At 35.0% G+C, this 72,089-nt stretch overlaps 3 protein-coding genes across 3 annotated transcripts in view; 2 read left to right on the forward strand and 1 right to left on the reverse strand.

Moving 5' to 3' along the window:
- Positions 1-20,004: 20,004 nt before the first annotated feature.
- Positions 20,005-20,397, reverse strand: LOC136037590 (uncharacterized). The gene has a single exon (XM_065720311.1). The coding sequence runs from the start codon at positions 20,395-20,397 to the stop codon at positions 20,005-20,007; it is 393 nt and encodes a 130-aa protein (XP_065576383.1).
- Positions 20,398-25,102: 4,705 nt separating this feature from the next.
- LOC136037591 (uncharacterized) lies at positions 25,103-45,036 on the forward strand. Its single transcript, XM_065720312.1, has 2 exons — positions 25,103-25,410; positions 43,057-45,036. The coding sequence occupies exons 1-2, from the start codon at positions 25,103-25,105 to the stop codon at positions 44,801-44,803; spliced, it is 2,055 nt and encodes a 684-aa protein (XP_065576384.1). The 3' UTR covers positions 44,804-45,036.
- Positions 45,037-70,968: 25,932 nt separating this feature from the next.
- Positions 70,969-72,089, forward strand: part of LOC136037592 (craniofacial development protein 2-like) — a 1,155-nt gene continuing 34 nt past the window's right edge. The window contains exon 1 of the mRNA XM_065720313.1: positions 70,969-72,089. This exon is cut by the window's right edge and continues 34 nt beyond it. Within this exon, the coding sequence (XP_065576385.1) occupies positions 70,969-72,089 (1,121 nt within the window).

A 72,089-nucleotide genomic window follows, 5' to 3' on the forward strand; every position in this document is an offset into this window, starting at 1 on the left:
ATATTACACGCTTTTATGGTCTAAATGTAACTTAAATTTTCTTCCAATCAGTGTCGAAATTTATCCAGGTGGTGAATTATTGACAATAATTCAAGTTGGGTAGCTTAGAAATTGCTTTCTCCGGGGGTTAGGGTACGAGTTGCGTACGCTATAACCTTTTCTTGCCCGTTTATTATTTGGGAGAGGATTGCCCCTATTCTCTTAGTTGATGCGTCCGTTGTGACAATAAAATGTCCTGTTTGGAAGTCTGTTAATTATAAGATAGGTTCTGAAATAAGCGCTTTTTTCAGGTAATGTAAGGAATCTCGAGCGTTTTTTGACTAACTAATCTGTGGGGGTTTCCTCGTGTAAGGTCAGTTAGTGGGTTCGCTACCTGTGTGTAATTTCGTATGAATGTTCGAAAATAGCCCATTAATCCTAGAATTCTTCTTCAATTTGTAATGGTGTAGGGGGGGGGGGTGTAAGACTTGACTGATTTTACTTTTTCGGGGTCATGTGATATTTGACCTCGTGGTACAAATACTTCTAGAAGTTTGATTTTTGCCTGAAGAAGATTTACGTTTTCAGATCTACATTTCAAATTCCTTTCTGTCATAAAAATCCTCCAGAGCCATTGCTGGCGAATAGGGCGACTCGACGTTTCAGTTGCTGGGTGTTTTTACAGGAACAAGTAGCAAGCTTGTCGCCCAACCTTGCTTCGGCGGGAATCGAATTCTAGGCCCCGTATTGCCAAGCAGAGCATCAGTCCAATGTGCTACAACAGGTTATTATTATTTATTTTTATTTTTCGAACACTTTGACTATCGTGATTAAATGGTCCTCTGAATTATTGTCCATACAAATTACGTCATCAACAAAATGACTTGTGTTATTTAGACCTCTTAACAAGTGAAGTAAACTTCTACACAATGCGCTTGAAGTCGTTTTGAGTCCCAAGGGTACTTAAGTATACATGACAGCCGCGTTATGTTGTAGAGAACTGAGTTTTATATTCATCACTCTTAGCTAATTTTACTTGATAGTATCCCTGTTTTAAGTCTGGGGAAGTAGGTATTTTATTTTTATTTAAAATGGAATCTAGAATTTTATCTATTCTAGGTAGAGGAAATTTGTCACTCACTACTTGTTGGTTCAGGGCTCTATAATGTAATGCTAATCGAAGGTCGTTATTTTTCTTTGGGACTGGAATCACGGGTGCAGAGTATGGATTTATGCTAGGTCTTTTTATTTCATTTGTTTCGAGCCCCTGGATTTTATTTAATAGCCATTCTTTATGCTTTTATGGAATATGTTAAGACAGTTCTGTCACTGGTAGTCTTGCAGTCTGGATTGTATGGTTCGAAAACGGGATGAAGCCTATATCATCTTCAGATGTGGAAAAAGCATCTTTGAATTCGCACAGTAGTTCGTATAATTTTTTAATGGGATATCAGTGTCGTGAATTAGGTGAGACTTCTTCAGAAACTGATTTTTGGATAGGGGCATTCCTTGTCAATTTTGGTATTATGTTAAATACTAAATTTTTCTCCGACTCTTTCTAATTATATATATCTGTTTCCGACACTACTTGTATTTCCACTAAAAATGTACCTTTGTTTGGGGTAATCGAGTCATTTTCTTTGGTATTGGTGGTCCAAATATAACCTTCACTCTTTATGTAGTTTATAATCTGTTCTTCACAAGTTAAGTTTTTGATATCTCTCAATATTGAGGCCATCCAGATTTTGTTTTCTCGTTAATTGGTTCCAACATTTGCGATATTTGTAAATAAAAAAATACAAACTCTGCATTGATTTTCGGGGAATTTTAGTATTATATACTAAAAATTAATAATGTTCTTTCATCAAGATTTTTATCTATCGAGTATAGAATATTTTGCTTTGGCACCTTTATGACGGGTTCTATATTTGCAGTTTTTTTCCATATATTAGAAATTTCCTGTATTTGTTTTTCTCTAAATTCTTTCATGTTGCCTATGTTTGTTTTACTGCGTTAATTTGTATATCATTTATAATTGTTTGCTCTCCTTTAGGTAGACGAATATTTTTCTTTGCCACACTACTACTTTGCACCTACTATTTTCTCATATGATAATTTTTTGCTAATTCTGAAGCGTGTATTAAATTTTCTATTTTCTCCGCGTAGCGTAAGATATAAAGTTCCTTCACATTGAAACGTAAGACCTTACGTTCCGCTTAATGCTATGGTTGTTGCGTTTCATGTTACGAGTCTTACGTTTATGTTCTTTCACATCTAAATTCTTCCCTTCACACCGAACCGTTTATTTGTACTAAAATTATACACCATAACCGCAGAAAATTGATCACAATCATCATCCACTAAAGTTTGAATTTGCAAAACATGGCATCAACAAGTTGGAATTGGAACACTGGAACAAGTTGTGACATTGAAGAGGATATTATAATCGCTGCTGTAGCTATCCTTGCGGAATCTAAACAGTCAAAAAGGTATGTTGTCCCTTTTTTTCCAATTTTCTTTACAGAAAACTTACGTGTTGCTTTTTCTCTTTACTTTGAAAAGACTTATCTTTACTTATTTTCAGCACTCATATTTTTATGTTAGGATTGCTTTCCTTCCAAACAAAATTTGTAAAGATTATAATAAATGCTTTAATGTCATGTGTTTTTTTTTTCAAAAAAAAATGTACTCTTTGTTTAAAGAAGCAATATCAGCTAGAAATGAGTCTGCATTTATATGACATAACTGATAACTCTGAAAATAGCAACGAAGACCACACTACTTTTCCATAACAAACAAAGACAAAGCAGAAACAATAGGGAAAAGCTTTTCAAGACAGTGGAAATCAATTCAGTGGATATTTCGGCCCTTTTTCCAAGGGCCGTCTTCAGCTTAATACAGGAAAGAAAATTAAAATTAATAATTTTTTTAAGTTATGTTTAAACAGCCATAGCATCCTTACTTCAACGAAGTTCAACCAGGACTCAATTGATGTCCACTGTCTTGAAAAGATTTTCCCTATTGTTTTTACTTTGTGTTTGTTTGATAACTCTGAAATTATTAACTGAATAAATATGCTTTTTAAATTCTTACTATTTTTGGTAATAATATTCTAAATTGAAGCAAAATACAGACTGGTTCCTTTTGTGTTTATTAATTACTACTAGATGACAGCAATTGTTATTAAGGTTGGGAGAGGGACATTGCTTAAGAATTCTTACCAGATGGTAGGCTATATTATAATGACTTTAGATTCAATTGAATCAATTCCTGGCTCTAAACCATAGTTCCAGTAGCATATTGACCTCTGTTTGGCAACAGGAATAATACTAGCCTCCATTAATATCCTGTTTTTTTTAGAAAGAAGAGAAGAATATGGGTCCGTCCAATCTTCAGTCAAATACAGATTTTTTGAACCAGAAGACAAAAAAATTTTGGTTAAATTGTGAGTAAAACCAAAACACTGAAAGGATACATACATCAAAATAAGATTATTGGTATTTCCAAACATAGGTTCTTCTAGGTAAGTCGCATAGCTTAGGGCTATGTGACTAAGATCAATAGCTGATCTATGCGTCAATAGGTCCATATTGACGCATAGCTTAGATTTATATATATATATATACATATATATATATATATATATATATATATATATATATATATATATATATATATATATATATATATATATATATATATATATATATATATATATATATATTTATATATATATATTTATGTACACAATTCTTCTCAATTCATGGTTGGTAGCAATACATCAGGTTTTGAGTTTTGAAATAATTTTGTCCAATTGCATACTGGTTTTGGCCCTACTTTCTAATATAGCAAGAAGTTCCTCGACTAGAACTTAATTGTTTTATTTAATTTCTAAAAAAAATTTTTTGTATGCTGACCAATTGACTGCATTGCACTAGGAAGTGATATCTTGATTCAATGCCTTCAACTGGTAGTGCAATATAGGTGCTAAATTATCGGATGCTTCCTAAGTGTTTCTTCTAAATTTCTCCAGGTTAGCTACCCATTATAGATAGGTGTACTCTAGCTGATCTTACAGAGTCACATCATTGACCATTGTCCCAATCAAAGTAACAAGCAACACCAGGACTGAAACTCCCCAGCTCAGGTTTTCAAGGCTGGAGCACTAAGCAATTGACTAGGATGGCTCAAATATATCTATAAATTTATATAAAAAAGTTGTTAAGGGCTACCAATAAACTAGAAAAGCTTATTGAAGCTCCTCAATGTGTTACGGGAGGGGGGGGGGTTAGTTATATGAAACTGAGTGAAATTGGGGAGCGTTTTCCTTAAGGGAGGATTGTTGCTACAAGGTAATTGGTACCTTTCTAGGTCTTGGTAGCTTAATATCGGTATGAGATATGGGATATTCAAATCTAAATGTGGGAGCCAAATGACTAACACAATAAGAAGCTTCTGTGAATAATCTCCAGTAATCTGGGAGACAGAATCATCTCTGGGATGTTCAAGTCTCCTAAGCAGTATAGATTCCCTTGGGACCGTGCCTGAAAGACTAGAGGAACTGTATCTGATGCCCTAGTTCATAGACAAAAAAATGATTATAAGACAATGATTTTATTTTCGTACTTACATACATCTTTGGATAAGACAACTTCATTAATCTATAGCATGAAATGGTACACATGAACGCCAGTACTCAACTCCCCTCCCTGGCTGCCTGCGTCGCGCTATTATAAGACTCAAACTGGATTTCTAAAAAAAGAACTCGGCAGTTGACCTGGGCAGGTGACCTCTACTGCTAATGTCGCAATACTACTGGTATTTCCCAATCATGATACATTGACCAGTCTCCGCTCCCAAGAGACAAAAAAGAAGTATTTTCCCTTCTGGTTTTTTGAGTTTAAAAAACCAAAGGTTCATATAAACCAGTTATAGAGATTTGATTTTGATTGGTTAATTCAAAAAGAAACTTTTCTGCTTGGTATAATTTTTCCTTGCCACAACAACAAATAATTCGACTTGTGTTAAAAGCACGTATCTTATAGAGTGTTGAATTTAACTTTAAAACTTATAGATGCTTTGAAGAGTTAATTTGAAATTTACTAAAGGGGTATAAATGACAGATTTGGTCCTGGATTTTATAGGGGGGGGGATGCTGACCTATGCTACATATCCCCTTTCCCGTTGTAGATTGATATCCTCATCAATCAGACTAATCCCTTTCTTTAAACGTTGCATTCTTAAATTCTTATCGTCTAATAAATATTTTTTATTATAATTCCTTAACCTTATAATGATTATTCGAAATTTTATAGATATATGTCCCTACACCTTATATGGACCCTACACCTTACACTTATTAAAATTACATAATGACAGCACTTGACATCGCTGTGTTTATAAATTAATACCTGGTTCCAATTGTTTGTTTTTATTTGAATTATAATTAATTTTACCTATTTTATTTAATTCTCAATTGATCCCAGGTATTTTAACAATAAAGTGTACAAATATACAAGATTATATTTAAAAAAAACACCACTGGTACTTTTATTTAATTTAAATTTCCAAATCACTATTTGGCACTTTACAATTCCAATTAACAATTATATTTATATTTATGGTATTATATATGGTATTTCTTATTTTACTAACAATAAGAGCGCTACTAACAGTAAATTATGGAAATCTCTTGAAGCGAAGAAGGACAAAAATTATATAATTGAGGCACAAGAGATGCATCAACTAAACCCTACTGCTCCTGATGATATTTAAGCCATTATAACAGGGAGGATATAAGATTTCAGGAAAATCGAGAGGTCTTTTCCCGTACATTCACATATCCTTTCCCTACGGTAAGAAATATTGTTGATGTATGACAGCCTAAAGGCTATGATGCAATTTAATGTACTTCTTTTTAGCGTATTACATCAAGAATATTAAACATTTGGCAGAAAAATTTATGTAAATATAGACCTCCAACAACTAGGGAAAATTTTGTCCTTTTATATATAGGCAAGAGAATTAAGAGGTCGTCTCTTGTAATTTCAATATTCTATTCCCAAACAAAAATATTCTAAATGCATGGTGGTTGGAAGGCTATGATGCAAAATTGTTTTTCTTTTCGACAAAATCATGTATTGGAAGTTTAGAAAATTGGAGAAAATAATGATCCAGAGCAAATCAAGACCTCTATGTAGTCTTATATTTAGTCGCCCCCTTTTGAACAGTGCTTTTATATTTAAATGTCACCACAATGATATAGTGTTAGAGTAATATACAAAAGATACTATTCTTATTTACTATATAACCTTATATACCTCACGTTACTTCTAATGTACCTAAATATTAATCATAAATTCAATTATCCTTTGAATTTTTAAATATTATTTATATTATGCAATTTTTATGTTATAATAATACTTCTTAGTTACGTACCGTTAGTATTACTTTATATGTTAACTATATGATTCTGCTTGGAAATTTGTATTATAGAAATTGGCACGCTATGGCGTTGGCCGACGATACGTCATGGTCAAAAATTGACAAACACCTATCATGATTTGTCAACCGCCGAGAAATGCCCAAATCACATATCTGATTCAGCCAGGCAGCTATCACTCAAGTAACACCTCAAATAGCTCCACCGACTGTCCTACAATCATTTTCATCTTCCCAACTGAACATCGTAGACTTGAGAAGGCGTAATATTCACCGAGCGTGTACAGCCACCACACTCCCAGGAAGACACCATAACTGATAACCTGTATCAATATAGAAACCCAACATCAGCAACGTCACAAGCATAGATGAAGATTTAAAACACAACATCTTGAATTCTAATTTTATAACTTGGCATCAAAATCCCAAGTAAGGTCTTAAATATTATCTCAGTCGATAGACTCATAAGACAATATAAATAACGCTTAAAAGAATACAAATGCAGGAGAGAGCGGGAAAGGGACGGAAGAGCCGTAGTACCGGCCGTACTTTTGTACTTAAACTGCTGGGGATAGGTGTTCCGAGTCCCGCACTTCCCATTTTGTTAGAAACGTAACAAAACAAACTATAATTGCTAAAATTTTAAGCATTAAAACACTTAGAGCTGATAAACTTAAAAATGACGCTATATTAGTTCAATTAGTAAATAGGGCAAGGACACAAAAATTGTGAATGGTGTGAAAATAATATCCCAAATAATAAATGATGAACAATTAAAGTGCCAAATAATGATTTTGAAATTTAAATTAAATAAAAGTACCAGTAGTGATTTTTTATATATATGATCTTGTATAATTTTACACTTTATTGTTAAAATACCTGAGATCAATTGAGAATTAAATATAATAGGTAAAATTAATTATAATTAAAAAAACAACAATTGTAACCAGGTATTAATTTATAAACGCAGTGATGTCAAGTGCTATCATTATGTTGTTTTAATAAATGTAAGGTGTAGGGTCCATATAAGGTGTAGGGACATATATCTATAAAATTTTGAATAATCATTATAAGGTTAAAGAATTATAATAAAAAATATTTAATAGACGATAAGAATTTAAGAATGCAACGTTTAAAGAAAGGGATTAGTCTGATTGATGGGGACATCAATCTACAACGGGAAAGGAGATATGTAAGATAAACCAGCATCCCCCCCCCCTATAAAATCCTGGAACAAATCTCTCATTCATACCCCCTTAGTAAATTTCAAATTAAAACTCTTCAAAGCATCTATAAGTTTTAAAGTTAAATCTTGTAAAGTATTCAATTAAAAGTTAAATTCAATACTTTATAAGATACATGCTTTTAGCACAAGTCGAATTATTTGTTGTCATGGCAAGCGAAATTACACCAAGCAGAAAAGTTTCTTTTTGAATTAACCAATCAAAATCAAATCTCTATTACTGGTTTATTACTTCTTTTTTGTCTCTTGGGAGTGGAGACTGGTCTATGTATCATGATTGGGAAATACCAGTAGTATTGTGACATTTGCAGTAGAGGTCAACTGCCGAGTTCTTGTTTTATAAATCCAGTTTGAGTTTTGTATTAGCGCGACGCAGTACCATTTCATGCTATAGATTATTTAGGTTGTCTTATCCAAAGTTGTATGTAAGTACAAAAATAAAATTATTGTCTTATAATCATTTTTTGTCTATGAACTAGGGCTTCAGAAACAGTTCCTCTAGTCTTTCAGGCACGGTCCTAAGGGAATCTATACTGCTTAGGAGACCTGAACATTCCAGAGATGATTCTGCTCCCAGATTACTGGAAATTATTCACAGAACCTTCTTATTGTGTTAGTCATTTGGGTCCCACATCTAGATTTGCATATCCCATATCTCATACCGATATTAAGCTACCAAGACCTATAAAGGTCCCAATTACCTTGTAGCAACAATCCTCCCTTAAGCAAAACACCCCCCAATTTCACTCAATTTCATATGACTACCCCCCCCCCCGTAACAGTTCAAATTTCCAATTCTGGAATTGAATATAAACTATATCGTCTATTAATTGCCAAACGATATTACATCTTCATATGTAACCACTCCAATCACCATATCTTTTCCGAAGATATTTTGCCTCTTGACAAAGGCCAACTGGTCTCTTTCTCTGGATTGAGCACTTGAGCTCTGATCTCTTGAGATTTTGGTTGAGCTCTCTTTGAGTTCTGAATTTCTTCATTAATTCTAATCCATCTTCGTGGACATAATGGATTAATGCATCTTTTATAATCAAATCTTCAGTTATTTGAATTTCCTCGTCCTGAATCAATTGTCTTCCAATGTCCTGAAGGCGAATATATCCAAGATAGTCTTTGCTTTGCCTTGTTCGCTTGACCAGAGCTATGGAAAAGCCTATGGCAAGCATTTTCAATAAAATCTCTCGTGACAAAGAAGCTGTGGTAATAGTGGCCACTGCTGGTGGATCATTTTTTCCTCTAGTTTTTTTTATTGGTCTCATATATTTCTTCAAATTTCCAATTCTGGAATATTTTGTCAATGTACTTATGGCTTGCGCATCTTCACTTTGCAGTTCATAAGTACCTGCATCAAAACAACAAGTATACAAGAAGTCCATTTTTTGGCCTACGAGATATTCCATATAAAGAGGACAGCGGCGGCAAAAGACCTCTGGAATAAGGATCTCTATGCCAATCCTAAGGATAAACACACGGCCAAAGGGTTCCCATTAAACACATGGTCGTAGGCAAAAAACAAAGTCTGGGTGATTTTTACTCCAACATTTAGAACAAAAACCAAACTTGTGAATAAGAGATTTGTTTTTAATTTTAACATGGCCTCGATTTTTTTCTTGATTCTTATCCTTGTTTTCTTGAGCAATGGTCAATCTGATGCGTAATCCTATGTTGTCGCCATTGATAATACATCCATTTAGCACCGAATATAAAAATGTACAAGTGAACACCAAAAGGAGAAAAACCCATGACAACTATTTTGGATACACTGCTGAAATGGTGGCAACCATAAAAATAACAATGTGTATCATTTTGGTGCTCATTTTGCTGCTTATATAATTGAATGGACTCAAATGGAGCTTCCAGAATTTCCTGATTTGCGATCGGTATGCCGCTTTTAATGATTTTTTTTTGGTATTTCTTCCGAAACAGGGCCTAAGCGAGCCTTAACTATATTCTCATTATTTAATTTCGTGTATAGAATTTGTTCATAAAATTTTCCAATGCCTTGAAAGTCAAGATGTAGCTGGTTATTGGTAAATCCTTGCTGAAAACTTGTTATTGCCTTGGCAAAGGCATTCTTTATGAGTTCAACTTCGCCATTATCTTTTAGGTGACCGACTTTTAATGTAAGATGGAAGGAACATTGTTTGATTATGGCCTTTTTCAGACTGGGATCTTTTTCAATTATATGTTTTTGTAATTCTGAAGCCTTTGTCCTTATTTGAGCGTTCTTTATTTGAATGCCGAGAAAATAATTTGATGGAGGTTCTTTCATTATTCCAGATTTTTTGACAAGTCCAATTTCTAAAAAAAAGAATTAAGAATTGCATTATTTTAATGTTAATTAGGTGAACTTATTTTTTTTTATAGGGTTAGCGGTGTGGTTAATATTTGATTTAAATCAGGTACATCAAGTATTCTGGGGCCTAAAAGTTTGTATTACAGTCTAATTATTTGGGACAGTAAGAATTGGTCCATTTGGTGGTGTTGAGAACTCTCTTGACTTAAGTATGCGAGAGCAATTTAATTGGAATATTTGATTATTCTTTTCAAAATTATCATCAACGAACATTAATATCGTTGTAGATATTTAGGAAGTCGAAGATTATTTATGGTGTGATTTATGTTTACCTTTTTGCTTGAGAAGACGGATGTGTTTTTTTTCTGCATTGTTCCTTTAGAGTCGGCTGATTTGGGACATTACGAACTATTTTAAAAATTGATCTTTTGTGGAAATATAAAGGATTTTTTACAGTTTATTTGTTTCCTATATATGGCAATATCTATTTCCGGTGCTATCTTAAACGCAAAATTTTCGTCGTATTTACTACAGGTAAAAATTACTTTCTTTAATTCGTCATAGTTCTGTTCATATAGGTAGAGTTCTTGACCATATTTCATTGAATTATTTACTAAATGATAGTATTTATAATTTTCATAAATGCCGTATAGTATATTTGGTTTTGTATAATATTAAAAAAATTTTCTATGATTATTGATCAATTCTTAAGAGCAAAATGATCGTGAAGCCTTCGTCGTTAAATATTCTCAAGAAATTTTCGCGAATCAGGGTTGCTTTTAGAGGATATTTTCCTGGGAGGGGGGGGGGTATTGTTGAGTAAAACGGTAAAAGTCAGAGACCCAAATCGTTGTTTATATTGGAAGTTTTCTCTCATTATTTTAGATGAAAAGGAACAGTGTAGCAATATGAATACTATTCTCACTATTAAGTTATTGCTAAGGACAATGGGGATTTGTAGTAGGAATGACAGGGTCTTATAAGGCAACTTCCTTGTCGCATCCTTTACGGCCATCTCCAGAATTTTGTCATTAAAATTGTGGTCAATTTCTGAAAAGTTTGGCAAACTTTGGGTCTTATCTGGAATCCAAGAAATTTGGTTTTTCGGGGTTTTCTTGGGAGTTTTTGCTGGCCTGTATGTTACGTCAAAACTGTTAAAACTCTAAACCGGTAATTTTCAGATTACTCAGGGCTCTTTTTATTGGCATTCTTCTTCTTGATATTTGTTATTTATAAAATCAAGTTAACTAGTTAATGAGCGATTACCTGGTTGACACCGGGTTCTTCTAGGGGTGGAGTATGATGTTGTTTATTTTAGGATATTGACTCTCCTGTCTCGCGGCCAGCCAAATTTTCTTTTAATTTAGTCAGTTCTTCTTTGTCTATAAATTAGAGAAATTACATAAAAGGGGCAGAAAAAATTGCCCAAAAAGAGAAAAAATTAAATTTGAGTTTATTATTATTTTTTTTATTCGAAATATCAACCCTTTTCCCTTTTTCTTTGATTAATTAATTTGCACGATATAAGAAAAGAAAAAATTATGTATAAATATTTCTAGGTTCTGGAATCAGAAGATCCCAGTTTTTTTTTGACTAGTCTAATTTATAAAAAAAGAATTAAGTTGCATTAACTTAATGATCTTAGGTGGACTTAAACATGTTTTGATAAAATTTAAATTTAGTGTAGGCTAGATCGTTAATCTCATAATTTTCCGTGATTGTTAATATTGGTACATTATAGGTAAGCAGATTATGTTCCGATTTTAATAGGTAGGGGGTTGTGAAATCCCCACAGACTCGTGGGAATTTGGAGTCTATGTAGGCAGTGATGAATGTCCCTTTTTCTGATGGTTTGAGGTATTGATTTCCAGCATTGATCTTTTAGACTTAGTTTATTTGGGGCCGCATGAATTATTTTTTTAAGTCAATTGCTTACGAAAACATAGCGGGCCGGTGCAGTCCATAAATTTTTCATACACGATTTTGTCCTTACGTGGTAAAATTTTTGATCCAAAATTTTCATCATTCATGTAGAATTTAATTGTTACATTTTTAATTCTTCATATTGATCTTCATAAATGCAATGGATTGAATTGTTTATTATCATTGGGTCGAATTCTGCATCGTACCATAAATAATTTTCATATATTCCAAGCAATATATTTTCATTTTCAACTATTCTGTAATCCCAATCTATCAGTAATCCTAGAAACTTTAAAGGCCAAATTATTTTGAAACCTGGTTCATCTTGTATGTGCCAAAAGTTTTCGTGAATTAGGGATGCTATTAAGGGATATTTTTGGGGGAGTGTTGCATGAAGTAGCACTGTAAAGCTGTATAAAGCATGTTTATGCCTATAATTGTAGTCTTTACTCATTACATCTTGTGTAAAGGAGCCATATAATAAAATACTAATTTCTTGTATAATAAAGTCGTCGCTAAGAATGATGGGAACTCGTAGTAAAGAGCTTAAGGTATCATACTGTAAGTTCCTTACTGCATTTGCTATCGCAGATTCAAGGATTATTTCGTTTAGTTCATGGTCAATTTCTGAGAGGTTTGGCAAACTTTTGGTTTTATTTGGAACCCAAACGTCTCGTCTCGTAGGCACTTGGTTTTGGTTCGGTCTTAAAGCATCAGTATTACTTAAAGTTCTTTTTCGCCGTATTTTTCCTGGTTAGTACTAGTTACGCATGTAAGCACGTTAATTAGCTAATGGGTAATAACCTTTGCAGCCTGAAGTCCTTCTGGGGATTCGTCTAGAAATGATATATTTTTTATCATTTGAATTCTTTTGATTTTAGTGTATTTTTGTACGCGTCTTTGTTTGCTTCTATTGACTTTTTTCACTTTAAGAAAATGTTTCTTCTCCTTAAGGCGTATTCTTGGGATGTCAGATCATACATAAATTTTTCATAATGTCGGATTTCATCTAAGGGTTGTGTACTCCTTCGTATTTGGTATAATTTTTATTTTCCTCGATTTTATAACATATTTTGGGGGGTTTACATTTATCGATTAAAAGGAGGTCAGTTTGAGTGGGGCCCTTGCAAAACCAGTAGTGAATATTAAATCTTTGTTTTAATTTTCTTATCAATAACTGAAGACTTGTTAAATTTTTTCCTTTTTTGTTTTTATTTCAGTAGTTTATTTTTACTTCCCCTCTAGTGGGTCGATAGTTTGGGGTATTTGCTAATTTTAGGCCAAATCTCTAGGTATAAGATTCAAATTTTGTAAGATCATAATTGAGTTACCACGTTTCGGCATACACTTCCTTACCGTTTTCGTCTTGAATCAGAATTGCACTTGAGTAAACAACATTTTCTTTAGCATGAATTATTGAAATAAATTCCGTGTTTATAATTGCTTTGGACATATTTTAGTAATAAATTGGGTAATCAATTAAATTGAGAAGTTTTTAACAACTTAGAGAAATTGGAAATGATAAAAAGAAATGTTTAGTAAATTGTAAAATGGAAATGTTGAATGACAAGCAGAGAAATACAACGTACAAGAATTTCTATTTAATTTAGTTTTAAAACGTGCACGTATTTTATACAATGGGGAGAATGAGATCGGGTAACATCAGCTGAAGCAATGACGGGAATCTGTACAGACACGGCGTACGAACAAAAGTAGAATCTGATGTTAGGGATATTTTATCGGACTAGTTTGCAATAAGGAAATCGCAATTAGGAAATTATGGATGACAAACCGGAACACGTTTTGTTCCTCGGCAACGGCTTGCGGGGGCGCTTGTCGGCACTTTACTTCTTTGATGTTTTTTAGGGATAGTAATTCACTTTAACTTGTTATTTGTTAAATGATGGTAAAAAGCTATAAGGTTACCTTAAATATAAGATTGAAATTCCTGTTGGGCCAGCGTTGGTTATAGAGGTGTTAATAAGATTTAACGTTAAAGAATTTTTTTGCGGTAGAATATTTTATCAAAAACAGTTGCACATTTATGAGTATATTCTTGTTAGAAAGAGAGTATCTGGAACTTACTTTAAATATTGAGCACTTTTGGACAAAGTAGGCCAATTTTTCAATCTGAGTCTTAGCAAACTTCCTGAAAAGACCTTTTTTAGGGATCTATATTACGGAGTGGTTCCTTTGAGTAAATTTGTTTTTGAGTCATTTCTTGATTTTATGGTAAATGATTTGTTTATTTTACCCCTGGCTGATAGTTTCCTTATTAATATTCTAATTGGTCTGTTTTTTTACTATTCTGCCTGACATGGTTGTTACCTTTTCGTCTTTAAGTTCGGCATCGTTTTTCTTTGGTTTTGCTAACGATATTAAATCGAATTTTATATATTGTTTCTTTTGGAAGTTTTGACCTTTCAGTTGTGCCTTTTTGGCTTGAGCAACAGCACTATGTGACCTGTCTCTTTCTGAGTCCTTGAGCTTATCTGCGTCTGATTCACTTTCTGTTTCTGAGGAACTGGTACTCGTAGATTTAGTACTTATTTCTTTGGAAGATGTTTTACATTTTGGATTTGACCCTGCTTGACCTTCAAAAATTTCTTCTCGTGATGTTGAGCGTATACTACTTGGTTCTTCTTGTTTAATCCTTTGCTTGGGGGAGTTTAAGGATTCTTGGGAACTAATTGAGCAGTCAAATGTTTTCTTAGGATGTCTCCGTTGTTCTAAAGCCATGTCCTCAGGAGGATGGGGAATTGATTGAATTAGGGTTTCCTTCCAAGATAGCCAGTCCTTTGGTTTTGCTTGTGAAACGGTTATATCATGATACTGGTGTTCACCAGTGGCTGGACTAGCATCAAATGTACTTTGTCTAGTCTTAATCGGATAAATACTAAGATCCTTGGCTTCTCGTAATGTTTGTCTTTGAGGCTGGTTGACCTGTTCTGGCTCTTTGTCCCCAGGAGTCTGTTTAGCCTTATTTAGTTCATCGTATAACGTAACAGATCTGCCTATTGGTGTAACAGGGTTTACCATATCATCGGGAAACGTTTTGGGGGGTAAGGAGTTGAGCATCTATCTGGGAATAATTGTGTTTATTGTGAAATTGTATTGTCCAATTCTTCTGATTCTTCACTTGAAGATGAGTCGGTTTCCTTGCGTGTCCGCATGATAGGGGTACTTATTTGGGGGGTAACCATATTTGTCATTATTAGAAATTCGTGAAATTTTTCTTTACTACTATTTTCGAAATAGTAGGTGGTTCATTTTCGTCTTCCGAGGTATTCGAAGTTGACGGTTGTGGGGTCCATGTTTCTGTGAATTTTGCCCTTTTTATACGACTAATATGCGTCTTATAGACTTTTCCCGTTTTTGGTTTTAAGAGTTTAAATGTAACATCGTTGTCATACTTTTTATTATTCTATAAGGTCCTGAATATGTATCAGAGTTTTTTGCCGTCCGCTTTGTTTTCATTTTTTAAGTAAACGCAATCTCCTATTTAAAAATTGAGGTCGCCCTTAACATTTTGAATATTTTTGGCTTCTTGTTTTGTTTTTGATTTTTTCGATTTTCTGTTTCACAAGTTTATAAGTTTTTCTCATTCTGTTAATAAATTCTTGTTTATAATCTTCGGAATTATTATAGTATTGTCTTCACTCTATAATTTCATTATACGGGATTCGAAAATCTCGTCCGAATAATATAAAAAATGGGTTATCACGTATAACGGGGGAGTAAGCTGTATTAATCACATTTGTTAAATAGGGTAAGGTTTCGTGTCAATCTTTTCGATTACCTTTTGTGTAAATACTCAAAATATTAGAGAATAGCTTATGCCTGTTTTCAATTTTGCCATTTGCTTGAGGGTAATATGGGGTTGTTACCAATTTATTTATTTGAAGAAAAGAAATTAAATCCTTGGTTACTTTTGATACGAAATTAGGACCATTTTTGCTTAATACAGTATTTATTTAATCTATGGAAGGTTTTGTCTATACCCAAATGTCCACCTACTTCAGAATGAAAAAATTCAAAAGTGGGTTTTTCTAGAATTCGGGGTAAAACTGGTACGATGGAAGTTTGATTTCTATTATTATTATCGGTCATAATTCTACATAAAATATTTTCATATAAATCATAATCGAAATTATCAATCTCTTTTTTGAAAGATTTATGGTATTAGATAGTTCTTTATCATACAATAAATAATCTATTAGAGCAGCGCAGATATTGTCTTTCTTTTGAAAGATTTAGTTCGAATTTTTCAAGAAATTGAATTCTTGTCAGGGGATATTCTTTGTCAACTTGAATATTTATATTATTCACTAAGTTTTTTTCCAATTATTTATATCAGTTTCCGATACTACCTGTATTTCCACTAAACACGGTCCTTTGTTTAATGTGATCAGGTCATTTGCTTGGGTGTTCGTTACCGAAATTTAACTTTCACCCTTTTAGTAATTTATAATTTGTTCTTCGCATGTTACATTTTTCGGAATATCTTCCAGTGGTGAGGCTATCCAAATTTCGTTTTTATCATTAGTGGGTTCTAGCATTTCAGATATTTGGACTCTTTGCATTGATTTTGGGGGAGTTTTAGATTTTCGTACTAAAAATCCATAGTATTTTTCTGTTTTTTTCTTAGGAGTCTCTATACTTGCTAGTTTTTTCCATAAATAAGAAATTTCTTGAATTTATTTCTTCCTATACTCTTTCATATTGCCTATGTTCTCTTTTACCTTATTTGCTTGTATGTTGTTTATTTTTGATTTGGTACCCGTCGAAAAGATAAACTTTGAATTTGCTACATCCAATAATATTTTATTGGCTTTTAAAAAATTATCGCCTATTATGGCTTCGTATGGAAATTTTTTACAAATTATAAATTGAGTATAGAAATTTCTGTTGTCCTTGCGCAAGGCTTCCCTTTACGTCCAGATCGTGTCCGGTTACGCTTGATAAATTGGGAAACATATTGCCCGTTCGTCGTTTAATATAATTGGGCAATTTGTTAAATACAGATGTATTTATCACATTTACTGTCGCCCCTGAATCTATAATGGTTGAAAAATAAATATTCCCTACATCAAAATTATCAAATATTGGTAACATATTATTATTATTTGCACTCAAAAATGGTATAATCACTGGTGAGGACCTATGAATGTGCCTACCACCAAACTTTGGTTAAAAGTAATACAACTAGTGAAACTAAGGTAGTATTCCAGTGCAAAAATGACTTAAGACTATGGGAAGCTGCAAAATTTCAATTAAACTAGTAATAATTCACTGGAATTTCACCTAAAAGAATGAATGAAAACCAAGTTGGAATCATCATGTCTTGACTTTTTACGCTTCGGCTTTTCAAGTTCCGCTTCAACTAGTTTTCTAAAAAGACCTAGCAGCTGGCTGGTCTCTTACTCTCTTGTGTCGTTCCCTCTTTCAACTTCATTTCACTACACACTCAGCATTTCAATAAGAAACAGCTCTGTCTTCTTCCTTCAATCATTCTCTTTCTCTTGTGCTGTCTCGATTGCTTAGACAAACTCTTTTAGAAAGGTTCTTTTATTTTTTTAGAGGAAGTGTTTCCCTTTTGTTTTCCGCCTTTACACCACTTCCACTTGCTTAGGGTGATGAAGAGATCTTTATACTACTTTGCTATGAGAGGGCTGACGAAGCGCCTGAAGCTCTCGATATCTATGGACTGGAAATCTATGCACTGTCTATCTCGTCAATATCCTCATCAGCAGCCTTCTTCAAAAGACCTTTTGCCTTCAAAAGATCCACTGGTTTGTTGGAGTCCAAAATCATTGCAGGGCTTATGCTCTGCTGTTTTTCCCTTATCGCATCAATCTCATCAAAGTACTTCGGTTTCAGAATTGGGGATCTCCCTGTTTTCTTCTCATGGTCGCCATATCCCACATGACTTTTTGTCAAGTTGCCCCATTTCTCTGACACTTTTTTTGCAGGATTCACTCACAGATTATGCCCTTTCGAAATGAGTTTTTTGGCTATTTTCTTATAGATGGATTCAAAGTTCTTTTCCACTGGAATATTTTTTTCCTCGTGAGTTTTATCTAATATCTAGTTAGAATTTCGACCAAGTCAGCTGTGGCCATTTCCTCCTGTTCTGTCTCTATATGTATTATATGTATTTCCATCTGTATTCTATGTCACTATATATATATATATATATATATATATATATATATATATATATATATATATATATATATATATATATATATATATATATATATATATATATATATATATATATATATATGCTCCGAACTCTGCGAAGCTGAGAAATCCCATTTCCTATTCATTGCTCTTAAATGTCACTTAGGGTTCCTCTAGTTGAAATAATGAAATTGTGAAAACACACAGAAGCAATAATTATTCCTTTCTTTTTCAGGCTGTGCTAGTATTCCATTTCGGAAAATTCTGAACCTCTGCACAAGTATACCAAACCGATTTTCAATTAAGCGCCAAGCTGTGGATAATCGATAATTAAAAATAGTTTTTGCTTCTGAGAGTTTATTTTTATGAAAAGTCCTCATGATATAACTACACAATGGAAAGGCTTCATCAGCAACAAAAAAATTTGGAAAATTTTCCATCGTTCTATGCAGTGGAAGTGAATCAGGAAGCTTTATTTCCCACTGTCTATGCCTCACCTAAGACCTGGCCTGGCAAATATACACCCGTCACTTTCACTTCCATAAGCTCCAACATCTACATAAATAAACTTGTAATTAACACCACATGCAGCTAAAAGTATAAGGCTAAAATAACTTTTATAAATGTAAAATTGAGACCCAGACATGTATGGGCACTGAATTCGCGCATGTTTACCATCTAAGGCACCTATGCAATTTGGCAAAAAATATTTTGCCATAAAAGTTTCACCGACACTTCAATAAATCTGATTGGGGCTCTTGCAGATACATTGGACTTAAAACTTCATATATTATCTTCAATGTATTTGAATATGTCTGTGAAACTGTTAAGTGACCTACACGAAATTCATAGTGGAGAGCTGCCATAGACATACCAGTACCGAGATATCTTAGTGTCAAAGCAAGTTTTAGTTCTTGAGAGATTGCCTATCTTTAATTGGTGTTTTTTTGTTATAAAAGTCCTTACTAAACTAAGTAATTCAACATACTCTGCCTTTGTTAAACTTATAAAATTCAAAAGTTTATCTTCATCGTCTCTCATAAGTAAGTTGTTAAGTAGTGTCGGATGGCCTTTCACAGTGATTTCTTTCGTTATGGGAACAACAAATGCTGCTCCTACCGTCCCTTCGTTTTTGGATCCGTCTGTCAAGATGTCTAAATATCCCTGATAATTATTTGGTTTCCATATCTCAAAATTCGTATTCCAATCTATAAAATTTTCTTGTTTGAAATCCAAGCTGGTGATTATAGATTTATCTTACCAAGGGGGTAGTAAAGTTGCTGAAGGTACTGTCAACATATGAGTGAATTTAAGCTCAATAGCTTGTGTTTCAGCCAAACTGTCACACTTCATATATATTTGCAAGGGCCCTCTTTTTCTTGGGGTTTGCTGTGAAAATTCTTCCTTTTTTGACAACTCTAGACTTCATAGGGTTATATTTGTCAGAAATCAACAGTTTTTGCAAATACTTGAGTACGTTTGATTTTCTTCTTGTCTCAAGTTGTGGGAGAACACTTTCTAATAGTAAAAATGCCTCTGGGGTAGTCTTCCTTGCTTCGGATGTAATTCGGATAGCAGTATTTTGAATAACTTCCAGCCTTTTCAAGATTGAATGAGAGCCAGAACCATATATCACTGAAGCATATTCAATTTTTGGTCCAATATACTTCTTCTAAAACTCCAGCAATGTGTCTGCCTTCATATCCCATGAAGATGAAGTGAGCAGCTTCATGATGTTCAGTCTTTTCATACATTTAGCCCGAACCTTTTCCACATGTGGATTCCAATTCAGTTTAACTGTCATTATGCACAAAAGGACTTTTGTTTGTTTCACATACTCATTAGGGTAGCCAAAGAGACACAGTGTCAGTATATTTATTATTTTCTTTCTAGTGATAATCATCATGTTACTCTTTTAAATCAAGCCCGTCAGCCCAATGTTCAGTTTGTAGTAACGTTGATCTAAAATCTCCATTGACTCCTCTAAAGTTCTTGTTAGTGCATATAAAGAATTGTCATCAGCAAATATCATCCATTGTGAACCCCCTTCTTGAATTGATATGTCAAATTCTGCAATATTATAATAATCAGGGCCTAGAGCACTTCCCTGTCGGTCACCACATCTTCTTTTAACAAAAATAATAGACACTGTTCCACCAACTTTGACTGTAACTTCTCTTCCTTGTAGATAGCTGTACGTGAAAGCTAACAACTGTCCTTTAATCCCAGCCTCCATAACTCCCTTCAGTATCTGTCGATGGACCACTGAATCAAATGCAGCATCTACATCTAAGTCAACAACTACCATCACCAAGAAATTTTGTAAAGCATAAAGGGCGTCCTGTTTCAAGCAGAGCAAGTGTTCTATTGTGCTTTTTTTCTGAAATCACACTGAATATCTTTCAAAAAATGACTCTTTTCTATCTCCCAGTTAAGTCACCTTTCTTTCAAAAACTTTTCCCAAAACAGGAAGCAGTGTGATAAACCTACAATTTTCCATTCTTGACTTGTCTTTATTAGGTTTGGGCATCATAACAGCTTGACCATGTTTTCAAGGAGAAAGGAATACCCCACTGTCCCATGCAAGGTTAATTACTTCCAGCAATACATTCATCCATTTCTCAGGCAAAGCTTTCACAAATTGTGGAAAGATCATATCAGGGCCTGGAGCCGTATTTTGAAGATTGGCAACGACATTATCCAGCTCCTTTTTGGTAAAAAGCTTGTCGTAAGGACTTTTGTTTCCAAATTTACTGAGTCTTTTGGCCTTGACTGCTGCTAGTGCATCCTCTTCTTGAAAAGGATCATATTTTCAATATTGTTAGACAAGAGCTTTGCCCCGGCATTTGCTTTTTCCAATCCACCAATCAGTATTTTGTTTTCAAAGGTAATTGGGTTTTTTTCTGACTTTTCCTCTTTAGATTTTATTTTTATTATGAATTGGTAAACTTAAGAAACTGATTTTCTAAAGTCAAGACTTTCAATAAACTATTGCCAACTTCTGCATTTTGACTCAAATACACAGTTCTTAAACCTGACAAAAGCCTTTTATCTGCAATGTAGTTTTTGATAGATGATACCGGGTTATAAGTATTTTGCTGTCGTTTAAGTTCTTTTTTGAGCTTTTCACAGTCCTCATTCCACCATTTTGCATACTTCTTGAGGGTTCCACCTGTCGCACACATGGGTTTAGATTTTTCTGCTGCTAGAAATAATATATCTTGAAATGCTCTTACTTTGTCATGCAAGGATTGCACTTGCTGAAGAAGTTTTGCAATGTCTGAATTATTTAGCTGGCTTTGAAATTCTTGCCTGTTTGCCTTTTTGATATTAAATCTTTGAGTGTTGTTTACTTGTGACGGGTTTGGCTTGTCTACACTTATTAGTACAGGTGACTGGTCGCTGTGCAGTGTAGAATCTTCTGTCATTTCAATGTCAATTTTATTGCTAAATTTAGTCCTTGTGAACAATAAGTCTATGGTTGAATAAGAGCTGGACTGCGCATTCCTTCTTGTTGGATAATCTGCAGGAGTTGCCAAATATATATCATCTCCAAGTAGAGACTCTTCTATACTTTTGTCAGAATTATTAACCAATTCACACATGTACCACACGTTACTATGTGCGTTAAAGTCTCCAACTAATATAAGTTCTTCATTTTTAACGACTTCAGAGAAAATTTCAACTATTAATGAACCAATATGTTTATTATTGCCACTTGGACTATAAACATTAACAGCATTGATGATTGTTTCAGTGTCTAGATATAACTTGCATCCAATTACCTCTAGATGTTCTGAAAGCTCATCACAATAATCAATGCTCCACTGTTCAAAATGTAAATTGGAGCGAATTGCAATAATGACACCTCCACCATCCTGGGCTATTCTGTCATGTCTTATAATATTGTATCCGTGAAATCCCGTTTTAATATATGGTTTAAGCCAAGTCTCTTGGATACATATGAAATCCAAACGTTTTCATTTACTGCATAATGTAGGATCATGTCTCTTTAATCACTGAACAGCCATTCTGAGAAAACAGCCCTAAAGTAATTTTTCAATACAGTTGCTTCTAATGGCTTCAGTCAATTGGTCCCATATTTAGTTCATTCATAAATCCACAAAGTTCTTCTACTTTCGTAGCCAAGGTAAGGTTGGCCATATCCAGTAAATCTGGAGATAGTAACAGTCCAACAATTATCTTAGCAACAGTGTCTGATATGGTTATATTAATTATTTGCTCATTATTTTTATTTACAATATAATTATGTTGTACTGGTTTGGCCTGTTGAGTTTCCTTAGAGTGGAGAGCTTGTGCATATGTCCTGTATACAACTTCTACTCTCCTGTAGCCCATGTTTTTTTTTGCCACAAGCAGAACATTTCTATTTTGCTGCCTGATGGGACAAACAGTGGATGTAGAGGAGTGGCAACCTTTTCAATTAATACGTCTATAAATTTCCTGTTTTATCTATTGATTCACTGTTTTTGAGAGGGCAGTTAAGACTCATGTCTTCCTGAACATCTTAAACAAACTGGTTCACTTGCTTGACAGTTTTTCTGTGAGTGGCCATAACGCTGAAATTTGAAACACAGAACAATTCTGCGACTATACACTAAAACTTCCTGTGCTTTCTCTATTTAGCTCAAATCCCAACCTAATTGGGGAAATATGCTCTCTTAAGGATTTGAGGATTGAGAACTCGTCCACTAATTTCTGGTTTTTGTTAATAACTTCAAATTATACTTTTGTCAAAAACAATTCATTTACTGGAATCTCATTAGGGGTTGATTGTTCTGACCCAATTTCTTGTTTTTTATTTTCACTTTGAGTAATCACTTCTGGGGATCTTACTCTTTTCCTACCCAAGGAGGAATTCAGTCCTAAATTTGGGAATCTAATATGTTCATTCTGACTATTGTCAATTATTCCTTCTGCCAGAATGGGATTAATAATACCCATGTCTTCATCAAGTTCTGCTGGTAAAGATGGGAAATCATTGTTGTTGCAAGCACTTGAAATCTATTATTGACAGGTAAATTATATCCTCTAATGTTGTATGCACGAGCACTAAGTTGCCCATTAGGGTTAGTAATTGGCATTCGCATAACTTGCTGCTGGGGCTGCCACTGCCCCAACTGGGGACTCTGGAACTGGCTGTATGACATTGGGGCTGAGACACTGTACATTTCATCCATATTGACCGCAGAAACTGGTGCTAGGTTGAATAAACATATAGGGTGGTGGCTGGTGAGCACCTGATATTGGTGGCCCCCGTTTTTGGGGGTCTGTGTTACTCATGCTGATACTTGCCCACACAACTTTATTGAAGCCCAACAAACGAAATTATAAATGGTTAAACAGGATAAAAGAAATATAAATCTATACTTAAGAAAGAAGATATTAATCCAACCGTTATTCTTCTTCTTCTCTGATATTCATCCTCAATTCCACGATCCAACAATTCAAAATTTTTGCCTAATCCTATTAGTTATTTTCCATGTTTTAATGTGAACGGCTAGATTTCAATGTGAAGACACCTAAGTAAAATCACTTAACTTAGACTACTGAACCAAGTTAAGTGATAGCAATGTGCGTCCACTTTGAGTCTTTCAGTGTGTTTGCATAATTTTTGAAAGGAGTATAGAATTTAAATGAAAATTGCAAGAAATATTCATAGTAAAATACCACTGCATTGGGTCCCGCTAGAATTTTACAGACTTAACTAAAAAAGATCAAAATTAACTAAAAAAGTTCCTTCTGGTTTATTATGGTAAGAAGTCTAAAGTAGGGCATAATTTTACCTTTACATAATATTTACTAAATAACAAACTGCTGAATGTACTTACCCTAAATAGTAACTCGAAGTTTGACTGTGTAGGTCTTGTGGAAACATGCTCAACGAGGAAAACCATTTGACTGTACCATTTCCAGGGTTTTTGTCCTTCACACCTGCTGACTCACTCTTTGCCAACATCTGAGAGCGTTTCTCCCTCATGAACCCATCTCTTAAAGAACGCCACATTTTTTAACATTCTTGCACCGGAACAAATGATAAAGAATGTCAAATCGACCTTTCCCTTGACACAAAGGATATTCCCACCAAGTTTCATTAAAATACCTCATTCCCTTCGACAGTTGTCGTGCCTTCGACATGTCATAGGTATCCCTCCACTTACGTTTTGAGATCCCAAAAAGGATACCATGTGCTGACAGGAACAATCGAAGCACAACAAAACTACACAGAATGCGATTTCGTCGGTTTTTTGCCCAGCAAATGTGCCGGGAGTTGATGTGCCGACTGACGCCCGACAAAAACATACAAACGTTTACCTTGAGTTCTTCTGTCTTTGCCGGTGGTTCGATCCGATAAAATAGTGAACTTTCGCCCGGCTTCGACCAACTTAAGTACTTTATCAAGTCCTTTGGGGTTGTCCCCCCAATAATGACGCCTTTGACTGTTTTAGTAACCCTGTATCTGACTTCTTCGTCCTTTCAGGTGACGAATACAATGGTTTTTCCGAAGACCAAGTGCGAGAGACTTTTCAGCAACTTCCGGAAGATCTTCGCGCCATTGCTGAAGCGCAAGAAAGTTTGAAGATTATTCCCAGCATCGACAGCGAGCCATATGTCATGCCAGTGGTAAGCCAGCCATTGACAAGCCAGTTGCAAGCCAGCGTTGGCCAGTGGAAATCCAGACATTAGCAAGCCAGCCATTGACAAGCCAGTCGAAGCCTGGGCAGTGCATGGCAAGCCAAAAGATTACGAAATTAATGAAAACGTTACTAGAAACTACTGGTAATTCTTGGCACAGATGAGTTTAAAAGAGATTTAAAATCGAAACGAGAGAAAGGTAGTATGCTATTGAGAAAAGAGTTTGACGAAATGGAGCGTGGAGGCTTCAATTTAGTAAGCGACCTGGCAAAACAAAATGCCAGGACAAATGGTCGAATCTGATCAAGAAGTACAAAGAGTGAGTGGACCATACAAGGAAGACTGGTGCTCCTCCCATGGAGAAGTCTGTTTGGCATGATGCCAGAGAGGAAATTGTTGGAGACAAACATTCCATGAACCCTGTAACGGTTGTCAACACAACAAAGAAGTTCGAATTCGAACTTGCCAAGAAGCAGTTTGCGCGGACCAGCACAATCACCGTCTCGGACGAAGAAAATGAGGAGCCAGCTACCCCCAAAACGAAGAAAGGAAGCTCCTTCCTGGCAGATTTGGGGCTGGGAAACACAGGCAGATGGAGGAAGAAACTAGAGCATACAGAGAGAATACTGTCAAGATCCTCGAAAAAGATGGTTCCAAACGAGAGGTAGCATCATCAAAGTTTCTTGGATTTATGGATAGATTAGGGACAGTGGAAGAGAACAAAGAGAAACGACTTCGTGAGGAAGCAGAATTGAAGAAAAGAATATCATTGTTGAAGACAGGTTATCAGTTTGCACTGATGAAATCCTTTCTGTCAATGCTTCCTCGCAAACACAGTTTCTATTTGTTGTCTTCCACTAGGGAGGCTTCCTAATGGTCCCATTTCTTTTGCGCATCTTGCCGTTATTACTGCTATTATAACATGTATCTTGTTTGTTGTTATTTGATTATAATTGAACATTTTAAAAGTAAAAATTTAGAAAATTCACAATGCTATTGCGATTGCGTCATTTTTTGCAACCCGTCGGGAGGTTCTTTGAGATTGAGGATGGTTAGCTGCAGCTATACTAGTAGCAGGAGCATCGCTACTGCCGTCACATTCACTGTTTGCCTGGATGGTATCTTCAAGCATATCACCTTCGGTCTCGCAAATGTTGTGAAGTATACATCCTGCTGCATTCACTTATGGAATGAAGGCTATTTCAGTATCAACTAAATGAAGCTTTCTAAAGTAAAACTGCTTTATTAGCGGGGTTAACGTTAGTTCATTTATTCTGTAGTCAAAATTATTTACAGAATTATCTAAATCATTTATAAATATAAGAATAATATGGGACCAAAAACTGGTCCTTGCACAACACATATTTCAACCAGTTTTTCTCCTGAAGAAGAATCATTTAGTAGAACATACTGATTAAGATTACTTATAAGACTTCTTAAAAAATTCGACACTTTTCCCCTCAGACCGTGCACCTCACACTTTTTAAGAAGAAGTTCGTGGTCCACCATGTCGAAAGGTATTATCAGATCTAAAAATACAGTACCTACTTTAAAATCTTTATCTAATGCCTCATTAGTAGTTGTTGTCAAATAAATCATTGCCTGTTCTGTTGTTCTTTTTCTAGGGAACCCACATTGTGTCTCTAACAGTAACTTATGATCCCCTAAAAAACTTATCATTCTAGTGCTTAACCATTTCTCCAAAACACGGTAAAGTTTGGGTAAAATACTTATCGGTCTGTAATTTTTTGTGTCAGTTTTAATACCACCCCTATGAAATGGGGTTACACGTGTGACTGTAGCAATCTGGAAATTTCCCTTTGAATAAATAACTTTTTAATTAATCCACAAAAAACCTGATATATGGTATGGAATATAAACTTAAGAGTTTTTAAAGTGATTTGATCACAACCAGATGAGTTACTACGTAACCCATAAATAATTCGTTTAATTTCATCAACTGTTACAAGTCTAAGATGAAGAGATGCATCAATCGGGCTCTTCAATAAAGCTTTGTTTTTTTGGATCAGCAATATCATGCACAATTGACATAGCTAGATTTGGACCAATATTTGAAAAATAATTCTGAAACTCATTGCATATATCATTTTCCAACTTTAAAATCTCACCGTTCACGCTAATTAATTCAACGGGAATACTATTTATTTTTCATTCAATCACTTCTTTTATTAATTCGCAATTTTTTATGACACCCTTCCACCTCCTTTAACTTCTTCTTAAAGTAATTTTTTCATTTCTTAAAGCAGCCTTCAACTTATTTCTATAAACGTTGAATAACTCCTTATTCTCTTGTGTCGGGTTAGTTATTTGAGACCTGAACAGTTTAGCTCTAGGATTTGTTTGCTTCAATATCACTAAACTAATCCAAGGTTTTTTAATTGATTGTTTTCTGTTAAATGGTTTTAATATAACAACTTGACGAATCAAATTCTGTAATTTTTCATAAAATTAAAAAAATCTCGAATTAGCATCCTGAATATCCCCTAGTACTTTATACCAATGTACTATACAGAACGTTATATAAATGAATATTAAATATAGACATAAATGTTCGTACGTAGGCTTGACCCTAGAAAAGGCCCCTTCTCAGACTTGTAGGTCTATGCCTACATGTCTGAGAGAGGAGGGGCATTTTCCCCGGGGTCAAACCTACCTATACTACGTCATATTATGGTATATTATGTCATATTGTGTTACATTATGTTATCTTATGTTAAATTATGTTATATTATTTTACATTATGTCATGTCGTGGCATATTTTGTTACATCGTGTTACACTTTGTTGCGCCGCTTTATTTATATATCAATTAGGTATCAATAATGCCTGGTCACTTCATGGGAGCGTCACAGCTAAGATTAACATTCTTAGGGGTATTTTAGTTTCCTAGGGGTGGGTTAATTCCTTATTTATCTTTTTCATTTCTGTCTACATCGTAAAAAGTATTTAAATAAGTTTTAATGTTCAGGTATGCGTAACTATGCAATATAAATTTAACCGCATCTTTACTTTCCTTGGCAAGGATTTTGGTTCATTGTACCGGAGGGGTTAATTAACATCACAGAGTACGTAAATTCTAACTTAGTAGTTACTATCAATTAAATAACATACAATTACAGCTAGCTATCTCTTCATGTAACATTCGCTCATTTATATATTCATACATTCTCAATGTTTTTTGGTACTCAAAGAGAACCATCGAGTGAAGATGTCACTCTTTTCGGCGGTCAGGGATTGGGTTTCGGTCGCTTGCAGGTTAAGCTGCTTTCAGTGATCTTCTACAATAATCTCTTATACTTTAATTATAATCCCACTTATCTTTCTGTGATCTTCTACAATAATCTCTTATACTTTACTTATAATCCCAATTCCCAACGAGCCTTGACTTAGTAAGCAAATGTGCAGGTACTTCTAAATTCTACACTATTTATCTTTTTCTCATAATACTACCGGGAATTATTGATGGGGCTCCATCTTCACATTCAGCAGTAAAAGTTTGATTCTAGCTTGTTTAATTACTTTTTCTACGAGTCATATGCAAGATATCATTCCAGATCGGAGGGGCAGTGATCGTTATTATCATCTATTTCTAGGTATAGCGAGCGAAAAGGAGACCATCTTGTGCCAGCATCCACGGTCATACAAGGCCCTAGAGTAAATATTTTAGGTGAATATAGTAGATTTGGCACAAAAACATCTTATACCGACAAGAGTGAAATCTGCATTCATCTCACATTTTTTGGGTAAACCACATTTTAGACGGTCAAACAACTAGGATTATATATCCTATTAGTCCATTCTTAATTACACTGGGTAGTATTATCGAAACCAAAAGAATTTGGTGGTTTCTAGGAACCTGCCGCGTAAACGACAACCCACGAAATAACCAACCCGTTCTTGTCAGATAGCATATATACTGTCGTTCAGGGGATTAAACGAATAACTCCTCTTAATTGCCTAGGCTAATAAATCAGATCAAGATGTAGTTTCTGTTTGGTAGAGGTTGGGTTACAATGAGAACTCATACGGAACTTTCATTTTATCATAGGGAGGAAGGTGGATTTAGCAGGTAGGCTTGACAAACTGAAGAAGGCTCTGAGGAATGTACACATCGCCCGTCGCTCTCTTGTCTGAAGAGATGACGTAACAAAGTAGGCGTACCGGAAGGTTCGTCTTGAAAGAAGGGAGGGAGTTTGAATAAACATTTTACTTACACTAAAAAAATACTCTTTAGAGTGCTCCGTATATTTCTATTTATAAATTTAGTTAAAACAATATTACATAAGTAAAAGAGAAAGAAACACCTAAGTACTGAAAAGGAAAACCGACCGATCACAAAAAAGCTATTTTTTGTACCTTTTGTATCAGGGTTTATTTAATTTCAAACTCTACCGGTAAATTCCGGAATAAAGTGATCTATGTCAATTAAAGATAGATTTTTTATAATTCTCTTTAAGATTGGCATTGGTGTAAGAAATATTACGTACCTTTATGTCTGATTGGCAGAATATTCCTTCAGGATACTCCATAAGAAAGATTTTCTAGGGGACGAGCTCTAGAAAAATTATATTATAACATCAACAGAGAAATGAATTGGCTTAAAAGTTGCCTCAGTTTAATAACTATTCTCGCTAAAATGATAATTTAGAAATGATTAATCTATACTAGCCGGCGCTGATTATAAAAATTCGGCAACCATAATGATAGAATTAGTAGAACTATAAATTCATACAATAGAACTTACCCCAAACAATCTAACAGGAATTTGGTAAAACCTATCTCCGCCTGTTTAACAAAGATATCGCCTCTTCATTTTAGGAGGTCGGGCCTGCCCACTGATGATTTAAAGGTCCGTGATACACTGAAAATGCGAAGGTAGTATAATCATTAGCCTTTTGATTTGAGGCTGGAAGGAATGGTTTGACGAGAGATACCCTGTCTCTTTGATTAAATTGAAGTTAATCTTTAAGTGAAAAAGCTTAAATAAACTTGGAGGGCGATAAGACCCTATTGATCTTCACATTTCATTCCTTTGTTAACGGTAAGTAATTAGACAAAATAGTATGTGAGAGCAAAATTAACACTCACTCTATAAACACATTAATAAATGACCATTGATCCTTAGGTGAGCAAAATTAAGTTACCTTAGGGATAAGAGCGTACTTCTTTTTGAGAGTTCAAATCGACAAAAGAGTTTGCAACCTCGATGTTGGTTCAGGGACCTTGCTTGGTTCAGCAGCCTAGCAAGTTAGTCTGTTCGACTATTAAACCCCTACGTGATCTGAGTTTAGACTGGCGTAAGCCAGGTTAGTCTCTACCCCCAAGGGAAACTCACTCATGATATTACGAAAGGACCTCTTGGGATTTTATGTCAACTTGGTAGATAAATGCATTAGATTTAGGATCTATTTATAAGTGAACCTTAGTTGATAATATTGACTTAAATGATCTATTTTATTTTTTTTGCAAGTAATCATAGTCTTAGTCTCAATGGCTTTTTTAATACTATTAGGACGAAAGATCTTAGGTTACATCCAATTGCGTAAGGGCCCTAATAAAGTCGGTTTCCTGGGGCTTCTGCAACCTTTTCCTGGTGGTATTAAACTCTTTTGCAAGGAAGTATCACTCCCTCTTGCTCCTAACTTCATGCCCTATCTCGTGGTGCCAGTCTTTAGTTTATTTCTTTCCTTCCTTCTATGAACTTTAATTCCATTCTCATCTTATGATGCCAAATTTAACCTATCATTTCTCTTAGTTATTTGCGCCATCAGAGTGGGAGTATACAAAATCATAGTTGCAGACTGGTCTTCTAACTCTAAGTACTCCCTACTTGGAAAAATCTGGACCGGGGCTCGGACTGTTTCATATGAAGTATCTTTAACTATTATAATCCTCTCCCCCTAAATTTACTTAAACCGCTTGACTTAGAAACGTACTTAGTCAAGTTCGCCTATTCAGGCTGGCCTCTATACTTATGTCTGCCTCTGGGACTATGTTGGTTCATTACGATTCTAGTAGAATCTAACCGCACGCCCTTCGACCTGGTTGAGGGGGAATCCGAGCTAGTGTCCGGGTTTGATACTGAGTACATGGGGGTCGTCTTCGCTTTAATTATACTATCCGACTACGCCAGGATCCTTTTTGTATCTTCCCCATTTAGACTGGTACTCGGGGGGATAAGCTTTTTATTATTTTGTCCAGTGTTATATTTTTACCTTTAGAGACGCGGATCTTATCCTTGCTATCACTACGATAATCTCTTGTATTTATTTCGGAACAGTCATCCACCCGCATCTTTAATACTTAATAATTAATCATATATTGTTTACCCGCTTGTTTTAACAATTTAGCCGGAGTAAAAACGCTAAGGAAAGAAAAATAAAATGACATAGACAATACAATCAATACAGTCTAATCAAAGGGTGGTAAGGACCCATCTCCTAGAAGATATGGCCTAGTTAGTGAGAGGGCTACAAGAAAAAAGATTAGTACTATAAAGCCCACGGTATCCTTAATAGTAAAATAAGAATGAAAAGGCAATTTATCAAGGTTAGCATTAATCCTAAGGGGGTTATTAGAGAATCTATGATGAAGGAATAAAAGGTGAATCATTGTTAAAACAGCAACTAGAAAAGGGATCAGGAAATGAAAGGTGAAAAATCGTGTCAGAGTACGATAATCAACAGCAAATCCTCCTTATAGTCATTGAACCACATTGTTACCAACACAAGGTACTGTTGATACTAGATTTGTAGTCACAGTGGGCCCTCAAAATGATATTTGACTCCATGGGAGGACATGTCCAAAAAAGCAGCGGCCATTACAAGGAATAATTCCCTCTGACTTCCACAATAATCCTAATTCTTGGATGGGGCTTTCAGCCAAAGCGACTCCCTGCCTCGCACTACTTCTTATTCTATACCCTACTATCCTCCTTACCTCTTATTTTTATTATCATTGCTCACACGAGTGTCTATGCATCATCCTTCTTACAATTGTAGGGGAACTTTAGAGACAAAACAGTTTTTTGTTGGCTATTCTTTCATCTCTAGTGAAACTCCCAGGTTACTTTATAAATATTCGACTACCTAAGGCTCATGTAGAGGCAGCAGTTACTGGTTCTATAGCATTAGCCGCCATTCTCCTAAAATTAGAGGGGCTACGGTCTTTACTTAGTGCAAGGATTAGAAATCTACAGTGAAACTTTATTAATGGGCATCTGCATATTGGGTGGAATCTTTAGATGTTTTTATTTGTTTACGTCAATGTGATGTTGAATTTTTAATTGCTTACTCCTCCGTAGCCCATATATCATTTGTGATTGTGGCTATACTGATCTCGTGTAATTACACCAAAACAAGATCAATCTTAATAATGTTGTCCCGTGGAATCTGTTCTTCTGGATTATTCTATTTAAGTTGCCTATTTTATACTCGCATTTGAAGTCGCAGATTCCTGCTTACTCGGAGAACAATCTCTTCTTCCGTATTTATGTTTCTGATGACTCGGTCTTAGTTCTTTTTAATATAGGACTCTCCTCATCGCTTAACTTTTTCTCTTAAATATATTTTTTATCGGTGTATTCAGTTTAGAGTGAATAGTGGCACTCCTATCTTGAATGTTATGCTTCTTCTCATCTTTTTATTGTGTTTGTCTATATTCTAGTACCAGCCTTGGGGAGAGCCTATAAATTTTTATCTGGTTAGAACACAGTTTAAAGAAGTACCAAGTCAGAAGAGCGTATTTTATTCCTCTATTAATTTTGATCCTAGTTTACTGTTATAGTTTAAAAAGAATATTAGTTTGTGGAACTAACGGAGAAGCATCTCTAACAGTATTATTATATTTTATATCTGACCATATTTTACTAATTGTTAAAATGAGAGCTATCTGTTGTTCATTTTTACTGTTCTTGTCAGATGAAATCTACTTATTAATTTTTTGTTTTATACCTGGATTATCAAGTGTGCTTAGATTAGTTAGGATTGTCATTCATCTTTTTAGTTCTTCTCATCTCTTCTCAAGTGATAATCTATTCTTCTTACTATATAAGTGACGAATTTTTTTTAAAGTCGTTTCATACATACAATATTAGGATTCATCTTATCTATGGTTTTGTTAATCATATCATCAGACTGGTTAAGACTAATGCTAGGTTTGACAGATTGGGAACTACCTTCTATTTGTTAATCATATTTTATAAAAACGATACTTCTTCCTCTAGAGGAAAAATTACCATTTTAAGAAACCGGGTGGGGGACGTATTAATTCAATGGTCGTTGGGACTAATATTCTATTCTAAGAGCTGGAATTACATATTCTTCATATAATTCTCTTTGCAACAAGAATGAAAGAAAAGAAATAATTAGGTAGGTTCTTAGATGGGATATATTTAAAAATACGATGGGCAGGAGAAGTGTGATCTCTACTTCGAAAATAAGAAAAATTAGAGTGAGAGCAAAAATTCGAATTGAAAAGAGGTTGCGGGAGGAATTTAAGGGATCCAACCTGCATTCAAATGAGGAACCTTTTCCACGATCTCGAGATTTTTTTTTTATTAACAAGCACTCCCAGAGCCAGCATTACAAAAACAAGTGTAAAAATGCCAATCAAATTAATATATTTGATTGACTTGATTGGAAGTCAAGAATAATATTTATATTAGAAAGATCTTACTCCCCTCACCAGTAGATAAAGAGATAAAGAAATAATCATACAGCATCAACAAAGTGTCAATACCAAGCTGCAACTTCAAATCTGAAATGATGTTGAGGTGAAAATAACACTTAGCATGTCGTAAGATACAAATCATAAAAATATAGTGCCGATAAGCATTTATAAACCATGAAAACCTGTTGCTAAAAAGAATGCAGATTCATAGATTCTATCTGTAATAGTAAAAGCAGCTTCGGCGTACTCCAATCCTTGGAGGAATGAGAAGTACACGCCGAGTATTACAGTAATTAAGAGCCCCTGGAGACACTGATCGAAGTTATTCTCCATTAATGCATGGTGAGGTCAAGTTACTGTAACTCCCGAAGCTAGAAGGATACTCGTATTAAGTAGGGGGACCAGGAATGGATTAAATCTCTTTACTCCAATTGGGGGTCATAAAACTCCAACTTCGATACTTAGTGATAGACTTCCATGAAAAAATGCTCAAAAGAAAGAGACAAAGAAGAAAACTTCGGAAATGATAAAAAGAATAATTCCCCATTGTAATCCAAATCCAACGTTTGTCGAGTGTATTCCTTGAAAAGTAGCTTCTCGTGAAACATCTCGTAACCATTATTATGAGATAAAGATGTTTGTAATCAATCCCGTTAAGAATAGTATGCAATCAAAAGAGTGGAACGATTTGACAAGCCCTCAAGTTAGTACAAAGGCCCCTATACCAGTAGCTAAGGCCCAAGGTCTAACGTTAACCAAATGATAGGGGTGATTTAATTGATTCATTATTCTCTTGCGTAGAGAGTCATTAAAGTTACAAAAGACATAAGATTCAATAGTAGCTTTAGAAAATTATAATATTGATCAAAAAATTTATTAAAAACTACAGCCGTAGTAATATAAATATTGAGTACCCTGGGCTCCTAGAAGAGTTAAGAGAAGGTGGCCGGCAGTCATATTAGTTGCAAGTCGTACAGCGAATGTAGTAGGTCGAATTATATTTCTGATGATTTCAATTACTGGTGTCCCTAACGGCGCAAGATGGGCTAGAGCACCTAGAGTTTCCTTAACCCAAGCGTACATAATAAAAAAGATCCAGAGAGGGACTGCAAGTCTTAAAATGACTTCTAAATGTCTGGTGGCAGTAAAAACAGGGAAATAGCCCAATAAAAGTATTAATTGAAATAAATAAAAAAGGCGGATAACTAGGATATTAGCACCGAATCTAGCTGGCCCTATAAGGAGAGAGATCTCTTAATTTATCCCTATTAGAATCCTCTTAGCAAAAAACTGAGGCCGTGAGGGGATCAATCTAAAAGACCACATAATAGCGGTGATAATATCCTTAAACAATTGGATAAAAAAGAGGAAGGCGGATCAAATACTGAAAAGAGATTTGTTATCATTTTCAACTTAGTTAAACAGTCTGACTGGAGGAGTCCTTAGAAGAAGGAACCGAATGAGGCTAATAAAGGAATAAAACTGTTGTCATAAGAGCTCATAGAAGAATTATAGAGACAAGGAAGATTACAAATCAAGGGACCGGTATTATTTGAAGAATAAGAGACTGTCTTCTGCTTCTTAAAGTTGACAACCCTATATTTATTATTAAACTAAGTTTCTATTCCATAGGGAGTAGTTATCGTAAGAGAGCTTAAGAGGCCACTGTTTGACCTTCAGCCACCCTGTGAAATCTATCACTCAAGTCACTTTAAAAAGTCTCTTTCCGCAACAGCTTCAATTACAATAGGTATAATACTATGTCCAGAGCCACGAATTTCTGAACATTGACCATAAAATACTCCGGGTATATTTACTAGAAGTCTAGATTGATTAAGTCGACCTGGGACCGCATCCATCTTGATACCTAGAGATGGGACGGCCCATGAGTGTAGGACGTCGTCTAAAGTAATCGTTAGACTGATAGCTTCATTCTAAGGCACTGGTATGCAGTTATCTACATCGAGCAGGCGGTATATGCCAGTAGATACTTCATTTGAAGGGATCATATATGAATCATACTGAACATCATAAAAATCAGAGTATTCATAGGATCAATACCACTGGTGTCCCGTTTCTTTAATTGTTAGAGTAGGAATATGAATTTCATCAATTAAGTAGAGAAGCCGAATAGAGGGAAGGGCAGTAGCTACTAAGATGATATTAGAGATAACAGTTCAGATTGTCTCCATTGCTTGACCATCGAGAAGGTAACGATGGAAAAATTATTAGAAAATAACGCAGCTAGGAGAAAGCCGACAAGTGAAATAATAAGAATTACTACATTTTAAGGCTATTAATATAACCTTAAATTATTCTTTGGGGGTCCTTACCAGTGGCTTTCCTTTCTACTGCACTTAGCAATGTGTAAAATATATTTTGGTCACTGAAAATTTTGACATTCTTACCTGTTTTATTACTATTAAGTTGTAAAACAAGGTCATCTAAATATTAACATTTAATTTGCCACCAAAAACTTCTATTCTTAAGAAATATAATCATATTTTGGAAACCAGGGATCCTTAGGTAGGTAAAATCTTGAAAATGTGCTTATAGCATAAGAAATTCGTAAAAAACTGTTCATTGTTCTAAAAATGAGACAAAACATTCCTTCAGAAAAGAACAAAACTTCAATTATGCATATATTTTATTTATTCAGACAGGAGGAATAAACCTCCAAGCTTTGAAAAATTCAATCTTACCTTTAAGACCAGGTATAACATTAATTTTTAAGGGAGTTAAAATAATAATCCCTGGCTTATCTATTGACACAGGCAGTGAAGGGAATAAAAACACATTTACTTTTTTCTTTATATTTGTTCAAATTGAGCCGGGACACTAATTTGGATGTTTTTTTATTGTCCTTGCAAGTTTGTACTACATAGGGCTTCAGGCTCTTTTTAAAAATTCTGCAAAATTATTTTCATACTAACATTTAAATATAAAGAATAAGGAAAATAAAATTAATGCTCCCAACTACAAAAGGCTACAAATTTACCATGAAAACCAGCCATTAATGAGTTGTTGCGGTCCCTGTCAATGATTCAAATAAAGCTAGTCCCTTTATTGGAAAGTCGCATGCAAAAGGCATCAAGTGATGCGATCATATTTTTCCTCGCTAAACTGTATGAAAAGTAGGCCTATAAATAAAATACTCCCTGATTATTGTTAATATTACTGACTATTCTTTCTTTTTCTGGAAGGACAATGATTTACTGGAAAATAACTTCAGGTCACGATCACACAAACTTAACAAAAATTGTATTGAATATATACTGTACTTCAAAATTACTTTCTTAGAAATTGTATATTTAACTAATTCCTATGCTGTGATTGTTTACTGTTCCCTTTTTGATAATATTAAAAAGTCTAATCAATTCAAGTTCAGTTATTTTTGTATTCATTAAGAAAAAACTAAAATAACTTATATTATTTTTTAATGACCTTTGGAAGCAATTCAAGTGCGGTGCTTCTCTTTTCCAATGCTCAAGTCCTGCCTTACAATACGTGGCTCGTGATGTTTATTGGCATCTTTTGCAAGAATGTCTCTGTCACAGTAGATTTTGATGCAATTTTATTTTGGGGTAGAGATGATTCACTGTTGAGCAGGTATAGTATACTTCAGCAGGTATAGGCGAGGGATCTGTGAAAATATTCTCACAGTGTTTTTTAAAACTGCTCTTCCTGTTCTATCAACAATAGTAACCGGATGTATCTGTTCGGTCTCCAACGAAGTCATGCAATATTTTGAAGTACTCCCTCTTTACATTTTCCTCACCTCTTGTCTCAACTTTATCAATTTGAACTTTATATTGATTTTTTTAGATTGTCATATTTGTTTTTACATTTTAAAGCTGTGAATTGATGTCCATTTTCATGTATTCTTCTCCCCTTTCCAAAAATTCATATTACTAGCAATTTTCTCCTCTTTCTCCTTTTCTTGACAGATTCTTATCTGGGCAATGGTACTGTGATGATCCCACCTTAACTTTGTCTTGGAATGTTAATTACTCAATGTTCCCTTTCCCGAAAAAAAATCATAAAGCAAGTTGATTCTTGGTGCTCAGATGTAGTCTGTATATATAAAGCAGTTGTTACATACTGCTGCACTGGAATGGATTACCCAATAAATCCAATAACATGGTTGTTGGTTTTAAAGTGACTGATGAAAATTGCTAGCCTTGTTAAGGATAAGACAAAAGGACAAAGTCTTTGGTTTCCAAAGATAAATAACACTTTAAAATTGTCATTTCGCTTAACCTTGACTTTACAGCAGTTCTTCAAGTACAAAGGTTTAAAACTAGTCAGGAGATTTACCAAAGATTAGCACAAACTTTTTAAACATACTTTAACCTAAGAAAAAAGAACTAAAGAGACAAGAATAGTTTTTTTTCTGCTACCTGTAGTAAAAAGAAACTTTAAAATTAAAACTATGAGATAATATTTACTTGGGAAGTTAGAAATAAGCATGTATGCCACAAATTCATTTATAGACCTAGAGATCATCTCCATTTGGCATTTTCTACCATATTGATTATGAAATGCGTCATAATTTTACTCTGTAATATTATTGACTATGGCAATTCTAATTATTTACTTTTCATTTAGATTCAACACCCATTTTCGAGAAAATATTTTCAGTAATTCAGAATTCCTATAAACTTATATTGATAATAACATTTTACTATTAAAATTAATCCAAATAATAATTGAAATTCTTGAACTAGATTCCTATGGGATGTGGTTTGCTCTTTACTTAGTTGCAACTTTTGTCGTGACAATGTTTGACTAGACAAATGGCTTTATTCCTCAACAGTACACAATTTAAAATGCCTAACACTGAATAGAAGTATATTGCCCAACAACTTCAAATTTAAATTCTTAATGTTCTCATATTTCTGTAGAACACAACTAAAGAATGTGGTGTCAGGGATGTGTATATGAACGTTCTTCTTACTGATTTCACGTGTTAATTCTTTCTCAGGTTAAGGATAGATTTATTGCATGACTTTCAACTTTTTCCTTATGGACTGTTAGTTTTCTCCAGCCCTTTATTAGAAACAGTTTATTAATTTCCTAAGCCTTGCTAAAGGATCCAGAATTTTTGTAATACCTGACCTAGAAAATGCTTTCATGCCAGCATTGACATCTCCTGTCTCTTCTTCAGATTCTGTATAATATAAATTTGACAAAGAAAGAGGCCGAAAGTTGTAATTTAAGTCTCACAATTTTTCCATCCTCCAGTATTCCAGTCCACCTGAAAAAAAAGGAAAATTTAAAGGAGTAATTAAACCACCATGTATGCTTTGGAAACATTTCTCATTGTTACTATCATTTAGTTGATACAGCTGTTATTGTGTTGCGAAAGCAACACTTAGGTTTTGTCGTGTTTTTTTTTGTTCCTAGCACCCCGATTTCAGCTTATTCCTAGAAAGTGGTAAGGGTCTAACCTCTGCGGTTTTTACGGAAAGTGTGGACCTTAGGCCGGATTGATGAATATGACTTTACATTTTGGAAAGCTTCGTAGAACTCTTGCCTGGGGCCAAAAAGGATGGTTTTTGCTTGTCCTTGAGCCAGAGCCTATAGTGTGTGAAGTGAAGAGGAGTTGTATAGCCTATGTCAGAGAGGACTATCTGAAGTTATGCAGCCAAGCTTTCGTTTCATCAAACCATGTTTCTGCTTTCGAGTGGAAAGCTCCGTTCTAGCAGGCAAGCAGGCAGGCACCAGTTTCAAATTGAAGATGGACTAAAATCTATAAGAGTTAAATATATGCGACAGTTACCCTGCCCCACAGCCAATATATCTTCTTTGAGTGATAAATAGAAAAATTTAGAGAGGCAAAAAAGCGGCATTTTCCCACGGGTCCGAAAGTGCTGCCGTGATTTCGGCTGAGTTTATCATTCGGTTTTTCGCACTTGGGATTGCGGTAGAGAAATGGTATCAGATGTGCCTCTTAAACTTTAAAAGTTCTCTCATTGCTAAAGAAATTAGAGTTTATCCTTTGCTCCTTTCTAAGTGATGACGTTAGAAAGTTGGCCTACGGCAAAAAAGTCAACTTTTGAACTAAGACAGATAGATTTTTTTTTCGACGGCAGTCGATAGCTTTTGATGAGCTGATTAAAGTATATGTCATCCATTTTTTTGTACAAAAATTCCTTCATGAGATATACCAGTTTGAAAGGTTAAAGGGTTCGACAACTTCAGTAGTAAGGTACACACTGAAACCAAAAATAGGCCGATACCAATTGTGAGACATATAGGGGAGTTGTAAGCAACAGTCGGCTGTCAGCTCATAATCATCCTCGGCAATGAGGGGTTCGCAACTCTTACTAGTTGGTGTACCTATTTTCTGTTTCCGTTGTATTTGATGGTAAGACCAATTTGGTTCCAGTGGTAAGACATGTAGGGGACTTGTAAGTAATAATCGGCTGTTAGGCTACAATCATCCTCAGCGATGAGGGGTTTGCAACTTTTGCTAGTTGCAATGAGGGGTTTGCAACTTTTACGAGTTGGTGTACCCACTATTTGTTTCTGGTGTATTTGATGATGAGACCAATTTGGTTCCAGTGTTGGTAAGTAAGACATGTAGGGGACTTGTAAGTAATAATCAGCTGTTAAGCTACAATCATCTTCAGTGATGAGGGGTTTGAAACTTTTGCTAGTTGGTGTACCCATTTATTTGTTTCCGGTGAAAGTGATGTCTTATCACGGAAGAGGGACTTGTAAGTAAGAATTGGTTCACTTTGGGCTAGAAATTTGTGCAAATTGGTGCACATTGTATTCGATCTCTGTAAATCTGATGGCAAGAAAGTTTGTATCGATGGTCTATCACTCACTGTAACCTAGAATTAAGTATTTACGCAACGGGTGCAAACGATACAATGAGGTAGTTTCGTAATAATTAATAGAGTATCATCTATGGTATTTTGATCCTGTAAAGTTACGGATAGCTTTATAATACCAAATAGATTATATAAGATATTGTTCCAAGTTTTCATCCATCACGATGTCTACGATTGAAAAGGATAAAGGTCATCCAATGGTCATGAACAGTTACGGACAGCTTCATAATACCCAATAGGTTGTATAAGATGTCGCAAGTTTTCACCAGTCCCGATGTCTACGATTGAAAAGGATAAAATTCAACAGTCTGCAAAGTCAATTTAGTCCGTTTTCGATGTTCTGTATTTCTTTAAAACCTGACTTAACCTATAGCCATGTGATTACGGATTGTTTCATCAGTTCAGGAAAAAACTCTTTTTGGAACATATCATTTTCAGAACCTAGATGGGTTGACAAGTCCAACGTGTAACAGATAGCGAAGAAACAAAACCAAAGTGTTACTCTGTGATGAAGGGTTAGCAGATTTAGGTAGTTGGTATACCTATTATTTTTTGACAGTGTATTTAATGGTCGAAACGATATGGTACCATGTCTATCGGAGGGAAATGGACTTGTAAGTAGTTATTCCTTCACGAGATACAACATTTTGAAAGTTTAGATGGGTTGACAACTTCATTAGTAAGGTAGACACTGAAACCCAAAATAGGCCGATTGCAATTGTGAGACATGTAAAACACTTGTAAGCAACAATAGACTGTTAGACCATAGTCGTGTTCGGCAATGAGGGGTTAGCGATTTTGGCTACTTGGTGTACCTATAGTTCGTTTCAAAAATCAACTTTTGAACTAAAAAATAGAATTTTGTTTGTCAACGGCGATCGATAGGCCTTGATAACGATACGGTACCATGTCCATCACGGGGAGATGGACTTGTAAGTAAGATTCGGCTAAAATGTAAAAGGGGTAAATATATCATGAAAAGAGAAATCACCAATGCAACAGAACAAAAAAAAGAAAAAAAAAGAAAAAAAAAGAGAGAGACAGAAGGAGAAAAGGAAGACTGTTTTCCTAAATTAGTGATTAATATAGACCAGCACTTGAATGAGGCCTTAACCCTACTCATCCATACAATCGCATAGGTCAAACAGCATAGCCACACACAATCAACCATAAAGAATAATCCATGGACAGGCAGTCATGTCGTCAATAAGTATAAGTCGTCATTTACCAAACAATAGAAAAAATAATATAGACAAATAATTCAGAGGCAACACCCAGCATAAGGGCTCATCAGGAGAATACACTGGCCTATATAGGGTTTCGCCACTGTAAATTCTCTACCCAGCACAGTGTTGTGGCTACCACAGAATATCCATGGCATCCCCGCGTCAGGTATCACCCCCAAAATATATGCCTATGAAAAAAAAATCAGCAAATGTAAAACAACCAAGTAAAACCAAAACAAGTTTATCCTGTTAATATATCCTTCCCTTTAGCAACAATAGGCAAACTAAATATTATAAATTTTGCCTAATCACAAATATTAACACATTGCAAAAAACCTGAATGAACTAAACAATTATAGAATTCATCTTTACCATGTGGCTAATTTTTAAGAAAATCCGCTCAATTAGAAACACAATTCAAAATAAATGGCGCTGCGACAACATTTCTCGAACCTCCGAAATTAGTTGAAAATTTCTTTAAGTATTTCTAGATAATTCTTTTGATATTTATTTAAAAGTTCGTTATAATGAAAACTAAATTTTTTAAATTACCAAGTTAATTTATTTGCAGAAAAACCTCTTGATATCAATTTTTGGCTTAAGATTTTACATCTATTTTTAAAATCAATATAATTACTACAAATCCTTGCATAACGAAGTAACTATGAGAAAAACGCTGAATATGTGATATTTGAGTGTATATTACTTTCAGGGAATGGGAAACTAATCACTTCAAAATCAAAATCATCCGTTTTATTATACATTATAAAACTTAATTTATTATTATCACAAATATTAATATTTAAATCTAAGAAATGATCTTCATGACCAGCGCCATGACTAGGCTCAAGAATAAGCTCTGATGGATATATATTTTTAGAAATATCAATGAAATCCTTACAGTTTAAGACCAAAATATCATCTAAATATCTTTTATTATTTGACAAAGCATGTTTTAAATTAATTGGATTATTCTTATCCATCATATATTTATATTCTAGTTGACTTAAAAACAAGTCAGCTATAAATGGGCTGGCATTCCCCCCATGGGAATTCCCACAATTTGCTTGTACAAATCACCCCTAAATCTTATATAAGTATTGTATAAAATAAATTCTAATAACTCAAAAATCATATCCAAGCTGTAACATCTCAAGTTAACTGTAGTATTAAAGCAATTTGTCCAAATAGCTTTTTTATTATAAATGTCTATTTTTAAGAACCTTTTACTAGATAAGAGGAAAGATTTCTTGATAACAGTTTTTACATTATCAAACACTTCATTAAGTGATAAATTAGTATACATTGTCGCAAAATCGAAAGACTCAATCCTTTTAGCTGAAACCATTGTTAAAGAATCTATCACCTGCAGTGAATTATTGACACTCCAATATGGATTAAAATTCGAAAATTTTTTAATACCAGAACAATAGGTTTTAAGTTTATTTACAATTTCCTTTAAAATTAAAGAAAGGTCAGTAGCAGCAATGCGGGTTGGACATTTAGCTGCTCCAGCAATAAACCGTGGTTTAGGGGGATTCTTATGAAATTTTACAGTCCAATATAGGAAAGGGAACTTTTTATCATTGTCATTTATTTTAATATTAAAATTTTTAAAAAGTATTTCTTCAGTCTTTTCAATTAAATTCTCATCCTCTATATTTACCTTTACCAAACCTTCGAAGCCATTTGGAGGATTGACTATCATACTAGTTGGAGACCTGTACCAGCTACCTCCTGTATTTGGCAAACCTCTGTTTCATCAAGATGACGGATCGCTAACAGAAAATCTGTGGAACAAGTTCCAAAAATGGGAGTTAACGGAAGTTGTCCGCCAGAAAGACAAAAGTTTCATCGATCTCCTCACCTACGTACGGAAACGTAAGAAGTCAACTCCTTTCGATCCTCATCATCTCGCGACCCTAAGAAGCCGTTGTGTCAAAGTTCCCGATGACAATATTATCAGAATATATCCTACTAACAAACCGACCTTGGCATACAACTGCAAAATGCTACAAACAACAAGAAACCCCATCATCACAGTCACAGCACTTGACACAATTGCCACGCGTACAGGAGACAGAGTTCTCGCTGCACCCTTAACAACGGTGAAGTCTCACCTTCCGCCACAAATTCACCTATCTGTTGGCGCACGTGTGATTTTAACATCGAACGTGGATGTTGAAAACGGCCTGTCAAATGGAGCACGAGGGACCATTACGGCCATTAACAGTTCCAAATGTTTTCACGGACTTCCGACTTCAGTTCATGTCAAATTCGACGAGGCAACCATTGGGTCAAAATACCGAATCGGTTTTCCATATGCAGAATCTTATGATGTACCCATCCAGTTTCAGTCAGAAATGCTTCCTAGTAGAAGTATTATGCGTCACCAGTACCCTCTACAACTAGCTTGGAGCTTAACCGTCCATAAAGTTCAAGGACAAACCTTTCCAAGTGCTGTCATTTGTCTTTCAAACATGTTTCAACCGGGACAAGGCTATACCGCTATGTCACGCGTAAAAGAACTAGCTAGCCTGTATATCGAAGAACTGAATACTGAAAGTCTATACTGCGATGAAAAGATCGAGAACGCACTACACAGCATGCCAGTTTTCAGCTGCACGTCAGCAAATTGGTATTTTCACGACGAACCAATCCCTTTCCCGTTCACAATCGTTTCCCAAAACATTGAAGTTTTTGAAGTGCACCGACAAGATATCATCACGTATACAGATTTGTTGCAATGCGACATTTTCTGTTTTACAGAAACAGGTGATATCGACAAACCTGAACCTCCGCCATTCTCCCGAATGACGACAGTTGCCTCCAACTACACCAAACGAAAAAACAGAGGAATACTTGTATTTCTAAATGCAAAGGCCTCGCTTCTCTCAACCGCTGACATGTCGAACGATCATCTTGATTTTCTGGCAGTCACCGTAGTAACAAGACAAAGAGTTACACTGCTGATAGCTGTGGTATATAAACCACCCAAAACGCCAGAAAAATACCTTATGACGATACCAGAACAACTGTTGCAACTAGCGTCTACGAACAAAGACATCAAAGACACGATTATTGTTGGAGATTTCAACGTTAACATCAACGAAGAATCTTCACTTCCTTCTCATTTTGAAAAATGCAGTTTTCAACAGCTTGTTGGAAAATATACTACAAGAAAAGGAACATTGCTTGACCATGTGTACGTAAATTCGCCAGCCAAATGGTTTGCCAGGAATCTAGTGACGTATTACAGTTACCACAACCCAGTTATCGTAGAACTAGAGACAAATTAGCCGAAACCACATTTCTTTGTTTTAGAGCTCATTCAGTTTTAGTATTTCTACCAAGGTATGCTAGATACCGACTTCTTTATTCGAATGTTGACCTCCTCTTCATCTTATCTGTTTTCCTGTTATAGATTTTCCCTGTTTATATTATACAGATTTTAAAGTCAACTGCAGTATTTGCTACTGGAACTATTTTTATCTCGACGGAGATAAGATTAATATCAAATAGGGATAAGATGAATCCCAGTAGCAAATACTGCAGTTGACTTTAACCCTTATTCGGAGAAACCAACTATTTACGCAACCAATACAGATGGAAACAATTCAGTAGAGTCGCAGCTATGTTTTCTTCACTCTACAAACTCACGGATAACTTTATGATGCAGGTGTCTATAGTATTTATTTTAAGATCCTTACAGATTAACAACTTCAGCCTTTAATCTAAGCGAGGAAACAAAAACAAAGTGTTGCTCTCGCAACACTTTACTCGGAGAAGCCGAACAAACGTTGCCGCAACACCTCACGTTGCCCATGCAACGTAGATCTAGTTTAATCTATATTATATCCGGTCATAATTTGCCAACAAATCATTCCATATTTTCTAGTCTAGGAAAAAAAAATTATTTACACATAAAGAACAACACAAATATACCGATAAACAGAAAAACACTAAAGTAATCAAATTAGTAAAGACTGACATATATTGACAATATTCAATTTGAACTCTAACTTTTGTAGTTTAGAGCTAAATGAATAGAAACAGTTAGAACAAAAGAAAAATATATCTAGTTGGGTTTATGAGGATTCAAATGCTTCCTTATAACTTTTCACTTATAACTAGTTTAGAAACTAGAAGAATTAACAAATTAAAAGATACTGAAATCGAAATTTTGAACTATTTTTTGAAGTATTATTTAAATGGTAAATTTGAAGTCCATGAAAGGCTAATATCTTCGGAAAAGAAAGGTTAGTTTAACACACCTTCAGAAAATATACCTTAACGATTGTGCTCATTACAGTTCACACTTATTTTTCATTTATACGGCGAAAACGTTATTTATAGGCTATTTTTAGAGATTGTAATAAGGATGGTAAACTTAAAAATAAAGACTTTAGGGTAACATTATTAATTCTCCTGAAATCAAAATTTCCTGAAACTAGACTCAATGAAGTAAACCCCAAGAAATTCAGCTGAAAATTTTGGGCTCTTAATTTACTACTAAAACTTTTATTCACCTAACGCAACTACTCTCCAAGAAAGCAAAAAAACCTTCTACTAAAATTATCCTAAAGTAAAATTCTAAATAAGAGAAGTTAATCATATTAAAAAGCAGCAGAGGAAGGGAAATGTAAGTTTCAGGAATGATAAAAGAGTCTGAAGATGCAAGTGATATTGTGAGCCACCAGATTCTCGTTGGCAAACATGAAAGTCTTGGATTATTCTCAAAGTTACTATCTTTCCTCAAGTCCTTCATGGAATGATTCAGCCTCTTCACCCCAGACTCAATTAGCTAAGGCAAAACTAACACTATATGGCAATGTATTCCCTGACAATAATCGTGATTTACCTAGGCCTTATACTTGAAGAACAATTTAATTTTCGCCATTTCATTAAAACAACAATAAATAAATGCTACAGAAAAATTTGAATAATCAGAACAGAATTATACAGAGCTTGGGATTAGTATTAGAAAACACTAGGCTAATCAAGTTTTACAAATATATTTATAACCTCATATCAGTTACGAGCTCATTGTATATTGTGCTTGGAAAAAAACAAGACAGCAAATAGTTTATACTTTTTAACTTTATACTTTTTGTAAGTGAAGTAATAAGGCCTCTGCCTTTTATGTACCTACTTGTTGGAATTTTCACTAAAAATTTGTCCTCATAAATTCAAAATTTGTTCTTGATTTAGTCAGGCAATTGAAAAGGAAAAAATATATATTTAATATTTGTCATTTACAGAATAAATATCAAACAATAAAAGTTGCATTTTATGAACCAGAAAACAAATAAATTTTGTTTAATACGTGAGTAAAACCAAAACACTGAATGGATATATACAACAAAATAAGATAATCGACTGTTTAGTGACCAGTAATAGCTGTGATAATAAGCTATTTAGTGACCACTTTTTTGTATTACTAGGGGATTTCAACGCCTACACGGGTACGAGTACGGAGGTTGGAGACACACAGGTGGATCTTGGAAACTCTTGTTTATCAGAAATGGAGAGTATGGTTGAATTGTATGGAAGAAAAGGATGCCCGAAAGTTAGGACAAGCAAAGATGATAAATTTTTGTAGTGAAAGGTCGGTTGATAATTTTGAATGGAAGGGTGGGAAAAGATCATGAAAGGGGTGATTTTACGTGTTTTGGTTGGGGGAAGCCTAGTGTGATTCATTATATTACGGTTGATAGGAGGTTATGGGAAAATTGTTTGGATTTTTATGTTATGGATGTTATAGGATCAGACCATCAGGTTAGGTTGAGGAAAGGCAGGACAGGCGAAGAAATGGATGAAAGAGACGGAAGGCGAGAGATTCAGTTGGAGAAATTAGGCAAAGATGGAAGATAAGGGTAGGAAGGTAATGAAGCAGCAGATTCGGGTAGTTTGTATGGAGGAAAACCATATGAAAAAATTGTTGAATATATATATATATATCATGAAAAGAGAAATCACCAATGCTACAGCACAAACACAAAAAAAAAGAAAAAAAAAAAAAAAAAAAAAAAAAAAAAAAAAAAAAAAAAAAATGAGACAGAAGGAGAAAAGGAAGACTGTTTTCATAGCAAAGGAAGTATATCAGAAATGCAGTGGAGTATCAAATGAGAAGGAGATGGTGAGAAATACAAACGAATTCTTTGGTGAGGATTGTTGGAGGCTGAAAGAAAAACTTGTTCATCTTCTCAGGAAAGTGAAAGGAGGCCTGAATGACAAGGAAATGAATAAACACTTATCGGAGTACCGAGCAAAGGGAAACATCTACAAGAGGCTATTAAAAAAGAGAAAAAAAGAAGTAGAAGAGATTAGGGCCACGAAGATCAGCGAGGAATACTTGTAAAAAGACCAAAGCAGTTTTGGAGAGAAGTAAGGCGAGAATTCAATGCCAACGACCAATACATACCTCCAGCTGAGTCGTGGACAACATACCTGGAGCAGGACACTAGCAAAAGGGAGCAATATGGAGACGATATAGGGAGTTTAGCAGAGGAGCTACGGGAGCAGAATGGTTTCCCCTTAAGACAAGAGGATTATAGTCTCTTAGAACCGATCAAGTTGGAGGAAGTATGGGCAAGCCTAAAAACAATGAAGGGATTTTAGGCGCCGGTGGGGGGTGGAATACCAGCAAAAATTTGGAAAATAGGGAAAACAGTTCTAGTACCAGCTTTAGAAGCAGTTTTCAGTTTTGTGACTGAAAAAAGGAAATGGCATGATCAGTGGAATTTGTCATTAGGAATATCATTTTTAAAAAATGGTAATAGGCAGGATCATAGTAATTATAGAATAATTAGTTTAGGAAATGTGATGAGTGAGATTTTTTCCAAGGTTATAGAATCAAGATTAGGGAAGTGGTTGGATGAAAAGGACCTGTTAGAGAAGTATAGGACAGGAAAAGGGAGAAGGTTATTTGTAGCTTTTTTACACCTAAAAGGAGCATATGATAATGTGGATAGTCACCTATTGATGTTAAATCTGTTATCTTTAGGACTGCCCCATTATTTTGCATTGTTGCTGTGCGAAATGTATAAGTACGTGAAGTTAGTAGTGAGAGTGGCGGGAAAGTGCTCAACTCCAGTGCCATCTTTATTGGGACTAAAGCAGGGATGTGTGCTGTCACTGAAATTGTTTAGCCTTTATTTAAATGATGCCTATGAATTTTTCGTCAAGAGCAATGCACCAATGATATCGATAGATTTGCTTCAACTGTGCTTACTACTATTTGTTGACGGCATCGTATTACTGGCTGAATCAAAGGAGAAAATGCAAGAAATATTAGAGATTACGGACGTTTATTTGGAAGAGAAGGAGTTAATCCTGAACACATCGAAGACAGTGATGATGGTATTTGGTGATAAAGCCATGGAAAGTGAAGACGTGAATTTTTCTTTAAATGTGAAACTATACCAGTGAAAAATGAATTTGTTTATCTTGGGTTAAAGTTTACTAGTAATGGGAAATTCAGTGGGCATCTGGATCTAGTGAATGTAAGAGGGAGGTATATTAGCGGTGAAATAACGAGGAGTAGTCTTAGACGGGTTAGAGATATTAGAGTACATAAGAGGATTTGGACAAGTAAGATAGTGCCAGCGATGCATTATGGAGCAGAGGTCTGGGGCTATCGTAAAGGTCCATTCGTTTAGTAATTTGGTAATCTAAGGCAATTTAGATATAGCATCGCTGCGATCTATGAGGCTAGTGACCATGGTGAGATATTGGGTTAGGATACTGGGTATGCAGAAATTTAAGGTAGCAAAGGATACCTAGAGGCGTTGAGACAGAAAAGTAAAGCAGGGTGGCCGGCGGAGATTAAGGATATCTTAGATAAGTGTGGATTAGGGGAATGGTGGAATGAAGGAAAGGGGATTATGGGTATGGAGATAGTAGTAACAAGGGAGATACAAGAGAGGTTGAAGAACCAAGAAATCCAGATATGGTGGGCAAGTCTGGATCGTCCAGGATCGTTAAAATTTTATAGACAGATAAAGGGTAGTTGGGGGAAGGAGGTATTTTGGAAGGAAGGGTTAAGTAGAGAGGATTTGAAGACTTATTTGGATTGGAGGGAAATGGATTTTTGATTGGTGAGAAAAGAAAGTATCAAGGGAGAAAATGGGAGAAGGTAGAATCTATTGCTTGTCCTATGTGAGGATCTCAGGATGAAAGTTTGATACATTTTTTGTGTGAATTTAGTTTTTTATATATGTATTTATGGACACATTTCTTTTCAATTTATATTTGGTAGCAATGCATGGGGTTTTACTTTTGAAATAATTTTGTTCAATCACATACTGGTTTTGATCTTACTTTCTAATATAGCAAGAAGTTCCTCCTCTAGGTCTTCATTGTTTGATTTAATTTCTTAAGAAAAACTTATTTTGCCTGCTGACCAATTGACAACATTGCACAGGAAGTGATCTCCTGATTCAATGGCTTCAAGTTTGATAGCAAAACTATCAAGTTTTGCAGCTTGATAGTAAGTTAAAATTTGTTCTCCTTTCACTATTACATTTTTTTATATTTGAAAATATAAGGGATTTAAGTTCGAGGGGGAGATTGTCCAGTTATTAAAGAATTACATTTTATATGGCAGGTATAAAATCAAAAAGGGATGTCTATGCAGGCTGGATTATTCTTCAGTATCTTAACTTTTTCTGTAAAATATTCTTAGGCGTAAGAAATTGTTTAGTGATTACCAATTCTGAACCACCTAGATCACCCCGTTAAATTTACATCATTTTTAGTCCATTTTACATAATTCCAACATCAAATAGTCCACATTTTGAATATTTTCAATCCCCACATTCAACATAATAACTGGTCATTGGATATCGAATTCGGTCTCATTTTATCCTTTTACACAATGTAAACACAGGTTCACATAATTCACATCATAAGTTTGAAGATCAAAACAGGTCTTGTGAAACTAGAATTTGATGCATTTTTAAAATAAGAGTTTAATTTTATTCCAATTTTTCCTATATTACTAATGAAATGAAATAATTTAACATGATTTAATATTTAGTGGATAATTCAATATCAATATCTGAATAATTGTTATTATTTTTCTCTTTTTTATAACATTTAAAATTATACGTTTTATTTTTTACTCTTAGGTGTAAAGAATATTTATCAAAACTCTTAGGTGTAAATAGATAATTTCTTATTACCTTCCCATTATTTTATAACTCTATAAAAGTCTCCGTAGCGTAACTTGTTAAAGTGCTTGACCAAAAACCGGAAAACTACGTGTTCAAATGCAGTAGCTGGCCAATTTTTTTTTAGCGATTCTGTATATCAAATAAAACACAAAAGGATTGTATACAATAGCCTTGGCTTTTTTCCCAAGAACCTTGCACTCGCTGAAAGAATTCTGGGAATAAATTTAAACACGCGTCAGAAGCCTGTATGCAATTGTATCTGACATGTTTAAAAGAGCTCTATTACAGAATCCAGTTCCAGAAGTACTCATTTGAAAAGAATTAAAGAGATGTTGAAATCGAAGCTTTAGATAATGACATGTTATTCGGTTAGAGGCCACAGGACTATCATCTTGCGTGTATAGTATTAGGAAAAGGATGGTTTTTATTTTTAAAGTTTCGGGGAATATAGTACAGAAAGTAAGAAGCTTCTATATCTATGGTTATACTTTAACAGAATTTTCGCAATAGTTAGGCTATAACCATTTATTTTCACTTGCTTCATTAATTTTTCACGAGGAAAAAACTGTAATTTTTTCAGTAGTTCCATTCTCGTTTAATTGTATCTTCATTAGTCAGTTCAGCTGATGTATGCATAGCAAGCAATTCTAAAAAGAATGACCTAGCAGTTTCATACTCAGCCTTTCCTTCTGTTATTCTTAGATATTTTTCAAGTATTTCAATTAGAACTGCGTAAAGACCTACCTAATTAAGGGGTAACAGAGCAAAGGCAAATAAAACTGAAGCACTAAATATAAAGTTAAATGCTAAAAAAATGTTATTAATATTTCCATAATATTCAAAACTATTCAAATATTCAAAACATAATGTTGCATAATATTCAAAATCTCTTTTCTCATTCTTCTTACATATGTATTTGAAAATAAACTTTAAATAACATTCTGTGCATCTATTCCCTAAAATTTTCTTCTTATATAATCAACACACAAATGACCACATTTTACATCGTTAAAATTTTGGACTTTAGTAGAGTGATAGGCAATTTATTTATTTGAACTCACTACATAGTTAACAATTTCATTTTCAGGTTGGAGTCCAAAAGAATCATAAAGTTCTACAAATGAGTACTTACGATCATTGAAATAAGAAGTCCAATTGATTGAAGTCATGATTGATTGAACCATATTCTTTTTTCTTTATTTTACTGGGTAAGTTGTCTCGAGAAAAACACCTCGAAAATAAGGAATATGACGTAGTTCATTCAATATATCAAAATTTGTCAGTGATAACATGTGCTTTTTTATTCTTTTTGACGTTCCCCGTCTTTGGAAACGATCATTCTTTGAATTGTAATCTCAGCTTCAACAATTTTTCTGGGTTTTCCACCATGTATGTACTTAAACCACTTCTACTTCAATTTTCGTGGGTCTATCATGGTTTTTGGGAGCTTCAACCACTTCTAATCCAGATCCAACAATTTTGTGTGTACTGGGTAATTTTAAACCAAGACTTTTTGATGCAGTCCCCAGTAATGTTCTACCTTCACCTTTTGAGGAATCAGTAATTTTATCAACTGCTATTTGTATTTAAAAAGGAAGTAAGCTACTACTTTTAATCAGTTGGTAATATGATATAATTATATAGGCATCTTTATTCTTTGTTTTTACTTGCTCAGTTTGTTCAATTTGTTTTCTTTTAAGCTATAATGTAACAGGTTCTTTAAAAATAACATTTTTTATTCATATTTGTAAATTTTCTTTTTTCTTGAAACATCTGTTTATTTTTACTTTCTGAAAAGGTGATAAATGAATTTTTGTATTCAGTAAAGTCAGGTTTTTTAATGATTTTAAATTTTTCAAGAAGAGATAAGAACAGAAATCCTGTATGATTTTGAAGTAGTTGTTTGCAGAATAAATCAATATCATATCCTTTATTTTCAGTTTTATATTTTTAAATCTTAGTCACCTTTCTTTTATTAAGTATTAGTTTAACAGGTTCTCATTCATTCACTTTTTTTTGCTTTACTTACAGTTTAAATTTTTGTTTTGTATCGAAACACGTTTTAATTTTGAATTCTTTGAATTCTGAATTCTGATAAATAATAATTAATAATTATTCTGAATTCTTTTGAATTCTGATAAATAAATTGTATACTCTTCCATTTATTAGAGAATTATTTTTATAGATAAAATTCCCATGTAAGGATTTTTGCAATACTCTTTTCAAAAAACTTCATAGACTAGATATTTGTTTTAACCTCTCTTTCATTTTCTTGTGAAATTTTTCATAATGATATTTTTGTAACATATTTACAACAACGGATTCTAGATTATCATAACGTTTACTTAATTTACTCAAACGAATTTCAGATGTAGCCTGTTTATGAGTGAGCGTCGTTAATGTTGAGAAGTTAACTCCATCTGCATCAATTTTAGGGTTTGCAACGTTTTTCATTCTTTTATTGTTAGCATTAGTTGCTTTATCTGTTGATTTTATAGATTTTTTTTTACATATAACCCTTTACAACTCAGGCATTATTGTTCCAGATAATTTATCCTCCTTCATCCCTATAAATTTTTTATTGACTGCAAGGAAGTTATAAGGGTTATTTTTTTTAATCTGAAGTATAAAACAAATCCTCCTTTACATTTAAGGTACCATAAGATTTCTTGCTACCACGAACTGTTTGATATTTGGATAATCTTTTTAGTACAGTTGCTAATTCTTCCTCGCAAAACAAATCCTCCTTCACACACAAGGTATCACAAGTTTTTTCGTTACCATGAACCGTTTAGTACTGTCGCTAATTCTTCCTCACAAAAAAAAACTCTCCTTCACATCCAAGCCATCACAAGTTTGTTCATTAGCACGCACTGTTTGATATTTGGATAAGCCCTATAGTACTATCGCTAATTCTTCCTCAAAAAACAAATCCTCCTTCATATTCAAGGTATCACAAGTGTTTTCGTTACCACGAACTGCTTGATATTTGGATAAAAACAAATCCTCCTTCAACTTCATCAAAAAACAAAACAACTTCCTCAAAAAACAAATCCTACTTCACATGCGAGGCATTGAAAGTTTTTTGTTACCACAAACTGTTTGATATTTGGAATATCCTTTAGTACTGTTGCTAATTTTTCCTCACAAAACAAACCCTCCTTCACATCCAAGGCATCACAAGTTTGTTCATTAGCACGCACTATTTGATATTTGGATAAACACTTTAGTACTATCGCTAATTCTTTCCCAAAAAACAAATCCTCCTTCATATTCAAGGAATCATAAGTGTTTTCGTTACTACGAAGTGTTTGATATTTGGATAAAAACAAATCCTCCTTCAACTTCATCAAAAAACAAAACAAATCCTACTTCACATCCAAGGCATCGAAAGTTTTTTTGTTACCACAAACTGTTTGATATTTGGATAATCCCTTTAGTACTGTCGCAAATTCTTCCTCACAAAACAAACCCTCTTTCACATCCAAGGCATCACAAGTTTGTTCATTAGCACGCACTATTTGATATTTGGATAAACACTTTAGTACTATCGCTAATTCTTTCCCAAAAAACAAATCCTCCTTCATATTCAAGGAATCACAAGTGTTTTCGTTACCACGAAGTGTTTGATATTTGGATAAAAACAAATCCTCCTTCAACTTCATCAAAAAACAAAACAAATCCTACTTCACATCCAAGGCATCGAAAGTTTTTTTGTTACCACAAACTGTTTGATATTTAGATAATCCCTTTAGTACTGTCGCAAATTCTTCCTCATAAAACAAATCCTCCTTCACATCCAAGGCATCACAAGTTTTTTTTTTAATATTCCTCTGCATCTTTTGCTGCAACTCTATCTTAGTTTAACATATTCTCAATATCTTCTGCCTATCCCTCTTTAACTCTTTTCTTATCATTAATTGTTGCCCCATTCCTATCTTTAATTTGGACAAGTTTAGATTGACTACCACCCCCCCTTCAATTTATTAACCTGACAGATCAATATTACAAACACTCTGAGCATCAAGCTAGGTTTTGTAAAGCTAATATACTTAATGTGTGAGGACCGGTGGAGGGGGAGGGAATATGAATCCATAGTTTTGAGATCGAATTATTTTTCATTCCATGAATTTCCTCCTCTAAAGAGATATTTGGATTTTATATATCCAAAGATTCATTATCTTCGAATCAAAGGCTTGTCGCTTTTGATTTGTTTTCACTTTGTTTTTATCAATATCCCTAAAAAGCGATGAAAAATTCATAGGAATATTTCGTTCAATACCGAAATATCATGCCCCCCCCCATTATGGGTAGTTTAAAAATTAAACTCATCCACAATATTCCACTAAAATGCACCATCCCAAATATTTACAAAAAAGAGTGCGACCCCTCTAAAATAGGGTTGTTTGAAGCGCTCAATTCAATGCTGAAATTTCCATCAATATTACTTACTATCTCAGGTTTTTTCTAACTTTTTCAAAATCTGGCAAACATGGCTGCATCCATGGGTTTTAAAGGGTTTGAACCCCTGTCTAATGCTTGTCAAAAAATTTTTTCTGTTGTTAAAGTTTTTCACCCCACCCCTCTCGAAAGATATGCACCCCGTTAACCAAATTTTTCAACCCTCCTCCCCCCCCTGAAAAAAAAACAACTAGTATACACATATTGAAATTGCTGGATAGGTCCCTGGAGGTAAATATTCTCTGGCCTGTAGCTTCTGATCCGTGAGTTTATACCTGAAAAATTTTAATATGCTATAAAAATATTGTAAAAATAGATTCTTTTGATGCTTAACTTTTCTACCAATTTTGGGTTCTATTATCCTAGGCTGATCCTTAAGTACAGTTCGTTTTCATTACCAAGACGTTTTCTTTTTTTATTTGATTACAGGTTTGAGAAGATACATTAAAGTAAATAACTATAGTATTGGTCCAATTGAAGATATATTTAAATAAATTCATTAAGTTTTTTTAGTACTGCCCTATGGTCCTTAGAACATTCGTAACAATGGCTTGGAAAAAATGTCTATGCAAAAACAACCCTTATACACATGATGCTATTGACACATCTGTAAAAAAAAGTCCATCGTGTTGATCATTAATAAAATTTTGACAATAAAAGGCAAGCATGAATTAATTTAAAAGTAAAGGTACCTGCAAAGAAGTCTTTTAGAGGAAAGCAGAAGGACCCAAAATTAAGACTGCAAATGAGAAACATTAGAGTTGCAGTGGGTAAAAAGTTCGTAGTTAGATATGGGTCTCGGTCGGGTGGTTCATTGGATCGTTCGGGATGCTCTTAATTGAGTGTCCTGGGTGGTCTTGTAATGATTCAAATTTAGAAGGACCAAAAAAACTACCATATGTAGAATAAATGAAACCCAAAACGAATTAAATCTAAAACAAATAATAACACAAAGAGTGAATACAAAAAATACTGATACTGATGACTAAATAAATTTTAAAAAGCGTGGATATTAAACGAACATAAATCATTTTTTTATTCTTTAGCTAAATTCAGTTCCCAGGTTCTCAATTTAGTCAGAGACATTTTGCGTTGTATTTTCCCTCCCCAGAAAAGACTTCGGAATTTTCAAACTTTTCAGTAGAGAAATGGTTGATTTTAGCAATGTTTAGCTTCAATTGTAGATACCGGAAACCAAATTTGTATCTATATAGAAAAAGTCACTCTATTTACTTAGTTAATTGTTTTTTTTATAATTTCCAATTTAAACTGAGTCGTTTAAATTAAACCAAGTTTTATATGACTAGGCTTTAAGCTTAGCAGTTCGCCTTAAAAACCCGTTTAAACTCGCATATGATTTTAGACTTTATCACCTGCCTCATGTTTATGAAGAGTATTGTGTATAAGAACAGGATAGCCACAGAAAACATGAAGAAGAGGAGATCAACATCATCGATGCAATTGAGATGCTTGAAGCTATGAAGAAACTTTTCGAAAGAATATCTAAGAATGAAATCAATAATTTAATTGACAATGCAGCAGTGTTTCCCTGATGGATGGAAGTCGATTGAGGGATCAGATATCATAGTTGGAGGTTTAAATGATTTCGTTTTGACAGTCAACCTCTTAGTCAAATTAAGATCTCAATGCCTCATTTCTATAGAAAACGTTTCAGAATACGGCTTGATACATTGATCACAATGATGGTAGATTATCTCAGAGCTTACTTTATCACATTTAAGCCATTTTGGTCCTTACTTCATCCACCTTTAAGAAAAGGTTTTTGGTTGCAGACAGCTAGCCAGGAACAATGTTTCTTCCAAAACCAAGAAAGGACTTCAGACTCTACTTTTCTTTAAGTAGAGCTTGAAGTTCTGTTTAAGTTTTTGCACGGCCCCACTTGCTTCAGAGATATTGTAGGTGAAGGAAATCGCTGGCAACATCAGTTTAAGGAATCTAATCGTCTTTGCAAATTGGCTGCGACAACACATGTTCTAGTTGCTGCTGCCAAAAGAACATTTAGCAAGCTCAAGTTTGTTAATGATTTGCTGAAAACTGTCATGGTTCATGCTAGACTAGATTCCCTCATGTTGTCAGTGAATGAGAAAGACCTCACGATGCCAGTGACTTAAACAAGATTGTTCAGCACTGGTCCACTTTGAAGATACGGCGAATACAAATTTAGCTGTATTTTGTTACACAATTACGCAAGATGTATTCTGATTTCGCTTCTTGTTTGTCCCTGTAGATAAGTATAAACGAAAAATTATTGTATATTATAAATTGTTACGAGTCAGATATGATCTAGGAGGTGTTAAATTGAGATAAGCTCGTCCCTTCTGACTTGGGTGCTTCGAACCACACCTGCGTCCAGGAATGCTCTGAGGTTCAATGTATATTGTATTTTATACCATATTGCCTATAGCAAAAACCTAAAAGTATGGTAAGTTTATAAGACTGGAAATTTTCACTAGAGCTGATAATAAATAACTGGCACCATCTTGCGTTTAGTGGTTTTATTTGACATTAAATTGCTGCATAAATACCATTTTAAGTACTTTACGATGTTGGGAAGCGTAAAGAAAGTGGTATTAGGTCGTCTGGGATCTAACAGCCAAAAACTAACCTGCCTATGTTAATCAGATAGCCCTTGCATTGACATTCTATTAGTAGTTTACATATTCTTTTGTGTTTTAAGCCAATTGGAGAACAAATTTTGTGCTCCCTTACCCAGTAATCAGACTTTAAAATATAGATGACTACCAAAAGTAGTAGAGACCAGGATATGCCTGGGCGACAGACAGAGAGCAGGGTTGCCAACTCGACAGTTCCTAGTCAAAACAACACATTCCCATGCGCCTGGTTACAATCCCATAAAAGGGCAAAAAAAGTGAAACCTATTAGAAATTTCAAACATAAGATGGCAAAACAAAACAGTTTTTTTTAATTTTAGACTGAAAACGACACATTTCTGAACTGAGGATTTAAAAAAAATATTTCGTTCTTCACTAAAATCTTGCTTTAGTGAAGAAGTTTTCACTACAGTCATGTCTTAAGTAAAGAAGTTTCTTCAAAGCAAGGGAATGACATGTTTATATGAGTGTCGAACTAATCGAATGCTTATCGAACTATATCATTTTGCATGAATATTTATATGGAATATTTTTGTTTTCATTGCATTCGATCTTAACTGTCCACTTTGAAAGGGGTTTACAAGGCGAAACCTATCTATAACCTATCTATAAACCAATATAACTGCCAAAAAACCTATCTCCAGTTTTGGAGATTTGAAGATTGAAACATTTTAGCAAAAAATGACATATTTTCGGATGTTCAGTGGTCTTAAGAAAATACATAAAACTTACGAACAGACGAACAGAATTCAGATAGCTAGAGCTAAGCTTGGCAAATATGGGCTTATTTCTTAAGAAAACTTCATCCATTGACATACTGTAGAACCGATTTCTTTCGTTAGTTTCTTTCAGTTTAGCGTAACCAGATAGAGAGAGATAGGTAGTGAAAGAATAGACAGGAAATATACAATTTGGGCTATAAATTTGTACATTGGGGAGGTTGGGGTAGACTATTTGGACTGTGTAAAGTACTGTGTGCTCATGATACTTCCTTGTCATATAGTACACACTCGAGAATGTATATCGCGATCATAAGACAATAACTGGTTTTCATGGTCTGTATACCAGACAAGTAGCTTCGGATTGGTTGCAAACTACATTGTAGATATATTTTTATTAAATATTTAGCTGTTATTTTGGTTAGGCTAGTTAAGTTTAGGTTATGTTTTTAATAATATGTGGACCGGGTGCCCTTCTATAATTCTTTGTTGTATTTCTATTATTTTATTACTAGTAAGTATATTATTTTCACCATATTTTGGTATATTTCACTTTGACTAGCCTAACCTCGCTTCATGAGTGTGTACCATATAACAAGGAAGTATCATTCTTACTTAATAATCATATAAATAAGAAATGTACTTAAAACACGTTGCATGCGGACCCAATATATTTTTCACCCCTTCCTCCTACTGTGCAAATATATAACCCAAATTAGTTTCTCAAGTATTATATTTTTATCATGCTTAGGCATGATTCAATAGGATTAACCTACTTCATTTCTTGAGTGTTGTAGCTATAATAGATAAATACTCTGAATAAACAATAAAGACAGTTTTGGGTCACAGTGAAAGACTCAGTGTTGCCAACTGCAGTACAAATGTACTATTTTGGTACATTTCACCTCTAAAGGTGCATTCTGGTACAATAACAAATTTCCTGGTACATTTTACAAAATGTGGTACAATATGGTAATTTGACTGGACGTCAGGACGTAGCGAGCGGAATTGATTGTAGTTATTCTGTTTTCTCTTCTAGAGTTTTAAGTTTTCTTTTATACATTTTATTACATCTTATGTAATAAATTGCATCAAATTGCATCAGGTGTATTATTACATCTGCACCATTAATGACTATGGGCGTTAAAATCTCCAAAAATGATATCATCTGAATCTGGTATTTCTCTATATACTTCCTCTGTTATTTGGCCCATTATTCCATTATATCCTGAAGGGTTATATATATAAATAATGTACAATCCTTTTCCTCCTGGTAGAAATAGCTTAACCACCATCATTTCCATCCTTTCCCCCACTTCATCATCCAATTCTAATTCAATTTCAGCAAAATGAGAATTTTTTTTATTCCAATCAACACTCCTCCTTTACTGGTATGGATTCTATATTGTCTGATCACATTTTACCCATGAAACTCTGATTTTATATGGGCTTTCAACCATGTTTCCTGAATACTAAATATATCAATTTTATTTTCTAGGCAACTCATGAGCAGCAAGTCCTTTTTTCCTTTTATAACTGAACATGCATTCCAAGAAAGCATTCTCATATTCATAGTTGTGTTGGTGTAGCTGACCCTATCATCATCTCTACTTGGCACACATCAGCAATATGTCTCATGTCTAACTTGCATATTTTCATTGGATTTACAGAGTTGCAAAGCTTCCTGATTTTTTCATCTAGTGGGAGAGTTCCAAAATTCACATGTCTTGAGATGATAGTAGTCCTACTGCAATTGTTTTAGCAGTATTCCTGACAATTTCATCTCTTAAGTGACTCATTGTTCTATTGACAATCTTGTACTCTGGTTTTAGTATTCTAGAAGCTTCATTTTGCACAACCTATTTATAACTTCCGTATACTACTCTGGCTCAAATATATCCCATCTGATACTTATCTGCTACCATTAATATTTCCCTGTTTCCCCTTCTAATAGGACATGCTGAAGATGTAGTTGAATGTCCACCCTTGCAATCAGCACAACAGTACTGCCTTGCTGGATCATTAATTCCTTTGTCTTTCAATGAGCATTATTTTGAAAAATGCTTGCCTGTGCATCTCAGGCAGGTAGATTCTTTTGCTCTACAGTCTTTCTGTTAGTGTCCATAGCGTTGGCATTTGTAAAATTGCAACACCCTTCGATTTTATATAAAAACTTCTTTCTTTTTATCGTCACGATTATATTTCTTTTGGCGCAACTCTTCAATAATTGGGAATGGTGAATCAATGCTCTCTTTAATTGGTTCATCAGTCAGGATTCAAGGAGTTCCTTTGATGATGCCCGTGCATGTTTTTTGGCATTCTTGCTGTCCTAACAGCCAAATTTCCGACTCTCTATCTGCATATATTCCTTGGCATCTTCATCATTTCGTAGGAACATAGTCATTTTTGTTCTATCATGATTTACCTCAAATTCTAATTTTTTAATCTTGGTCTTTTCCTTCAGAAACTTGGAAATCTCATAATCACCGCTAAATTTTTCCTTGACGTTTTTCACTTGAAGCATAACTTGACTGTTAAAGATTTCTTGTTATGGAATTTCCACCTGTGCTTTAGTATTAGCTCTGATCTCATCTGAAATACCTGGTGATGCATTACACCGCTTTCGTTTTCGTGTATGGCTTGAACTGTCCATAAGGCCCTCAGCCTCAGCTGGATTTATAACTTCATTAAGGTCACTTTCACATTCATTCAGTGGACCTTCCTGTTGAGAATGAGCCTCAGATTTGTTACGAGTTGGTATACTTGTATACTCATTAGAAACTTTTAAGACCTTTAGCATGATTCTTGTTTGATTGTCCTGTTGGTTAATATTTTGCAGGTTGGGGACCATTCCAGGCATCTGTCCATGGTTTGACATACCTGTTGCATATTGAATGCTTGTCGCTGGTGCAGCTTGATTACTGGTTGACTGATTTGTCATATAAACTGGAAAAGAATAAACTGGGACTTGCATGTTATGATTAGCAAACTGACTTACTGGTAATGTCACAGGAATAGGTGATAAATTGATCTGATACATGCTCACTGGCAATGTCACATGGTTTGATGGTATACTGTTCTGAAGAATAGGCTGCATGATATTCTGTTGGTTCATGAGAATAGAAGGGCTTAATGCTTCAAGTTCACTAGGTCCATTCACATTCATGGATGGCGAGAGAACAAATTGTCCAGGATCCATATCAGATCCTTTTTAAGTGCCTTAGCACCTGTTTCTCCTCACTTTGTTAACTCACTAGCACTCTTCTAATACACCAAACTCTCAAATTCTCAGTAAACCACCTAAGTCCGTAAATTATTTTTAATATCACCTCAGCAATTTTTCATATTTCCAAATAGGCTAATAGCAGCAATTCCCAAGACAAAAACCTTCAGTTGCTGAAGAATCGGTTGCAGAACCTCAATGTTGAAAAGCTTCAATAGCGAAGAAAGGTGCCAGAAGTAAGAAATTAGATCAGACAACATTGACAACATTGATCAGACAACACTGGAATATTTACCCCAAGGGTAAACATTACATCACTAAAAGGCCTATAGGGAAGCTGCGCTGCATTTTGTGCAACATTGACTTCTCAGGAAGTAGTTTCTATATAAGGTGCCATTTGAGCAATCTACATTTGAAAAAAGTGTGTTCGATTCTTTTTGCAGTTTCATAAGACCAGATTAATACCGATGTTCTGGAAGCAAATGAAGACATACTTTTGAGAAGCCAGAAAATTAGACGGGCAGAATGAATTTGAAGTGGATTTGTGGCACATAATAACTTTTCCAATCAACATCATGAAGGAGCTACCTGAAACATTGTCGAGGGCTTTTCCTGACTCTAAAATTGCAAAGTTCAGTTTGGTCGCACAAAAACCACAAACGTGATCAATTCAATGATTGAGGAAGATGCGTTTGATAACCTGTGCTGCCACATGAGAAAAAACTGTTTTTCTTTAGTAATCGACGAGAGTACTAACGAGTAAATTCCAAAAACCTAGTGGTTGTAGTTTGTCATGTCGATGAAGTGAAGGAAGATCACAGTAGTGGATGGAAAAAAGTTGTGACAGACTCATTCTTGAAGCTGATTGAAGTAGAGCATTGCACAGTTGGAGATCTACACACAGTGTTAACAAACCTGCTGTTTGAAGAAATTGCAGTGCCAAAGCAGAATCTGATCAGTTTTGCATCAAACATTTCATCTGTCATGGTGGGAAGAAAAGGTAGTGTGCAAGCAAAGCTTTAACTTAATTTACCGTGCCTATTTGTTCTCGGATGCACATGCCATTCAATCCATTTGTGTGCTAGTACAGCAAGTCAGAAGCTACCTAAACACATTAAAGAATTCTGTCAGGATATCTGTAATTACATTAACAGATTCCCTAAAAGGGCTGGAGAGTTCATTAAAATTCAGAATTTCATAGAGCTTGACAAGCATAGGATTCTGTGCCATGTCACAACTAGGTGGTTTTTCCAACTCCCATTACGTCTGCACTATATCGAGCAATGGGAATGATTGACACTTTTCTTTTGGAGTGAAAAGTTTAAAGAAGAGAACAAGCAATCAATGCCATAGCTATTCTGTAGATGTTACTGTCACCGATCTCGGAAGCATTTATTTATTTCCTATTATACATGCTACCGTTTGTTACAGACCTGTATAGAAAATTCCAGTAAGAGGAGACACAAATACACATTCTCAACAATCAGGCTGGTGAGCTTAATAAAGCAATTTTAAGTCATTTTTTGAAGACACTGTAGATGGAGAAAACAGAAGCATTTCTGAAACAGCTTAGGGACCGACAGTCTTTCCGAGATATGAAAGAATTATATTGTGGGAATCGTGTAGAGGTCCTGTATATCAACGGAAAGATTTTGTTAACAGCTGCAACTACTTTCAAGACAACATGCGCAAAATACTTGACAGAACTGAGCGACAAAATAAGGAAAATACTTTTCAGTTCAAAGTACTGGTCAACTAAAAGGCTGGAGAGAATAGACCCAAAGATAGCAATGTCTTCCGACTATGGGAACTTGAGCATTGTCCTGTAAGTCACTCAGTTGCCAAATTTGGCAAAGGAAAGTGGTAAATAAAATCTTCCCAAGGAATGGAAATGTTTGTCATTTTCTCTGATCTCAAGATGCACGCAGACTCTGACCCAGTTCATTTCTGGTTTAAAATAGTAGAATGGTGCGATAGTCCTCAAATAAAATGTTTTCCACTCTTGGGGGAATTCATGATGAAGATTCTGATCCTGCCTCATTCTTTATATTTTTTTATCTTTTAGTTTCTCTTTTACTGCCCAAGTTGTTGTTTTAATTGTTCATCGTTTACAAAGGGAATTGTAATTAATAAACTTTTTTTTAATAAATTAATAAAAATGGAGTACTTTTGGGCTGACTATATTGATAATAGTTGTCATTAATGGAGTTTATTCCATCATTTCTGTTGTTACGAGCTGAAGACGTTCTCTTATACGTATTGTCAAACATCTTGTAACGTTAACTCTATTTATACATTGGATTTATTTTGTGCGTGCATTATTCTAACCGCATATCGCTCCTATTCATGAGGTATATAGAAAAATAGCCATATATCATTTCTGACATGAGTACTTTTCTTTCTCTTGAAATTTCTTTAAAAAGAAAGCAATATCCATGAACCAATTTGGTGATTTACATTTTGATGGTAGTGTCATTTGGTCAATAGTGTCATTCTAAATGGCATGTAATCTTTTAAATCTTTTACATTAGCTAATGATTAATTTCGCTTATTTTTATCAATTAGCAGATATTTAGCTTTTCGCATAATGCTTGTTAACGAGTTGGTCTTTAGTAAATTGATTGGGAAAATTTGCCAGTTTAAGAGTTTCTTAAAGGTCTTTCTTAAAAATATAAACACTGATTGATCACAATTAAAAGTTTTCCCACTAAGCTACTTTTATTATTTAACTGATTGAGATCTTCGGCCTAAATAGCCAACAAAAGGCCTTTTGTTGACTTACAACATAATGCAATAACAACATTACAATATAACGCCTTTCTAGCGTTTTATATGTTTTTTTGCGCGGTTGGATTTCTGAGGTTGAACCCACCATTTTCCTTAATTAATACAGCAAACGCATTCGCAGTGAAAAATAGTATAGCCCAGAAAAAAAGACCACGAAAAAATATCTCAAAAGGCTCTTCTTCTTTTATTCTCCCTAAACGAGCTTTGATAGAGTGACCACTGGGTAAACACTGACAAATATTATTTATCACTGCAGCTATTGGCCAAGGTAGATATTTTTCACCGTGATTTTCGTTCTCGATTCTTTGGTAATATTTCATTTTAAGGATTATTTCTCATCTGTTATTCTGAGACAGGCATTTAACTTACGTTTATTCCTTCGCTGAAAACATAATTTTTAAGAACAGTTCCTGTTGCCAGTTGCAAGAAAGGGAGCCATATAGTTCCAATATAATTGAAAAATCCCAATTTTTGCTGAATGCACTCATTAACGTAGTAAATTTCTTGGCGAATCCATAGTTCCAAGAGCTTTTTGATAGTCAAAAATATCATATGAATCACAGTCATAAAAGACTGCTGTTATTACCCTAGTGTAATGATATCAAAAACTGCTTGGTAACAAACTGTTTATTCATTGATTCACTCATTTATTGTAACTCCAGTTCACTCATTGTGTTGCAATACGATATGCCAGCTATGTCATTTGACATCCGTCTTTCGAGTGTTTTTTTTTATCCTTTTGTGTGGTTCAATTTCTAAGGTTAAAACCAGTATTTCCCTGTAATTAATACTGCCATGGCATTTACACTAAAATATTGTATTTCCCAAAAACAAAGACCACGAAACAAAAAATCTCGTATTCTCCCTATCTGATCTTTTCTAGAATGACCACTCGTGACTTATGACTCTCACATTAGAGGTTTCCTATTCTCTAATTGTGATGAATGGGGAAATACCTATCCTGGCATGATTGAAAAAACTCTGAACGTGATTTCAGTTTATTATCAAGTGACTTGTATTGCCTTTGTTTTAAATTATTTTGGGAGGAAGAGCCTGGTCTAGGCTTAAATTGCTGGAATAATAGAGTCTGAATCTTACGACATAACTGTAAAGATACAGGCTACTATGATTATAAACGTTATTCTAATTAACGTTATTTGTTAAATATTATTCGTTAAATATTATCGTATAAAATCTATAATATTATCGTATTAAAGTATAATATCGTTAATATTCCTTAAATATTATTCGTTAAATAGTTATTTGAGACCTGAACAGTTTATCTCTAAGATTTGTTAGGAATATCTCTAGGATTCGTTATAATATTTATAAATGATTTAGATAATTCCGTAAATAATTTTGACTACAGAATAAATGAACTAACGGTTAACCCCACTAGTAAAGCAGTTTTACTTTAGAAAGCTTCATTTAGTTGATACTGAAATAGCCTTCATTCCGTAAGCGAATACAGCAGGATGTGTACTTCACAACATTTGCGAGACCGAAGGTGATATGCTTGAAGATACCATCAAGGCAAACAGTGAATGTGACGGCAGTAACGATGCTCCTGCTACTAGTATAGCTGCAGCTAACCAGCCTCAATCTCAAAAAACCTCCCGAGGGGTTGCAAAAAGGGACGCAATCGCAATAGCGTTGTGAATTTTCTAAATTTTTACTTTTAAAATGTTCAATTATAATCAAATAACAACAAAAAAGATACATGTTATAATAGCAGTAATAACGGCAAGATGCACAAAAGAAATGGGACCATTAGGAAGCCTCCCTAGTGGAAGACAACAAATAAAAACTGTGTTTGCGAGGAAGCATTGACAGAAAGGATTTCATCAGTGTAAACTGATAACCTATCTTCAGCAATGATATTCTTTTCTTCAATTCTGCTTCCTCACGAAGTCGTTTCTCTTTGATCTCTTCCACTGTCCCTAATCTATCCATAAATCCAAGAAACTTTGATGATGCTGCCATTCTTATTTATTCATTACTCAGAGTTTGACTACTATGCACTGGAAAATAAGAGTGACTTAATACCCAAGAAGTATTTTGTCCAGTGAGCATATCTGCGTGTTCAATGCTAGGGGCCTGGGGATCGTAACCCCTTCAAGGAGTTATTGCGCACATGTAACCTCTAAACAATCAAAAACTAACACAAAAAAAACGCTCGAAGAAGTCCCAATGACAAAGAAAAACACAATAAATATAAATTTGCGAAGTCCTTGATTAATTTATAAATATATTAATATAGTCCATGAAAAAATCTAGACTAAGTATCCTATTCAACAAGGATAGGTCATAACGGTGTGATAAGGGCCTTAATGCACATATTACGATCTGCACAGACACAACAATCTTATGCAAGCCTTTGAGTTATCTACTGGAGTTGATTTCTGGCTTAATTGTGAGATAGCCCACATAGTTTGGTCTTTTGACTAAAACGAAACTTTAGTATTTTTCCTTTTCCTTTAAGAAAAAATTTCAATGTAAAAGGATGAACACTGAAGAACTGAAAACTATATGCAAAATTGTCAGAATTCTAATTCTTCATATAAAAGACCAAGGCATGAACAGCAAGTAGCTTTTTTCTTATGTGATTTTGTAACCATGTCAACTTTGGAGGAAAAGAATCAATTGAATCTTGCTGAAGTGAAAGAATGAACTAAAATGCTTTCAGAAAGGATGGCAACTTTTGGAACATTTTCATGGGAACCATGTTAACTTTGGGATAAACAATCAACTGACTCTTGCTGAAGTGCAAGAATCAACTAAAATACTTTCAGAAAGGATAGCGACCTTTGAAGCTTTGTCACGGAAACCATGTCAATTTTGTTTAAAAGAATCAACTGAATCTTGCTGAAGTGAACAAACCAAATAAAAATGCTTTCAGAAGGGATGGCAGCCTTTGGAACTTAGTCATGGAAACCATGTCAACTTTGGGTAAAAGAATCAACTGAATCTTTCTGAAGTGAAAGGATCAAATGATAATGCTTTCAGAAGGGATGGCAGCCTTTGGAACTTTGTCATGGAAGCTGTCAACTTTGGGGGAAAAGAATCAATTGAATCTTGCTGAAGTGAAAAAATCAACTAAAATGCTTTCAGAAAGGATGGCAACCTTTGGAACATTTTCATGGAAACCATGTTGACTTTGGGATAAACAATCCACTGATTCTTGCTGAAGTGAAAGAATCAACTGAAATACTTTCAGAAAGGATGGCAACCTTTGGAACTTTGTCATGGAAACCATGTCAATTTCGGGAAGAAGAATCAACTGAATCTTGCTGAACTGAAAGAATCAAATGAAAATACTTTCAGACGGGATGGCAGCTTTTTGAACGTTGTCATGGAAACCTTGTCAACTTTGGGTAAAATAATTAACTGAATTTGCTGAGGTGAAAGGATCAAATGAAAATGCTTTCAGAAGGGATGGCTACCTTTGGAACTTAGTCATGGACACCATGTCAACTTTGGGTAAAAGAATCAACTGAATCTTACTGAAGTGAAAGGATCAAATGAAAATTCTTTCATAAGGGATGGCAGCCTTTGGAACTTTGTCATGAAAGCCGTGTCAACTTTGTGGGAAAAGAATCAAATGAATCTTGCTAAAGTGAAAGAATCAACGCGAAACCAAAAGAAAAGTTCGAAATAGATATAAAAAAGACAGATTTAAGTTTAAACATGTCTAATTACAACCGCATTTATTGCTATCTTGGAAAGAGTGGTTTAATTCCTGGTCAGTATTGCTAGTAGTCTCATAATACACTTTAAAAAAATCTCATGTTACTTTCACTATTTGTATTTTGTCCGTGTTTTAATGGTTTCTTCTGTGTTTTTAGATCACATGCGTATTCACACAGAGCAAAAACCCTATAACTGCGAAATTTGTCCAGCAAGATTTTCTGTACAGTCGCACCTTAGGAGGCATGAAGGTGCGAAGCATCGTAACTACAAACAAAAGTATGAGTTGATTTCTGGCTTAGTTGTGACATAGCCCACATAGTTTGGTCTTTTGACTAAAACGAAACTTTAGTATTTTTCTTTTTCCTTTAAGAAAAAATTTCAATGTAAAAGGATGAACACTGAAGAACTGAAAACTATATGCAAAATTGTCAGAATACTAATTCTTCATGTAGCTTGGTCTTCATGTAGACCAAGGCATGCACAGCAAGTAGCTTTTTTCTTATGTGATTTTGTAACCATGTCAACTTTGGAGGAAAAGAATCAATTGAATCTTGCTGAAGTGAAAGAATGAACTAAAATGCTTTCAGAAAGGATGGCAACCTTTGGAAAATTTTCATTTGAACCATGTTAACTTTGGGATAAACAATAAACTGACTCTTGCTGAAGTGAAAGAATCAACTAAAATACTTTCAGAAAGGATAGCAACCTTTGGATCTTTGTCATGGAAACCATGTCAATTTTGGGTAAAAGAATCAACTGAATCCTGCTGAAGTGAAAGAACCAAATGAAAATCCTTTCAGAAGGGATGGCAGCCTTTGGAACTTAGCCATGGAAACCATGTCAACTTTGGGTAAAAGAATCAGCTGAATCTTGCTGAAGTGAAAGGATCAAATGAAAATGCTTTCAGAAGGGATGGCAGCCTTTGGAACTTTGTCATGGAAGCCGTGTCAACTTTGGGGGAAAAGAATCAATTGAATCTTGCTGAAGTGAAAGAATCAACTAAAATGCTTTCAGAAAGGATGGCAACCTTTGAACATTTTCATGGAAACCATGTTGAATTTGGGATAAACAATCAACTGATTCTTGCTGAAGTGAAAGAATCAACTGAAATACTTTCAGAAAGGATGGCAACCTTTGGAACTTTGTCATGAAAACCATCTCAATTTCGGGAAGAAGAATCAACTGAATCTTGCTGAAGTGAAAGAATCAAATGAAAATACTTTCAGAAGGGATGGCAGCCTTTGGAAAGTTTACATGGAAACCTTGTCAACTTTGGGTAAAATAATTAACTGAATCTTGCTGAGGTGAAAGAATCAAATGAAAATGCTTTCAGAAGGGATGGCTACCTTTGGAACTAAGTCATGGAAACCATGTCAACTTTGGGTAGAAGAATCAACTGAATCTTGCTGAAGTGAAAGGATCAAATGAAAATACTTTCAGAAGGGATGGCAGCCTTTGGAACTTTGTCATGGAAGCCGTGTCAACTTTGGGGGAAAAGAATCAATTGAATCTTGCTGAAGTGAAAGAATCAACGCAAAACCAAAAGAAAAGTTCGAAATAGATATAAAAAAAAGACAGATTTAAGTTTAAACATGTCTAATGCTTCCCCCTTCCCCCACCGTGAATTAACCTGAGAGAACCTCCAACAGGTTGAACCCAACCCACCGTCAATTAGCAGGAGAGGGTGGACTCTAGTTCAGCATTGTGGAGTGATATGCACGAGAGGAAAATTTTGATGTAAGTCAACCCGTAGTCAACCTGCGTGTGTTCCCCAGCGAGAACCTCCAACAAGTACGACTCTAGTTCGGCATTGTGAAGGGACACGCATGCACGGAGAGGTGTAGCATAAATGGGAGACAGGCAAGCTGTTTTAATGAGATCAAAACTTGAGAACACTGTCAAAAACCTAGAAAAAGAGCCCAATGACTTGTATGAAATATTTGTGGTATCAGATCAATCTGATTCATCAGATCAATCTGATGAAGTGCCTAGCCAAAGTCCCAGTCAAGGTCCCAGTAACCGGTCGACCTGGCGTACCTGGCGTTACTAGATCTACTTAGTGCCATTAGACCTACAAATTGTTGTCCAATTAACGCATGGCCAGAAAAAACGGTGGCGATTCTCATTTTCCTGACAATTGTTCTAATTTTTATAATGTACCGGCCTATTTACGGGTTATTTACCATTTTCAGGATGTTTGTTTTTTTTTCGTTAAAATTCAATCGTAATTTTTTGTAATTAAGCAAAGAGAAAACTGGTTTTAATTTCGACAAAGCAGGGAACAAAAAATAAAATATAAAACTACAAACACAACCGAGAACACTCAATCTTATCTTTTTCTTTTCTTTTTACCACTCAGCACGTCCCCAGGTGGCGGATAGGGGAAAGCCTTGCAGATATGCAGGGTACCTCCGGTGGTGATGGAGGCGCGGACCAAGGGGGGACCCAGCCCCTGGGGGTCCTAAAACATAACTGGGATACCCTCGCCAGGGGGACATAAATTCAGGCGGAGGAGGAAGAAGGCCCCTCTGATGTAGACTGAGCTGGACCCACCAGCGTGTGGACATGTCCCGTCAGCTTCAAACCTTCTCCCAATAATGGGTAAGATCCTATGGTATGGCAGATTATCATCGTGGGAGGATCCTCTTCAGGAGGACAACTGCGAAAGGCCGGATGATTCAGCGACGAACAACGGCCTCTGCAAGTTGACGGAGAGGAGTGGCTTACCGCCGTCTCCTAACCAGCCTTGAAACCTCTCCGTTTAACAAATGAATTATGGGCTCTATAAATCAAAGCAGAATTACTACCGCGTCCGGGGAAACCGACGAACCTAGCAATTTGATGATGATGATGATGATGGCGAATGGAAGTAATATTGAACATACTACCGCGTACGGGGAAGCCGACGAACATGCTACCGCGTGCGGGGAAACCGACGAACATGCTACCGCGTATGGGGAAACCGACGAACATGCCACCGCGTACGGGGAAACCGACGATCATAATAGGCCTATGACAACCCCCGGACGGGATGAGGATACCCTACGACTCATCTCCACTAAAACTGTACTCAGCATAGGAACACTCAACACCCGGACTCTAGCCAAACCAGGAAAAATGGATCTACTACTGAGAGAACTAAACCGATACAAGTGGGACTTAGTCGGGCTATCTGAGACACACCTCCCCCGAACCGGTGAAGAAACTATCTCTGGAACCTCCCCCCTACTCTCGGGACGCACCGATGGCACTCACAGACAGGGTGTTGGATTCATCCTCTCACCAACTACAAAAAAGGCGCTGATCTCCTTCACGCCCGTATCAGAAGGGATAGCAACCATTAGACTAAAGGGATCCGTGTCAAACCTTACCATCATCCAGGTATATGCTCCTGACTCTGCCCGAAGCGATGAAGAATGCGAACAGTTCTACTTTCAACTTCAAAGTGTCACCGACCAAACACCAAAGAAAGATATGCTCATCGTCATGGGCGACTTCAACGCTATCACGGGCAGCGATCAGACTGATCGGAGAGATGAAATGGGACCGCATGGCCACGGCCGACTGAACGGAAGAGGTGAAAGGCTAATTAGTTTCTATAGAGAAAACGACCTGTATATAACTAACACCGCCTTTAAACACAGACACCGCCAGAAGGTCACCTGGAGATCCCCCGACGGAGTAACTGAAAACATGATAGACTATGTGCTGATATCTAAACGCTGGAAGTTCTCAATAATGGATACTGTATCCCTTCCTGGTGCGGACTTTGATTCAGATCACTCACTCCTGATGTCCAAACTCAAGCTAAGACTGAAACGACTCCCCAAGGCGACAAGAATCCCTAGATTCCGGACAGAGCTGCTTCGCGACCCCATAAAAAAGGCGCCTATACC

Source organism: Artemia franciscana, chromosome 17, assembly GCF_032884065.1.
Source record: "Artemia franciscana chromosome 17, ASM3288406v1, whole genome shotgun sequence".
NCBI lineage: Eukaryota > Metazoa > Arthropoda > Branchiopoda > Anostraca > Artemiidae > Artemia > Artemia franciscana.

Bases quoted from the DNA above. Each gene is read 5' to 3' on its own strand.
- LOC136037590 (XM_065720311.1), bottom strand. From the start codon at position 20,397: ATGGTAGTTGTTGACTTAGATGTAGATGCTGCATTTGATTCAGTGGTC.
- LOC136037591 (XM_065720312.1), top strand. From the start codon at position 25,103: ATGGAGAAGTCTGTTTGGCATGATGCCAGAGAGGAAATTGTTGGAGAC. The intron at 25,411-43,056 runs GTAGCATCATCA...CTTATGAAATTT, and splicing joins AAGATGGTTCCAAACGAGAG to TACAGTCCAATATAGGAAAG.